Source organism: Phoenix dactylifera, chromosome 12, assembly GCF_051530095.1.
Source record: "Phoenix dactylifera cultivar Ajwa chromosome 12, Ajwa_hap1_PhDact_Kaust_v1.1, whole genome shotgun sequence".
NCBI classification, from domain to species: Eukaryota; Viridiplantae; Streptophyta; class Magnoliopsida; order Arecales; family Arecaceae; genus Phoenix; species Phoenix dactylifera.
The window spans coordinates 17,470,750-17,542,838 of NC_143201.1; the positions used below are offsets into that span (position 1 = coordinate 17,470,750).

General features: G+C 38.0%; 2 protein-coding genes, 2 long non-coding RNA genes and 1 pseudogene across 13 annotated transcripts in view; 3 read left to right on the forward strand and 2 right to left on the reverse strand.

Annotated features, from left to right (window-relative positions):
- The first annotated feature begins 13,534 nt into the window (after positions 1–13,534).
- LOC103698978 (uncharacterized) lies at positions 13,535–18,696 on the forward strand. Its single transcript, XR_015972047.2, has 3 exons — positions 13,535–15,442; positions 15,543–15,610; positions 15,721–18,696. It is a non-coding gene; the product is annotated as an uncharacterized LOC103698978 (long non-coding RNA).
- A 4,432-nt stretch (positions 18,697–23,128) lies between these two features.
- On the forward strand, positions 23,129–26,607 carry LOC103709382 (inositol diphosphatase DSP3-like). The gene is made up of 5 exons (XM_008794683.5): positions 23,129–23,529; positions 23,685–23,778; positions 25,717–25,774; positions 25,895–25,938; positions 26,072–26,607. Exons 1-5 carry the CDS (start codon positions 23,321–23,323, stop codon positions 26,300–26,302), a joined length of 636 nt encoding a protein of 211 aa, XP_008792905.1. The 5' UTR covers positions 23,129–23,320; the 3' UTR covers positions 26,303–26,607.
- Positions 26,608–35,267: 8,660 nt separating this feature from the next.
- Positions 35,268–48,263, forward strand: LOC103709383 (uncharacterized). Of its 8 annotated transcripts, none has more exons than XR_015972051.2 (4): positions 35,525–36,900; positions 42,238–42,312; positions 43,113–43,272; positions 45,070–48,263. It is a non-coding gene; the product is annotated as an uncharacterized LOC103709383 (long non-coding RNA). The 8 variants fall into 8 exon arrangements; XR_015972055.2 differs by having other exon boundaries at positions 35,761–42,312; positions 45,070–45,215; positions 47,738–48,263; XR_015972052.2 differs by having other exon boundaries at positions 35,762–42,312; positions 45,070–45,215; positions 48,103–48,263.
- A 3,789-nt stretch (positions 48,264–52,052) lies between these two features.
- Positions 52,053–62,705, reverse strand: LOC103709438 (pentatricopeptide repeat-containing protein At4g13650 pseudogene; annotated as a pseudogene). The gene is made up of 2 exons (XR_015972048.2): positions 59,286–62,705; positions 52,053–54,839 (listed from the first exon to the last, which is right to left on the reverse strand). The product of XR_015972048.2 is annotated as a pentatricopeptide repeat-containing protein At4g13650 pseudogene (transcript).
- LOC103709385 (GDT1-like protein 4) overlaps positions 56,621–72,089 on the reverse strand; it is a 21,698-nt gene continuing 6,229 nt past the window's right edge. Inside the window, exons 7-10 of one of the 2 annotated variants that reach the window (XM_088708701.2) lie at positions 69,585–69,668; positions 69,238–69,297; positions 57,341–57,473; positions 56,621–57,252 (exon numbers count right to left, since the gene is read on the reverse strand). In XM_088708701.2, the coding sequence (XP_088564827.2) occupies positions 56,891–57,252; positions 57,341–57,473; positions 69,238–69,297; positions 69,585–69,668 (639 nt within the window). In that variant the 3' untranslated portion in view covers positions 56,621–56,890. Of the gene's footprint in view, positions 57,253–57,340; positions 57,474–64,484; positions 64,881–69,237; positions 69,298–69,584; positions 69,669–72,089 lie in introns of those variants that run through there. The other variant, XM_008794685.6, reaches the window with a different exon arrangement.

The window sequence follows — 72,089 nt, forward strand, 5'->3', positions numbered from 1 at the left end:
GCAACAAAAAGTCAGGAGAGAGATAAGGTCTTGTCAAAGTCAAAGATGGAGGCAACAGAGTGGAGGAATTGTTGGGGTGACAAGGCCGTTGAAAGAGGAGATAGAGTCGGCTATTGAGAGCTTAAAGATCCTCACTTGCATGGAAAAGTGAAATTGGAGGTGAAGAACAAAGAACCCTGATAGCTGGAAAGAGGAGGAAAAAGGAACCTAGCATTTATTAAGAAATTTGGAAATATTTTTAGTCATAAAATCTTTCCTAAAACTTAAAATATCACTTTAACTAGTTTTGTTGATGGAACTTTGACTCAAGGTCCTAATTACAGAATAGTGGGACTTCATCTAGGTCAATTTATATATAGGGAAAAGGGAGGTTTTATATGTGATTTTAATAAAATATATGATGTGTTATGCAAACAAATTCTAAATAATAAATTGATGGAATACATATCAAGCAACTTGTGTTATTGAAACAAATCTATAGACCTAACAACTTAACTAAAACAATACTTACTGTGCTTTTACTGAGACATGATTTTGTTGCAAGTCAATATAATTAAAAATAAAATCTTTATGTAAGACCCTTTTAAACCATAATCAGTTATCAATTTTTGGAATTGCAATAGAACCAATCTGTCAACAACCTAACTTGATCAAAGTTAAGGTTAGGTTGGTTTACTCAATTCTCAGATAATCCAAATAAAATAATAATAACAAAGTAATTTTCATGATTTAAATTCTAATTTTTCTTAATAATCAAACCACAATGGAAAAAATGGACTTAACCTAAACTATCCAACCATACATTTGGATATTTTTGAATCTAAGAAGCGTAATTTATGTTTGATTTCACCATACATTGGAGATATATGGATTTTTTTTGAAGGAAAAGAAAAGGAGACTCTTGATTTATTGAGTGTTAACGCGCCCATGCTAGAGAGCAAATTGCTAAGTGTTTGCTTGGTTTTTTATATGATTGGAACATTTGGAGCTATTTAGCATTGTTTTGGACAATTGTAGCATCAATCATGTAGTGATTTGAGAGCTTTTAAATAGTCCTTACTTGAACAAATCTCTTATTATAAATGTCGAGTTTTTATATGCTTACTTATTTGCATGCATTTTTGGATACCCATTAGGATGCCGCTATGCAGTTGAGAGAAATACCTTAACCCACAGAAGACCAAAAATAGCACATTAAAAAGAGAGCTATAAGCAAAACTGAAGCAAAAAATATAACTAAAGAAAAACTAAACCTGGAACTAGAAGCAAAATTGAGCAAATAGATAAAATAATTAAGAACTAGAAAAATTCTAAAGATAAGTTTACGTAGAAGATCTTGCATCTTTCCTTTCTACTAGACCTTTAGCCTTATTTCTCTAATTTTTACAAGATCTTTGCAGAAGAATCTCAATCTCTCATTAGTATCCTTTCCTGAACCATGACCTTGCACTAAGAATTTTTAAGTAACCTTAGACCGTACAAGAATTTCAGAAGAATATCAAAATAATAGCTTTATTAATTTCAATGATTAAAAAAATAGCTTTATTAATAATAGCTTTGTTGATTTTATTAACTATAGTTTTATTAGCTTTTATTAATTTCAATGTTAAAAAGTGGTACATAGAGGAGGCATTTTATAGGTTTTAGGTCCTTACATTGAATAAAACTCATGGGGCTATCTTAAAACTTGACTAAAAATAGAAATTAATTAGTAAGTTCTAATACAATCAAATTGAAGTGATTATGACTTACATCAGTTGGTGGGTTATTTATAATGCCAGTGAAATTGTAAGTACATAAGGGCCTCATAAGCAATGCTTGGGAGATTTGGGAAGATAGTGCATCAAGCTTGAGCTCCAAAAACTTCATTCTTTTAGAATGCTCTAACTAGATAGAATTGAACTTATTTAATGCTTGAAATTATTCTTGAGTTTCAAGATGCAATATCATGTTTTGCAGAATGTGATATGCATCATCTGCTGAAAAATGTAAGATTGTAAAAAGTATGGTTGATTGTTTAAAGGTGTTTCACGATGTAACAGAAATGATATGAAGCACCAAGTGTTTTGCAAAAAGATTTATTTTAGTGATATTTTTGAGACACATTTGTGAAACAATTGGTGTACAAATACTCACTCAATTATTCTATTCATGGGCATTCATATGCTTGAAAAATTTGAGATGTATCGAGCATAATTAGCATGTCCATGGAGATTGCTTTTATTTTAGATCCTTGATATAAATTAAAATCAGTTGGATATTTTCGTGAATAGATCTATGCTTTATATAAAGTTGAAATAGATATTCAGCACCAAAAAATTTTTTTGAAGAGAGTTAACAAGGAGTATGTTACAGTTGTTCATCATCATTCTATCTTCGTTGAGAATAGTGGTGGAAGCAACGAAGATGCCTCGTATATTAGATTATCTTTAACTTCTTAGGAGGTTTTTTACCAAAATCGTGCTTTTTTATTATTTTTTATTTTAATCACTTTCTATGGAAAAATATAAATATGTTTTTCCCATCTATTAAAGTTTCAATTAATATTGACCGATACAGCTAGTGAAGGCCTGCTACGGTACCCCAAAGGGCTTTTAAGTCTTTTTACTGCTGGCTTTTCCCTGGCCATTCGACTCAATATGGATGGGGTTGATTTATCCACCCGCAAGCCAGGTTGCGTGTGTGACTGGTACGGTCAATACATCGAACTTCAAGCGCATTTTAGAATCGAAAATGATGGTTGGTGTGGTAAATGTTTCAAAGGTCAAGGGCTTTTTTGAAAATCCCTTTCCCCTCCCTGGGCTCGATCCCCTGCCAGTTTGAAATTGAAAATGGCGGCAATAGCCTAGTTGGAGCAGATGGCGACGGAATTGTCGATGTCGATGAGCATGTTGCCGGTGAGGCAAGACATGCACCGGGACGCGAACTCCTTGAAGGGGCAGGCAAGGGACTTGAAGAAGATGCAGGCGAAAGCGTCGGAGCGGTCAAGGGCAACAGCGGCGATGTGGTGCCAGCAGGCGGCGACGCGGCCGAGGAGGGTGAGGGAGGTGTCCTAGTGGAGGAAGTGGTTGTCGCAGGCGAGGACGCAGCCGAGGGTGTTGGTGGCGATGAGGCAGAGGGAGTTGACAGGGGAATCGAAGTAGATGGCAATCTCATGGTGGGCGTCGTCTATGATGGCTAGTCATTTTGGGTGTGGTTCTGGGTTGTTACAAATGGTATCAGAGCGGATCCGGCCCATAACCTACGTGGACTAGTGCAGCATGGATCCATTGGGGCTGACCACGGGCCAATCATGGTGTTTTTAAATTTGAATAGATATGAACCCTTAGCCTGACGAGGACGTCAGGGTTTGAACAAGGAGAGTATGTGAGAACCCATGCGGGCGTATGTTTAGTCCCACATCGGTTATTCGCTAGGTAGATCTTGGGTACTTATACAGGATCAAAGAACCCAAATAAAACCTTCCGGCTAGCCATTTTGGGTAAGATCTTGGGTTGTTACAACGTTGGTAAGGAAACCCTCTCGCGTCTCCTCCATAACCATCGTCCCTACCCTAGCCTCCAACGTACTTTCTACCATGGAGATCTCTTTTGCCCGAGTTAGCCTCCATAGACTCGTGCTACAATATCTCTAGTTTATATAGGCTATAAATCGAGTTAGTCTAATAATATTTATAACAATTCAGGATTTCACCCAAAATGGCTTGCCAGAAGATATGTTTAGTTCTTTAGTCCTACCCAAAATTTTTTCGACGAATAACTGATGTGGAATTAAATACAAGCTCGCACGGGTCGTCACACATCCCCCACCCCACCATCGCCATATTGTACCATACCATCCTACAGTGCACCCTAGTTGCCGATGCCTGCCAATCAACTGTTAGGTCGGTGGAACACAACCAATTTAAAATAAAAAAATAATAAAAATAAGAAAAGTCGGTAATCTGTCGGTAATGTGGCGGTAAGTTGTTAATAATAAAATAATCCAAACGTCCCAATTTATAGGATGGTCAAGGTATATCCTTTTTTTTTTTTAATAAAATAATATAATAAAGTACTATAACGATGGCCACTAGTGGAGAAGTTCAAAATCCTGTACGGAACAGAAAAATTCAAAATTGCTAAGACAGATAAGATGGAATCTTGAATGTACCACTAGAGATGGTAATTTATACTTTGATTTGTAAATCCAACCTACAAACGACCCACTTTAGGTAGATTTGAGTTCAACATAAATAAATTTGGATCGTAAATATGTTAGGTTCAAATTTAAACCTTTAACTTGTTTGATTCGTTTTGATCCATTTAATAATTGGGTCGGGTTTAGTCTATTTGAAACTTGTTTAATTCATTTTTGACCTATTTAATATGATTTTTTTTACCTGTTTAAATCTATTTAATTCGTTAAAGACCCATTTAAATAGTTTAACCCCTTTATCTATTTAATAAATTGAGTGGATTTAAAATTAAAATTTTGATCAATTAAATAAATAGATCAGATTTAAATTGATAAATTGTTGATTCCACCCATATTTGATCTGACCCATATCTGACCCAACCCCATTCCATTGCCACCCCTGGACCACTACCAATTTAAATCTGATTCGTCCCTACCAGGCATCAAGCTAGGCTGACCGCGACTTTGATGGGTGGTTCTATATACACCCCCCCTATTGCTCAGGACACCCCCCAAAAATTAAAAAAAAATTAAATACTCTCTACACCCCCCCCCCCATTTGCTAAGGACACCCCTAAAAAATTAAAAATTCCTAAATTACCCCCCACCCTCCCCACCCCCTCACCTAAATTGCTCTCTACACCCCCCAAACCCCCCCCCACCCCGCTCTTCCCCTCCAAAACACCCGCCGACTTCTTCCTTCCGCCCAAAAAACCTCGCCTCAAGCACCTCGCCGGCGGCCAAACCCCCTCCGTCTCCCTTTGAACTGTTCCGCCCAAAGCACCTCGCCAACGCCCAAAACCCCCCCGTTCCCCCTTCTCCCTCTCGTCGCCGGCATTCTGTTCGGCTGCACAGAGCCGGACAGAACCCTTCTGTTCGGCTGCACAGTGCCGGACAGAAGCCTTCTGTTCGGCACTGTGCAGCCGAACAGAAGAGTTCGGTTGAGGGTTGCCGAACAGAAGGCTTCTGTTCGGCACTGTTCAGCCGAACAGAAGCCTTTTGTTCGGCGATCCAGTGCCGAACGGAGCACGAACCGTGAAAAAAAAAAATTTCGAAACAAGGTGGAACACGTACCTTTGCGGCCGATTCTTCGTCCCAAATCACTAGTTGCTTGTCCATGTTTCGAATGGGGCTTAAATCTCCTTCAAAGATCGCCTAAACGATGTAAATGGATCGAGGGGTTTAAGGGGGGTTTGAGGGGGGGTTTTTTTTTTCTTTTCAAAACGAAACGAGGAGGAGGAGGGGGGTGTATGAGAAAATTTTAAGGGCAATATGGTAATTACACTAAAGGTTAGTTTGGGTATTTTCTTTTTGGTTTTTGGGGGGTGTCCTGAGCAATAGGTGGGGTGTATATAGAACTACCCGACTTTGATCCGTAGCTCATAGCAGGCCGCTGCCAGCGTGCCACCAGAACAATCGAAAGCCGCTCTCGTCGACCTCACGCCCGAGACTGAACGGAGTCTTTTCTTTGCAAATCTAATGACCTGCAGCCTGCCGCGCCGTGTCGATCCTTGATCTTCCTGCCTTCGTATTCTCCCATGGCGAATCGTACGTGGCGATCTTTTTATTTCCTTTATTTGCCAAAAGAATCTTCGCACATTTCTCTTCTCCCATGCTTGTTCGTAGCCATTTTTTATTAATTTCTTTTTGATTTTGTAGCTGTGGCCTCGGAGGAGGCAACTCCGCCTCTGCGAATTGTTCAAATTGGAAGAGCTGGTAAAAAAAATTTATCCGAGTTCTTTGATCTTGCTTATTTTTATTAATACTGTTGTTCTCGTCTTTCTTATTTATTTTTTTCTCCTACTTTCCTTAACGTTTTAGCCTTTTGTTACAAATCTCGAAGTGCAACCTGATACGATAAAATTTTCAATATCGTATTTGGATAACATTTCTTCTCCTGTTGTTCCTGTGGCTGTCGTAGTCATCATCATCATTTTTTTTTGTTTTTTATTGATTTGAGTCAAAAGGTATTTCTTATCACGATGTTAAACAACAGAGCCTTCTGGCTGGCCACACAGTTTTATTGTACCGATTAGAACTTAGTTACAAAACTCCTACCTCATGGCGGAGAGAAGTTGCCGGTAGGAGGGAAGATTTGAAAACATGAGAGATGACCCTCAAGTGCTCGACATTTGTTTTGATGGCTGGAGGGGCAACAATAGCATTGAATTCTTTGCAAGTTAAACTGCATGCTGCCGATGAGATAGGTTGAACCAATATTGCTTGATGATTGTTTCTAGTGGAATAATATGCCATGGCTGTTGAATGCAATGGAAAAAGAGCCATGCAATATCTTGTTATCATTGTGAACTCTTAAGTCAACTAATTGATGTTGATGCACCGATTGTATACCAGACATCATAGACTATGCCTCTGCTTCTAGGGTTCTCTTGCGCTGTACAACACCATATGATCTCTGAGAACTTTAGTTATTTCTGAAGCAGGTGCATCACCATGCCCTACCTTAATTCTCGCAAGAGATGATGGTATAATTTAACTGTTAATGGGTTCCATGCTTACCACAACTACTAATTACTTGCTTGAAGCTCTACAAATCCAGGTGGCATTGGTCACTTTTAGCTTTCTTGAAATAATATTTATACTATTCCTTTGTGGTTTGCTTTTCATTACAGTTTTAGACCTTTCAAGACCTGTTTCCATGCAGGCAAGTTCCATGGTATTTCATGGGAACTGGATGTTCCATGTAAATTTTAAAATTGTGAAGGAATACGTTCCTCTATAGCCATTTGGTCATAGTTTCAAAATACTAGGAAAAATAACTCATTCCATGGAATTAAAAAAGCTTCTCTCTCTCTCTCTCTCTCTCTCTCTCTCTCTCTCTCGCTCTCTCTCTTTAAACCCCCATTTTTCTTGATGTTGTTGACTTTTTCTTGTCTCCCATCGCATTTCTTATTCATCCCGTTTTCTTCTCTTCAAGCAAGCCATTTTTCCAGTCTAATCCTTTATGCAACCCCAGCCTGTGGAGTTCCTTAAATTTGCGCAGTATGAACTCTTCTCTTTCAACTATTTTACATTATTACTCCATTATTGGCAGCTGGTGGTCATATAATATTGAAATCACATTTTCCATTCATCTTGCTTATTCTCTTGTATGTGCCTATATCTACCAGTCTCTTTATAATGTAGAAACAAGACCAAATAATTAAAAACAAGATTAGAAGGGAAGAAGGTCTAGAGGAGACAAGTCGGAATTGTAGAATGGGAATGATGACTGACAAAAATGGTTATAGTTCCCTTGGTTGACTTAAAAGAAATTAGTTGAAATTTTTAGTTGAAATTTAGATCTCGGTTTCCTCCTCAACAGTATTATGTTGTGATAACATCTCTGCAATCACCCTTGCGACGAATCCAGTTTTTCACTCTCGCACAAAGCACATAGAGGTTGACTATCATTTTGTGCGGGAAAAAGTTTCGTCCCATGAAATCCAGCTTGCTCACATCTCTTCTCACGACCAACCTGCCGACATCTTCACGAAAGCCCTCTCAGCTACACGGCATGGCCTTCTCTGTTCCAAGCTTTGTGTGCTACCGACACCCTCAGCTTGAGGGGGAATATTGACGCACACCTCCCTGCGGACACAGAGCAGCTTCAACAGGCACTCCAAAATGTTTCAAAATGAAACGTTTCTCCCAACGGAATTCTGGCACCATAACCAATTCTGAACTAATTCCGTTGGGCCCTACCTGACTCAACAGAACTCATGTAATAGTGTCTATAAAAACCTGAGATGTGTGTGCGTCTGATATGGGATTCCTTTCATTTCTTCATGTCCTAAACTTCTTCATGGAGGACTATAAGGTCTCTTAGTATAAACTTTATACAATCAGTTGTCTAATGCTTAAGTAAGATACCTTATAACTTTTACTTGAATAAGACCTTAACATATTAATAGTAAGAAGATATTTATTTAAACTACTCTATAGCCAACAGTAGGTTTGTCTGTCTGCATTTAACCTTCAGCCTGTTAGCACCTTAAATAGAATGATTTGAGTTAGTGATTCTCTGACTGAAACATGTTACACTAGGAATAATGCATGGATGAAATTGCTACTGATTTTTTTATGTTAGTTATAGTCTTTAAATTTTGTCATTAACTTCTCCACTATATATATTGAGTACATCCTATTTAATCATTATTATTTCCGCCATTTATAATCAAAAGTTCGCATGACCAGTATTTCATATTTACAGGAACCTGATACTTTAATTTGTTTATTCTTCTGATGTTAAATTTCTCTTCAATCCACTAATAATAACTGAATATAAATCGTGCAGGAGATTACTTGAAGATGTCTCTGTGTTGTGTATGACCCATCAAGGTCCAATCAAGGGGTTTTAACCCTCAAGTGATGTCGCACAAATGCGGAAAAAGAGGAGAAGGAAGAACAAGAGAGGAAGAAGGAAGAAGAGGTTCTAGAGACACAGGAAGAAGAGAAGGGGAGGAGGAGGAGGAAGAATAAGATCTGGGAGGAAAAGAAATTCTTAATCATTCATTAAACCCTAATCATGAAAATAGTTCCCTATATATAGGGCCCAAATACACAACTTGCATAAACCCCCCTTACACAGAAATAAATCCTAATGAACCCACAAATAACACAAATAAGCCCTAAAATGCAAATAAGCCCAGAAATAAAATAAACCACAAATAAACCCTAGAATGCAAATAAGCCCAAAAATAAAATAATAAAATAAATATGCAAATAAACGAGTCTGGCTCAATCCGGGGGCTCAGGATCATCAGGATAAAGGGCTCTGATGTCCCCATCAACTCCTCCCGGGTGAGAAAAACTCGACCCCGTCGAGTACAGGTCTGGCCGGCTGTCGTACTGCTCCAGAAGATCGGGGTCAATGCGCTGCAACTGTGCTTTGGAAATCCACGTCACATCAGACTTTGGTCGACCTTTTCACCGAACAAGGTAACGTTGGTAACCACCGTTCCTGCTTGAAATAACCTGCTCATCCAATATATGTTCTATTTGTTCTCTGCGTGCATGAAATTTGGGAGGTGGTGGCTCAACAGCAGGTAATAGGGCAGGGTGTCCAACATGGGCAGGTATAGCAATAAAGGGGTCAGAAGGCAGGAATATTATCTTTTTGTATGGGACTAAATCTTCAATATTAAATGTCGCACTAATCCTATAGTCATCAGGAAGATCCACAACATATGCATTCGAACTGGTTTTCTTTAAGATTTTGAACTGTTCTGCACTACAAATTTGCAATTTCTTAAACGTTTCCGAAGAAAGTCGTTCAAACCTAATTCTTATCATGACAGAATCTCCTACATTCAACTCTTTATAACGTCTGTGCAAATCAGCAAGGAATTTATATTTTAAGTTATTAGAGTGAATACGTTTGCTGATTTCCTGATGCAATGAATGCAGGTGTGATGCAAATGATTGTGCAGACTCAGAGACTTTATGTTGATGAGACATGAGAATCAAGTCTATGGGTTGCCTAGGTTTATATCCATTCACCACTTCGAAAGAACTCATGCCTAAGGACCTATTGACCGAACTATTATATGCAAACTCGGCGGTCGGTAACACTAAATCCAAAGTCCTAACATAGGCCGACGAAAATTTTAATTTAGTGCCAATCATGTGCCTAAGAATTTTCCTAAAGGAGCTCACGAATCTAACATCTCTTTCATATATAATAGATTTTGGAAGGTCAGGAGGTCTAACGACTTCATTGAAATAAAGTTTGGCAAATCTAGAAGCGTTAGAAGTCTTAGGACATAGGAGAAAGGGAGCCATATTTGAAAAATGGTCCACAACCATAAATATGGAATCATGCTTGATATAGGTACTAGGAAGTTCTAACACGAAGTCCATACTGACATCTTGCCATGGGATCGTGACACTAGACATAAAATCTAAGAGGTCGTCCAGCCTAAGGATGGAAAAATGATACTTAACGATTTTATCAATGGCACGGCTATCAATGCACATCCTCCAAGAGTCATCTTTTTTGGGAGTGAGGAGTGCAGGTACAACACAGGGGCTCAAACTCTCACGAATATACCCTCGGGTGTGGAGTTCGTCAACTTGACATTGCAGTTCAGTGTGCTCGTTTGGGTTGAGCCTATGATGGGGAAGATTTGGCAAGGGTGCTCCGGGAACGAGGTCAGTCGCGTGCTGGATATCACGCATCGGAAGAAGTGTATCTGGAAGATCCTTAGGGAAAACAGAGTGGAACTCCTCCAACAGGGGAACTGTTGCTGGTGAGTGCTCAAGGTTCGACTCCATACTAATGGCTCTAGCCACAAGGGCAAACACAGATGATTGGCTTTCGATATCTTTCATTACCTCTTTCGAAGTAATGATGTGAAATGGTTCATTTTTTCGTAGAGTGGCACTCTTCTTTTCAGGGGTGGACTCTCGAGGAGGCAATGAGTTCAATATAATTTTCCGACCCTGGAACATAAAGCTACACGAATTCGAACGCCCATGAAGTGTGACGTCCATATCGTATAGCCAAGGCCTCCCTAGGATGACTTGACCTACATCCATCGGAATGCAGTCGCACCAGATTTCGTCTTTATAGGATAGGAATTGAATCGGGACGAGGCATCTTTCCGACACCGAAAGAGATGTCTTATCTACCCAAGCTACTTTATATGGATTGGGATGAGGGGTAGATTTCAGGCCGAGGCGGGAGACAACTCCGGAAGCAATGGTATTAATACAACTTCCGCTATCAAATAGGATTTTGCATGTTTTATCATTGATCTTAATGAGTGTGTAAAATAGGGAGGTCCTACGCCAATCTTGTTCGGTCTTAGTCTGAGTTAGAGTGCACCTAACCACATGAAGCCTAGGGTTTTGGTTATTTGGATCAGTGGGCTCCTTTTGGGGTTCAGCCTGGAGAAACTCTAACCCGGTCTGTTCGTCTTCAAAGTCTTCTACAAAATCCTCAATGTTTGGCTCATAGACTTCTTCAACACATTCATTCGCTTGAGTCCCAACTTCTAGTTCAGTCATGAGATAGGTCTTGGCATTACACTGGGATGCTATATGGCCAAGTTTTTGGCACCTAAAACATTGGGTTTGGCTTCTAGAAGGAGGATTGGGACCTAGTATGCCCTTTTCTTTATCATTTGAATGGTTCTGGACAGGTATCGGGGATGTCCTAATCGGTGCTTGGCTAGGGCCGGGCTGGTTAAAAGGATTGGGAAACTGCCTGGGTTGTGCGGGGTAGTTTTGATTAGGTCGGGTTCCTGGAGGTATGAACCGAGAGTCGGTACACCTCACTACTGGGGCTTGTAAGAAACTATCTACATCTTGAGCCAACTGGTATGCTTGGCCAAGAGTAGTAATCTCTCGGAGGATTAGTTCTTTCTGGATCTCCTCGTGGAGTCCTGCCCGAAACCTAGAGAGAGTAACAGTCTCCTCTTCGATTACACCGCACCTCATATGAAACTCCTCAAATCGTGCAATGTAATCAGCAACGGTTGATGTCCCTTGAGTTAGTTTCTGCCACCTATCCATAAGGTGTTGTCGGTAAGAGAATGGCAGATACTTCTCATTCAGCTTTTCCTTCATATCCTCCCAGGTAGTGATACGAGGAAGCCTTTGGGTCTCACGCATATGTTCAACATTATGCCAGTACCAGTGAGCTTGCCCAATAAGCTTCATTTTAGCGAATCGTACTTTTCTATCGTCAGTCATTTCGTACCACTCAAAATAGTTATCCATGGCTGCTCTCCAATCAAGGTACACACTCGGCTCTAATTGACCAGCAAATGTGGGGACATCTACTCGTACGGTACGAAGTAGTCGCTCATCAAGATCGCGCTGGTGATCAGGAGGAGGTTGGTTCCTAGGGGGATGGGAAAAAGCTACAGGTGGTGTGGTCAAACCAAGCTCGGGATAAGCTGCAATTGGGGTTGACGGTTCAGGAGTCCTAGGGTGTTGCACTAGAACACGGATCTCTCGTTTGAATTCGTCACGATCAGCTCGTAATGCAGCTAATTGTCCCAAAATATCTTGTAGAACGCTGGGGTCCATGGTGGGTAAGGGGTCTGAGAGTCAGTGAGGAGGTACTCTCTACCACTACGGGTTGGCATGCAGGGACTACTCTAGTTGGTGATATGATATGCAATGCTACTAATGAACCCTAACTTACCAAATGCAATGCAAGACAACCTACTACTGCAATCTACTATAAATTCGGAAATCAACAAATTTTCACAAAGATAACTTAAAATTAAATATTACTAATTTGTACTTTGGTTATTTCAGAGTTAAAGTAGAAAATTAATCACTATGAGAAATTAGGTTGCAAGCACGTATTACAGTCGTTCTAATCCTAAAGTAATCTGATCGACGGATATTGAGAATTATCCTGTTGCCAAAGTGTGCTAATTTAATATTTAGATTTAAATGGTGGGTATGATGGGTGTGGTAGTAAATGTTCTAGGTTTTGCAGTTTGACAGGAAAGTAAGTTTTCAAAATAGGACCGTCATGCAAGAGAACTAGAACATAATTAAATAAACAAGCCCAAAAGAAAGAACAACCTGTTACCTGTGGTGGATACAGTCAACCGGAAGTTGTAAAGTCTCGAGCACGAAGTTGGCGCCGAGTGAAACTAGCTGGAGCTGTGGTCCTGGATCTGCAGCACAAGAGGCTCCTGGAGTGGGCTGAAAAATGGCTAGATCGGGCCTGAAACAGGGTCTGCGGCTGATTGGGCTTGGACCGCGCTACAGTATGGCGCACGGGCTGGGCTGGCGGCCTGTTGAGGACAACTGGGCCAGGCCGGTCGGGCTCGGATGTGGCCTGATGCACCTCTCGGCTGGCAGCCTGGCACACAGGGGTGTCCCTGTTCGCGGATGAGAGCTGGATGGGAGCGGCTCGGACGAAGGCTCGGCGATGGGCGCTGCAAGTCCGGAGTAGGCAGCGGCCGACGGCGCACAGCGGCAGTGGTGGAGCACGCGGGCGCGGGGAAGGATGCAGCGGTGGTGGCAATCGGGCGGTTGCGGGAGTGGCGGGGACAGCGATGGCGAGGCGGCGGCAGGAGACGGCACGGGCGGAGGCGGATCTCGTCGGCGGAAGGAGGCGTCACAGGCGGAGGCGGCAAAGGCGGAGCGGCACGGGCGGAGGCGGCAAAGGCGGAGCGGCACGGGCGGAGGCGGCGAAGGGTACGCAGGTGGTGCGGCTCGGCGGGGAGGGCGTCGTCGGGGCTCGGTGACGGTCGGCTTCGATCGTCGGCGGTCGACCGCGGAAAAGAGGCGCCCGAAGGAGGCGTCGCACGGCGGCGGGCGTGGTGGCGCAGCTCGGCGGAGACGCGGTGAGGGGCAGCCGATCGGGGAAGATGAACAGGTAGGGTTTTTTTTTTTTTTTTTTTTTTTTTTTTTTTTACGCACGTGCAGTCACGTGCAAAGGTTTTTTTGTTTTTTTTTCTTTTTTAGGCGGCACGTGCGGTCACGTGCGTCTTTTTTTTTTTTTTTTCCTCCGGAACGGATCCGGGCTAGTGGGGCGGGCTAACGGGTCTGAGACTTACCCGTTGCCCCAACCTTCTTCAACCTCCCGACGGATTCGGGAGGGTGTCGATCTTCACGGCGGCGGCTGCGGGCCGAGGCAGGGATCACAACGGCGGCTCCGCGACCTGCGGCGTCGGCGAGATCACGGCCACGGCTTCGTGGCCAGCGGCGAAGGTTGGCGGCGGTCCCCTCTATGGACCCGACGCCGACGGTTGGTGGCAGACGCGAAGCACTCGGGGCGGCGGCGCTCTCGTGGGGACGCGACGATCTCCGGTGGCGAGTCGGTGGCGCTGCGAGGTGGGGCGGCAGTTGGCGCAGACACGGCGATGGGCAGAAGGGGAAATCTATGGCGGGGCCCTTCCTTTGTTCTTTGTGACAACCGAGAGGGAGGATGGGGACCTGACCACACTTCGAGGTGGTGACCGCAGGTGGCCTGCGGCGGCGAGCGGGAGTGATGGTGGTCGCGGGTGTGTCGGGCGGTGGAGGATCCCGCTGCAGGGGTTTCTTTTTTTTTTTTCTCTGGTGAAAACCGACAGAGGGGAGGGAGGGGGGGGTGGTGAAAACCGAGAAAGAGAGCGCCTGGTGAAAACCGAGAAAGAGGGAAGAAAGGTAACGCTGGATCGTGGCTTTGGCAGCAGTGGCAAAGCCGAAGCTCTGATACCAAGTTGATGTCGCACAAATGCGGAAAAAGAGGAGAAGAAGGAAGAACAAGAGAGGAAGAAGGAAGAAGAGGTTCTAGAGACACAGGAAGAAGAGAAGGGGAGGAGGAGGAGGAAGAATAAGATCTGGGAGGAAAAGAAATTCTTAATCATTCATTAAACCCTAATCATGAAAATAGTTCCCTATATATAGGGCCCAAATACACAACTTGCATAAACCCCCCTTACACAGAAATAAATCCTAATGAACCCACAAATAACACAAATAAGCCCTAAAATGCAAATAAGCCCAGAAATAAAATAAACCACAAATAAACCCTAGAATGCAAATAAGCCCAAAAATAAAATAATAAAATAAATATGCAAATAAACGAGTCTGGCTCAATCCGGGGGCTCAGGATCATCTGGATGAAGGGCTCTGATGTCCCCATCATCAAGTCCTTGAAGCTATCGGATCAATTCACGGATCTTTACCGGAATAATAGTTCTACTGGAGAGAAAATGCGATGGTCTCTCTCCCTAATCTATGACCATGGCCTTTAATTGTATTCTGATGCACCCTCTTTTGCGTAGGTTGAGGGAATTCTCATGGGTGGATGTCTTTGAGGAAATCCCTCTATGTTTTTCATATGTATTGCCGGCCATTTCAAATTATTTATGAGCTTTCTTGCTGTTCTTAGTTAAGTTCTTGCAGAAAATGCTTCTCCATTTGATTCTTTCATGTTTTACTAATATGTCAGACATTTTCTAAATGTTAAAAGAGTATGTATTGGCCCCAAAATGATAGTATCGATTTTCTCTCTTCTCTGTCCTTTGATTCCTGTTTTATTTCTTTCTTTATCACGCATTAAAGTTTCTAATTCTGCACTTATCAGTGCATTCACGACAGAGTTGAAACCTGATTCTCCTGATGCTTGGGTCTTTTAATTTCTCCATTCTTTGGATGTTCATTTTTTCTGATAATGGAACCAGTTAGAGCATGTCAATCATTTTGGCAGTGTGATTATGATCATGTGAATTGCACAGTTCCATTCATGGAGAGGAACTTGGAGTTTTTGATTGAATGTATGGAAGATCTATCTTCAGAACAAAAAAAGGTTTGACTCGTCTTTTTAGAGATTTTTTTTTTTTGATCTTGCAACATTACCAGATGCTATGATGTTATGCCAGTTCATTAATGCTCTTTCCTCATTTCAGTTCCAAAATTACAATTGAAACCTCTCGAGACAACAAGCACAGCAGCCAGCCTGGATTCAAAACCGAAGGTAAGAGTTGTCCCAGATGATGATATTCTTTAAATGCTTGTTTTGTGATTGTAGCCTATATAAATACACACCACAGAAATAAATGGATAAATCATTTGTTGTTTGTTTAGATTATAATTTTGTCGTCCGTTGCATGGTGGAGAACATGGCAAGGAAAGCAGCTGGAGAACAAGCACATCCTGAGGAAGATCCATCATATCCCATCTTTGAACCAATACCTGAACCATCACGCCTGATAGCTATCTCATAACTAATGAGATAGACAACTGCTGCAACCAAATCAATGGGTGTGCCATCCATCTCTATCAACTATACACATTATATTCCCTTTGTTTATCCAAGACATCCACTGCTAAACAATAGAACATCCGGGAGTTTTGTTCCGTTAGACATCGTACTTTTTAATATGTCATCCATTAACATGCCTTCTCAAACTAACATGTATATTGAATAATAGTGAACTAGGAACAATCACATAATTATTTCATATTTTGACACTGGCATTTTGCTGGTATTGGTTTAAAGGAAAACTAAGCAAAAGAATCACATCTACTGGTGATGTTTTTGCTCATTCCATGGTCCCTGCATCATCGATGCACAAGATCAGGTTAAGTGATTCTTCTTGCCTTGAGGTTTTTTTCTTTTCAGAGAAGGTTTTGGTTCAGGTTGGTTGGAGGGAATCTGTGGAAAAGGAAAAGACAAAACGGACAATGTTTTTTCCTTGGGAAAGGAAAACCCTATACTCCATTTGTTTGATTTTCTAACAAGTTTGGTGATTTTGAAGAAGGAAAATGCAGTCTTCACACCTTAAAAAAGTTGTACTTTTGCTTTCTTGTGCTTTTTCTTTTTTCTGGGAAAACAAAGGTTTCACTCTTCTAACTAACAGAAAAGCTCTTTCTATCTTTTGTGCTTTTCCAGCAATTGAAACAAACACTAAACTGAACTTCCATGCAAAACTTGTTTTCCAGCCCTATTTTCAGGGATAGAAAGATTGACAGTTCCTAACACAAGCTGGCTCTACTGCAAGCTTATGTTTGATAGGCTTGTAAACTCTTCTGTGGCTTACCAATGTAGTATGCGTAGGCATCAAAGCGTTTGGAGACTACAGTCAGTGCTGTGATGGCCTGTAATATATGTAGAAACAGAGCAGGCCCGTGTTGCATGTTAACTATGTAACTAACTTGTGTTTGGAACAAAGTAGGTGTAGAAAATCTAGTTGAGACATATTAGAAATTGAAATGAGTTACTATTAAATAGTGACTTGCTCTATGTGATTGGTTTTTTTGTGCATGTCCTTTAGATTTTGGTTGATGAAATGGGGCAGCATAATTGTGTGTTAGTCCTATATGAAAATTGCTTGATGAGGACAGAATATCACAAGCGGCTTTGGGAAATTCTTCCCCCTTCTTTTCATTTAATTCAGGTGCATTTTTCTTTTATTTTTGTACTTTGATAGTTAGACTTTTATGCTTTAGGTTACATCAATTTCAAACCTCTGGATGTACTTTGGGCTTCATGTGCTTTTGTAATGGCTCATTCATTTAAATTGTGAGAAAATTATCTTACCTGATGTAATATTTCCAGTGCCAACCATAATTATTTTCTCTTTATCTGCTGATCAGTCTCCTCTCTTGATGAGTCACTGCTTTCGAAATCTGTGCATCTATTTTACCAAAGCATTCATTTCATTTTACAATCAAGGATCCAAATCGTATTAAAGTTTTGATCGAGCCTTTATGTTGATTTAGTATATCCTTTTTTAATTTTAACTACCTGTAGGGCCTGTACTATATTATTTTTTGAGGAGTTCCTTTGTTTTTCTGCTATGAAAGATGACCTTTTTGTTGGCCTGATATATTGTTCGAAGAAAACTCTTTCATTTTATATCTATTTTAACAAATTAATTGTTCCACAGTTCTTCCATCTTAGTTTCAACTAAATTACTGCCACACAATCAAGGTGTTGTTAGCTATAATTAAGATGTCAGTCCATAGCAATAATATTGTTTGATGTGCCACAGAATCTGATTAAGTAGTAAGTTAATAAAGCTCATGCTTTTTTATGTGCGCACAATATTTCTAAACACATTTTATTCTTTTCGTAATTGCACATTAGTTCCAGTTTCAAATCAGCGATTGCAAGGTTGCAGAGCTTCAGCAGATTATATTGATGAAAGTTCTGCTTGAAAATCGACTGAAATCGGTTGTGATGATTTGGGCAGTCATTAGAATTGGACCTTGTGTTTGGTAGTCTTATGGTTTTGTTGAATGAACTAATGTCAATATTGCAAGCCTATTTTGATGGCTGAAAATAATTATTGGCAGAATCACAGCCTATTTATGTTTGCATTAGCAGTTGCGTTATTTATTAAGATATCCTGCTTAGGCAAGCACAGAATGACTCCATTTGAAGGGTCACTCACATGTGGAGTCAGATATCCTGGAATCCGCTATCATATTTGTCACTCTCCAAACCCGGAGCATTACGGACACTGCATACTTGTAAGGCGGACCCTACAAGCATACAAGGCTACTAGTCAAATCATAATAATAATCTCAAAACAATAATGATAATTTTACAATCCTCGAAAAATTAATTTAATCAAGACCTAAACAAATCATTTTCATAATCAATTATCCCAAAGTATCATAAACCAAAATATATCGACTAATTATTATTATTCAAACCAAATAAAATATTCAACAAAACTCGTCTAACTAGTCTAAACTAGAACTCCAATTATTGTGAATATCTTCAGCAGATCTAGCACATTCTCCCAAGTCTCGAGCAATCATGATTCAAGATCTGAAAAATAGAAAAAGATGGAATAATGAGCTATACCGGTCCAGTAAGCAACATAGCACCACAAAGTGGAGTCTAAGCATGTCAAATAAATAAATAATTATTATACTGACTGGGAATCAATCAAATTTTAAAGAATACACGTATCTCTTTTGAAATTTATTATTATTTTCATAAACTGATGCTATATTGAACATCATGCTATAGTCATGTAACTTAGTGATATGGGTTAAATATAGGGTGCATAAAGTGCTAGATAACATATACCATTATTCTAATCACTAATGGCTCGGTGTGGAAAATAGTTTCTTAGATTACAGTCGACATGGATAATAAATAATCTCCATTGGCGGGTCTAGAATATAGCCATGCTGAGAATTTATATATATATAATAAATTTCATAAATTACTCAATCATATTTTCCAAAATTCATCTTACAAGAGTATTAAAATACATAACATATTTTAAATTAATTATTACCGTCATAATAACATGCTTGATCCATTTAATCAAGTTTAAACAAATATCATAGTCAAATTTAATAAACTAATTATCACTTTACCAAAGGTTGGAAAATACACTTTGAAGCATTAGGTTACTTACCTCTTTTCGCTTCAAAATCTTGCTTCAGTTAGACAGGTCAAATTCACCTACTTTAATATCATCGAAATATAATTAATTTTATCATTATTTTAGAAGTCGAGCAAAGTTAAAAATTAAGATATTATTGGAGGTACAACCTCATGTTCAAATTAGGATAAAAGAAAGGCAAGGTCGGGCAGGCGACGGTACCCAACTGTATAGGTTGGTCTGAACAAGGTGAACTGAACTGGTCAAGATCGGATATGATTTAAGTGACCAATGAAGGTTAATGATGATCGAATTCCAAAAAGACCTGACAAGAGCCGAGGTAACAAGCCAGCCTACCGTCCAAGTACGAGGGCGGTTCAAGGCCTCTACATTGGAATCAACTAGGACTCAAGCAATAGAAGGAAGGTAGGGTCTTAAACTAGGATCCCTGGGCATGCTGAGAGAGAGAAAGAGGGAGAAGAGAGAGAACAATAAAAAAAAACAAAGAAGAAGAAAGAAAGAAGAAAAGAAGAGAAAAAAGAGGAAGAAGAAGAAGGTGAGGTCCACGGTCAAGTGGTTGTGGTGATTGACAACTGGAAGACTAGTGACAAAGGGGTGACTGGCGGCAGTGACAGGGCGACCGACAATGAAAAGAAAACGAAGAAGGGCTAAAAACAGAAATTTTGGCCAGCCTCTCTTCCTTCATAATCTCCGATGGTGGGGCTCCGACAATGTCCTAAATTGGCAAAGAGGACAAGCTCTCATCTTTGGCGACAAGTGCCAACAGCAGAGGAGGTTGGAAAAAGGAAGAACAACCGAAGTTTTCAAATCTAAAACAAGAGGATAAACATGGTCTTTTATTCTCGGAATTTTTTTTTGGCGAACTTGACCGAAAGCGAGGCCTATGAACAAGGAAATAGAGGAGGAGAGGATTAAGGTCTCTTACGTGTGCTTCTGGTGAGGGATTGCTTTATTTTCCGGCGAGAACAAGGAGCTTATGTCTTCGGCAATCAAGGGAGGAAAAAGAAGAAGAACGATGACGACTATGTGATTTATCGGTGAAGAAGACCTAGAGCGGAGTTGATGGCTTAAATAAGGGTGGAGGTTAGGCTATCCTAGCCTCTAGCGGAGTCCGTGGTGGAGGAGGACTCATCCTTCTTCTCTGCCATGATCTACTAGGATCAACCGGGGCACTGCCTTGTTTCAAATCCGAATGGGCCTTTGGGCCTTCATTTGGCGCCGGGCCAGACCAATAGGCCGGCCTAGTGAGGCTGGGCCTCACAATGTTAGATTTGTTTCTTTGATGGTTGCCTAGTGTCTGTCCAGGTTTTTGTACAGGCATCCTCTAGTCATGCCCAGATGAGTTCAACATGCTGAAAATCCCTGCTTAGATGCCCACCTAGTATTCCAATCGATATTTGTCACATAATATGGAAGCATGGTCGTTAATTTAGATGAGCCAGCACAGCCGTACTTCGAGCTATTGCTTTGGTGTTGCTCATTTCAATGTGTCACATATATTGCATTTGAGACACAGCAAAACTTTGTGAGTTGATTTGTCATAGCTAAATTGACTAGATGCAACCATATGATGATACCCCTTCTCCAAATCGTGCCATGATGTGCAATCAGCATCGCATGATCAACACGAGAATGAATGTGTAAACCAGACTTTTTTCATTTCACAGGTGTATGATCATTCAAAGAAACCACACAAATGCGGGGAAGCAGCTGTTTGCTGAGGGAGACGCACGCCCATATCACTCGATCGTCAGTCTGCACTCCATAATTTTTTCGCAATCCAATCTGCAAGATCATGGCTTGCAGAGTGAGTATGACTTAGCCTTACAACTCTAGCAGGTCCAACAAACTATTTCAAATGCCAAGCAAAAACTGAGAGTGACTCACTTTTGTCACTTGGGAATCTTCATCTTCTGGTTACCTTAAGGTGAACTTTGATAGTAGTGTGCTAGCAGGAGGAGATAGAGATAGGATGGGGTTCGTGATCCGTGATCACAATTTTCGCTTGATTGCTGCGGAAGGGCGACACATTTGTGGTACGACAATCATAGGGGCAGAGCTTAGGGCGGCATGAGAGGGCATCACCTATGCGAGGTCTGTTCTAGGGCTGGTGAGATCATCCTGGAAGCGGACTCTGTCATGGTGATTGATTGGATTTGAGATACTATGCGATAGATTGACGGTCATCCTCTCCTTAGCGATATACAGTGGATAGTGCGAGACTGTGACTCTTTTCAGGCTGCTCATGTATACCAGAAGATGAATAGAGTGGCTGACTGGATGGTCTCTTTTGATGCCCATCACTCGGGAGAGGTCTCATGGACATGGGTAGATGTTGTAACCCTTTCTTTAGGCCACGTTTTGTATCTTGACTTGGTTGTACTCATGCTAGAATAACGTGAGCGATCGTTTTACAACAACAACAACAACAACAAAAAAAAAAAAAAAAAAAAAAAAACACTACTGTGAGTACTTCAGGTGCTAGGATACAAGGTACACGCCCCTTAATTATTGGCATGCAAGGTCTTCCAGTTTTAAAATATTGGTGGGACTCTAGGGGTATGGGATGCCTTCAGTCTCAGAAAAAAGTGTTCTAGAAAGAAACAGCATGTATTGGATAAATAGAAAAAAAATCTAGCTTGAAGTTGATGTCTACAATAATTTCTCATGCATGTCTAAATATAATATCCATTTGGAAGGTGCTTGGTTGGTTCGCCCCGACAATCTTTATGGTGGAAATTGACTAACAACCAGTAGTATATATCAAAAATATTACTTTTGTTAATCCAGTTGGTGCTATGCTGATACAGCTAGAAGAATTCAAATGCAAAACATTCTGATACTGATGGCGACGACAGGCATGCTGACCAACTTTAAGGTCGTTGTAAACCATGCCCTTTTGCTGAATTGCATGAAGGATAAGGATATGATTCATGGTGGCAGTTGTGTTTTGTTGCAATTGATGATGTGGTTTAATCTTTTTTTAATATCGAGAGAGAACAAGGAGGAAAAAAAAGTCAATGCTAATAATTTCTTGATGGCTAAACCCAAGCCACCCATTTGCGGCCTCATCTTTGTTCGAGCGGTGGCTCGCCTAGATTACGCATAGTTTGGTTGGTATTACCCGGCGTAACGTGTGGGTTCCACAATTTGTTGATGGATATAGTCAGGATCTCATGGAGCAAGAATCTAAGGCCACATTTGGGAAAGGTTTGGAGGGCCAAAAAATACCTTCTGATACTCCAAAAGTACTTTTAGATGAAATAGAGATGTTTGATAAAAATTTCGAAAAGCTGTTTTAGCTTTTCCAGAAAGCTAAAAACAACTTTTCCGAAAAGCTTCATTTTGGAGCTTTTCGGAAAAGCACTTTTAGACCTAGTCGGGAAGCTGTTTTTTTTACCAAAATATCCGTAATAAAATATAACATTGATATGTTATGTTAAATAATTTAGTATTATTTTAAATTATTATACTATAATATACAATATTCTATTACTATATTATAATAATATAATATTATATTACAGTAATATTATACTATATCATATATTTATATATTAATACAATTATATTTTATTATGCTCTGTTGTATAATACTATGCATTGTTCTTAATGATCATTTTGTCATACTAAAAGTACTTTCTCAGTTTGTTTATCATATACATGTTAAAGTCACACAACACTTTAGAAATGGAGTTACTCAGCAACAAACAGCTTTTTATAAAACTGTACTTCCAAAAGCTCTATTGCCAATAACTATCCCAAACGGGATCTAAATCCTCTTTAAGATTCGGTTAAAACTAGAATGGTCTAACCTTTTGATCATGATCATCCATGTATCAATGTAACAGTTGTGACTGCATCAATCATGTAGCACATTGTCTCCTATACCACAGAGTTCCTTTCATATTGAGCCTAACCCATGCCAAGGTTGCATCAGTTGGTATTTTTCAAAATTATTCTACAATACCTTCTGTTTGCTACTTCCGGTGAGCTTTCTTTCTCATTAAATAGTTACATGCAAATAGAGCCATTGATCTTTATCTCACGTGCATCATCGCACGTGTACCAAGACCAACGGCACTAGTTTCGGAAACAACCTTCAACGGTCAAATTCCAGCACCGCATGAATCCAACGGAACCCGAAATCCCGTTGCATCCCCCTCCCGATACCCTGAATCAGTTAACCGCCTTTTAAACCTCGTATCTGACCCCAGAAATAGCACCGAAGCCAAACCTCTTAGAAAGCGACGCTCGTCCGAGTTGGAGGCTTAATAGCCATCGAGGCTTTGGATTCGATCGAGAAACTTGAGGAGATGATCCTGGAATTGGCGGAGAACGGAGGGGAATCGATGACCGGAACCCTAGCGAGGAGTTTGGGAGGTGGAGGAGGAATTGGAGGAGGCGAAGAGCTCCTGTGCCCGCCGACGAATTTCGCTATGGTGGACCGGGGGATCTACAGGTCGGGATTCCCGAATTCGGACAATCTTGGATTCTTGGATGCCTTGAATCTGCGATCCATCATGTGAGGATTCGTCTCCTTTTGTTTCTCTTTCTTGTCTTTTTTTTTTTTTTTCTTTTTCTTTTTGATGTGCTATTGGGTTGGATGAGGTGGAATTAGGGTTTGAGTTTTTCGGGAAAGTTGGGATTTTGATTGGTGGGATGGGGAGTTTTGGGCAGATACCTGTGCCCGGAGCCATATCCGGAGGTTAATGCTGAGTTTGTGAAATCGCGGGGGATTCGGCTTTTCCAGTTCGGGATCGAAGGGAGCAAGGTAATCTCTTTTCCCCTTGTTTATTCTCAGATTTTCTTTTCTTTTCTTTTCAAATAATAATGTCATTTTTTTACTTCATTTCTGTTTCTTTGGTGTTTATTCTTGCGTATGGAATGAGAAAATTTTCCCTTCATGTGAATATAGATTGTCTTGCGAAGTTTTTGTAGGGCATTTGTCTTAATTTGTGTTTTGCTTTAATCAACAACTTAGAAGTTCAGAATAATAACCAGAAATTTGACGAATCCAATCTTTTCACAATTAGAGATGGAATACATCATTGAGATTTCTTTAATGAGCGATAGCATGAGGTTGAGAATTGATACATATGAATTGATTCCTTTGTCTCAGACAAACCGACAATTCTCTTCTATAGTTCTACTATTTTATTTGTGGAAATGTGGATAACTTTAACTAGAAAGCATGTTCCAAGAAAAACCATTTGTTTTCACAACATACAGACTGCTCAGCAGCATGTATTGTCTGATGATATTTATTGAGGGTGCACCTTTATTGGTTAATGTCATTTCTGGTCAGAGGCTCGCATGAAGGCACAAGGCAGAAAAGAGTGCATGGGCATATAGTAATAGGAAAGAGAGCCTGACAAAGAGGGCAGGTGAGTTAGATTCTTGTGGAATGATAATGTAGCCAAGCATGATAATCTTGGCATCTTAAGGCAGCTAACAAGAGCTTGCATGAAGGCACAAGGCAGACAAGAGTGCATGGGCATATAGTAATAGGAAAGAGATCCTCACAAAGAGGGCAGGTAAGGAGTTAGATTCTTGTGGAATGATAAATCTTGGCATCTTAAGGTAGCTAACAAGAATCAGTGATCTGGGGGGGGGGGAGAGAGAGAGAGGATAAGGTTGTTGGAGTTGGGTTGTATTGCATTGGGACTCGATAAGTCTATTCTGATGTCGAAGAAATGGGTAGGCACATGGAAGTATGATGCGAGTTATGGGTCAGATGTGCCTTGTTGTGACAATTGGGAGGTGGGGGCTTGAGAAGGGCATATGCCGGTAAGTGTTTGGTGGAGGCCTTCGAAGGGAAGTGAGATGGTGAGCATATAACTGGTGTGAGGTTGGCTGTCATGTACATAGGATTGGGATGAGCTGGTAATTTTATGTGCTGGATGTTCAAGATGGTTGGCTTGGATTGCATCGGATTGGGATTAGCTGGTAAGTGTATGTACTAGATGTAGGCCAAAGATAACAATCAGGATCATACGGAAAAAGAGAGATAGCTTGATGCTTGTGGTAGTTTTGCGAGATGGAAATAAAATGAAGTTTGGGAGAAATTGGGCGAGAAACATGGTTTTGAAGAAGGATGAAGATGGGTAGAAGATGTAGAATATAGGGCTTTCAAGTACAGGACAAGGCTTGGGATTTGAGGGGTTGCAAGGTGCTGCTTATTGAAAGCTACCTTGGAACTGAAGACCACAATGCTTCCTGATTGAAGGTTGTTGATCCAGAATCTAGTGTAACAGAACTTTTATGAAGAATATAATCACAAACAAGATATATATATTACTAGATTAAAACACAACCCCAGTTATATACTTGAATACTGGATCTTATTTTAGCCCTGCAGCAGCACATACATTTTGTTTAATACCAGTAAGTTTGATGTTATTTGGTGAGTATTAGTTATGATACTTGAGTTTCATTGATTTGTATAGTACATGACAATATGTAATGTTTATACATGATATATATGAGGCATGCACATGTACACGTAGCACAACTAAGAACCAAAATTCTCAATGGTATCTCAACTTATTAATATTATAAAATTTTTGCTTTTGTATTTAAAGTTCTGTACTTTATTCATGTGTACATGTTGAAAAAGTTGTTAAGCTTATTTACTCTTTCGTGGATATGCCTTTCCATACCTTTTTTTACGATTTATGTTACCAAAACTTCAACATGTCTGCATCCGCAGGAGAGTTTTGTAACCATACCTAAGGATACCATCATGGAGGCTCTCAGAGTCTTACTTGGTACTTAATTAAGTGGCATTAATTCAACTTTCAGATTAACTTTTTCTCCATTATTTCATAGGTTTATTCAAGTCATTGAGCAACCCATTTGCTTACCTCCCCTTTATTTTGTTGTCTCAGATATAAGGAACCATCCAGTTCTGATTCACTGCAAAAGAGGAAAGGTATGAAATTTAGGTCGAACTGGCTCGTTAATTTTTAGTACTTGCATACCATTTGTTTGACTTCTTCTCCTACCATCAGTATCATGTGTTGGGAACATACTCACATGTGTTTCATTGACATACATCAACACAGCACCGGACAGGTTGCCTTGTGGGTTGTTTCAGAAAATTGCAGAATTGGTGCTTATCCTCTGTGTTTGAGGAATATTTGCGATTTGCTGCTGCCAAAGCTCGGGTATCAGACCTGAGGTTCATCGAGATGTTTGATGTATCATGCATGATGCAGTGTGTGCTTGGTATCATATATCGTTACCATGGTTGCGGTTCCCAAGCCAGACGCATTAGTTACCGAGACATATCATGATACCGAGGGTTCTACCAATCTGTGCTTGATAATGGTAGTTTTTTAATCATGGTTGTTGTTCCCAAGCCAGAAACCTTAGTTACTGAGACAGACTATAGCACAGAGCTATCTACCAACCCTGATGCCTTGCCAACAAAAATTCATATTATAAATCTCTGTTCAATTGCTTACCTCATTTTGTTTTGATAGGGAGAATCATGTATTGAGATTGTCCACCATATCTGTTCTGTTTCCAATACTGTTTGCAGCATATGTTGGAAGAGTTATTTTTTTGATATGCTTTTGAATGTTAGATAAATTGTTCATTTTGACTTGGAAAGATATAGCTTGTATGCTCAAATCATTTTTTGTGTTTTCTCTTGCTAAGAAAAACTGTGAAAAGTTATTTTTTCAATGTTTGTGTTTGCATAAAATGTCACATCATTTATAAGATGAAGCTTTTTGATGAGGGTAGATTGATTAAACATCTCCTAGCAGCTATCAAGTGGATGTGAGCTCTTCAGGTCTAGCATTTCTGGTTAATACCATTGGGCATGTTAGGCACATAGCTGTCGGTTCTTTGGTAATAAGTCGACAAAAAAAAATGTGAGGGAGACACAAACCTGTCTGTTAAAATAAGTAATGACAAAATCTTTATTAGGCTAATTACTACCAAAAAATGCAATTGCCATACCATTTCAATGCTGCTTTGCTTGATGCTGTTAGGCATGTAAAAGTCAAATATTTTCCGAGGCATTAAAGCTGTTTTTTTCTGTCTACTAAGCCATGAATCAAGTGGACCTATGATTATTTTGTCCTAACAAGAAATTATGGCAAGTAATCTAATTATAGCTTTTCTTTTTAATTGCTTTTAATGTCAATGGCTTTTTAACTCAACTTTAATAAGAATTTTGCACATATATACCCCTCAAAGATCTCTTGTTTGTGTTTCACACTTCAAATTTATATGTGCATATATATTACTCCAAAAATCTAAAATTTGCATGCATATCCTTCTTGTCCTTTTAATTTCAATTCTAATAACGGAGTGGTAGTTGTTGGGTTAAAAATTAATACAGCTTGTCATTTCTATTTAATGCTCATAGTTTATACAATGTGTAAATTAAATAATTAAACATTTTTTAAGGGTGTAGACATCAAATTTTTGAAGGACTATCTAAATTGTTGGCCATATTTGGTTGTTACATACGGCAATTTTGCTTTCAGTTCTAAGAATAGTTTGGTTGGGTTAAAAATTAATACAGCTTATCCAACTATTTTACCGTCGGTTACGTGTAATTCGTGCTCATAGCTTAGATAAACTTCATGTAAATTAAGTAATTAAACACTTCTGAAGGTCATGGACAACAAATTTTTTGAAGGAATAATAAGGTGAAATTACTTCTCCCTTGGAGGATGCCATATAATTACGTGCCTTATTTTGTTGCATGTGCGGTAATTTTGCTTTCAGTCCTAATAATGCGGTGCTAGTTTGGTTGAGTTTGAAAATTAATACTGCTTATCCATCGATTTTATTATCTCTTACATGTAATTTCATGCTCGTAGTTTATATAAGCTTCACTTTTTAATGTGTAAATACGTGATTAAACACTTTTTAAGGTATAGATATCAATTCTTTTGAAGGAATTGTAAGGTAAAATTACTCCACACTTGGAGGATCCTATCTGTTTATGAGCCTTATTTGGTTGTTACGTATGGTAATCAGGTCTTCCCATTGAATGCCGGAATTATTCATTCCTGGGAACCATTTGAAATGAATGATTTTGATTCCCAATTTTCAGATAAGCCAAAGGAATTCATTGTAAATGTAACTTCTTCGATACCATCATATAACATAATTCTATTTTGTAACTGTACATAATCAATATATTACTTTATCTTAACATTCATACTTCACAAACATATAATTTATTATAATGCTTTTCATACATGAAGCAATAAAATATATATCTAAAGTTACGTTATATTATGATACTCTTTCATAATTAATATACTATTTATTATATTTGATAATATATATATATATATATATATAGTTTATCAATATTTATAATATTCATAATTATATAATAATTAAAATGTAATATTACTAATATAAGTAGATATAATATAAATTACACAGTGTCTTAAATTATCTATTATAATTACATAATATATTTCTCTTTTGCTTCAATTGATTATTAATATTAAGAATCGGATAATTATCTATCATACAATGTTGTATTATTGTAATAAAATACGATATCATAATTATCATAATATTTATGAGTGTATCATACTAATATATCTACGTTATAATGTATACTCAATGTATGTTGTATTTGATGTTGCATTATAATATGTAATCTAGAAAATGGCATAACATCCTATAATATAATATGCCTATATTTTTTATTTATATAAAGCTCATAGAAATATATTTAGTGATATATAATTGTTTGGTATTTGTTTCAGTGCCTTTTCTTATTTATAGTATTTATTGTAAATATTAATTCTTAGTCGTTAAAATGGAGGAGGTTAAATTGGGTATTTAATATGTTTACTGGCTTGGCCAATTAAAAAGCCTTTTGAATTCTCATGCAAGACCTGCTCCCAAGCATTCTTCTTTTGTGTGCATTGTTTTTAGCTTGCTCCACTGATAACATATTTATAATCTGAAGTTATTTCCTATGCTTATTATCAAAGTCAGCAGGGCTTCTTCCCAAAGAGGTCCTTAAAGTATCAAAAAATCTTATGAGATAAAAGAGGATCATCCTCAGATCCATTCACAAAGAGGTCCTTAAAGTATCAAAAAGTTTTGTTCTTCCCACCAATGCTGTGTCCCAATTCCCTTCCTCCACACCTCTCCTCTCTCACCCCCCTTCTGTCATCGCAAGGAAGCTAAAAGAAAGGAATTCTTAACAAAAGGAAGCTAAAAGAAAGGAGGACAACCAGGAGATAGAAAGCTAAGGTTAATTTTGTTGAGGATAACACAAGCAAGATGGCACTTAGAGATGAAGCTGGATAGAGCTTTTGTTGAGGAGAGAGATGCGTAAGTTCTCAAAAACTGATCTGAGAGTGATTTATTGACCTCAAATTTTGCATAAATTATATGTAGCTCAGCACCACAGGTCACCACTAGGAGAAGGATTTGATTTAGATCTTTGGCTTAAGAGACATGGATGGTTAAAGACAATTACAAGAATCTGAAGAAAATCCCGATTATTTTAGATGGTTTAATATATGTTATTAAGATAATTAAATCCTAATCAATAGATTAGTATTATGTAATAGTAATGTTTATATATATTATATTATTATATATATCATATATAATTCATACTAAAATATAATATGCAATAGACATATGTTCATTATTATCATGTCTAATATTCGAAAAAAAGTTGCACCACCCCTCTTCTGGAGATACATTATTTTTTATGGGAAAATTTGATACTCATTGCTGAATGAGTTACTAAGTGTGAGAATCAGCTAGAATTGAAACCTGTACCTATTCCACATTAACACGCTAGCAAACTGAACAAGATCATAAGGGTATGCAACTTGGAGGGGCATGTAAGTTGTTATTTGTTAATTATTACAGCAGTATGATTTGCAACAATTTGTATATCACAAATCATAGAACTTATATCTACTTGTTGGCTATTGCCATGAGGGAGCTGGGTAGACTTAGGGATGCAAACAGTTAGGTTTCGCTATCTAGGCCAAGAATATTTGAAGTTTTCATAGAGCCAGCCCAATAACATAGGCCAATCAATGTTAAATTTTACAGCCTGACCTACTTGTATTAGGTTAACATAAATCAAGGCAATTCATGATATCATATAGTGTTTAAGGCTTGTTTGGCAACATCCTACCACATCCGAAGGGGTAGGCAGAGGAAGAGTTGCATTATATGGAGAGTAACAGAGTAGAGAGGAAGGGGGTTGTAGGATTCGTTTTTTTCTTTTTTTTAGAGATAATTATAGATTACCCACCTATGGTAAGGCCTAATTTTATGAAATCCAAGTTAGCTCCATCAACTTTCGTCCAATCAAAGCAGATTCTTATGTGAAATCGAAGCTTCCATTTAGCAAATTGAAGATGTTTTTGCCGAATCGAAGCCCCTGTTCAACAAAGAGGAATGTTGCAATGTTTTTGTTTTCTGAGTCCAAATTTGATGAGATGATTTTCTTTTTGTTTTTTTAGAAACAATGGATGGAGATTAGGACGGCTTCTATTTAAACTTTTTGTTTCTTCACCCTCCCTCTCTTTCTGTGGAATGTAAGATTAGAACTACTTGAATTTAGGAAGATTCACAAGGCTTGGAAGCGGAGATGGAATAGCTGATGATATAGCGGGTGCAGCACCAACAAGATAACCTTGGCCAAAGGAGTAAACATCGATTACTGGAATGTACAATGGGATCAGACATGAGTAGTGTGAATGTTGGCATTTATTGTGAGTTCAGTAAGAGCCAGTGAAGAGAGGGGAAATGGGGAGCGAACAAGTGGATCCAAGAAAGGAGCTGGGAAGTTCGTCAAGGGAAGCTCAATAGCATCATGTTTATATGGAGAGAGCTGGGAAGGCCAGCATTACGCAATTCTAGCTTGTTTTCCATCTTTGAAGGTTTTTGATCTTAGATTAAGGCTGCCCAAGAGCGGCTCAATGCATTTGGGGGCCTTAATGCATAAATAAGAAAAAAAATAATAAATTTCTTTAGGTAAAAGATACGTCCCAACATAAATGCATTTGAGTCTCAATGTATTTGTAGCTATAAAGATATAAGAATTTGAGGCCTCAATGCATTTATAGCTATAAAGATACGTAGCATTTGAGGCCTTCAAAGGCATTGGGGGCTCAATGCATTTGGACGCTCATCTTGGAACTCATTATAATAAATGTATTTGGGAGCTGGTGCCTTAGGCGACCGCCTCAGTCGCCTAAGGGTTGAGCGGGCCTTGAGGCTGCCTTGGTGAAAAAGATGCGTCTTTTCCATATGAGCTGCTGTCGGACGGAAGCGGAAAGACTTAGAAACCATAGGTGAGGATTGGGAGTTGGACTCAAGTGTGCTGGGTATACTCAGCAAATTGTTTGATGAAGCACTTGAATTAGCTTCTGAAATATTTGATGACCCAATAAGATATACTCAAAGATGAGTTGCAAAAGAATTTAGGGGAGACTCAGATATTCCAGTTTAAATGGGATAAGGTGGGTTTTCCTCCTAGAAGGTCTTTCATCTGCAGCATAGGATAAAATAAGATATGAGAATATCCCAAAAGACGGCATTACAGGAAGGATTTCTTCTTCAAGAATTATGAAATATAGCTTACTTAATGGGTCTCATTATTGCCCTTTTGCTTCAGATTGGTAAAAAGAGGCTTGGATTTGGAAAAAAAAGAGAGCTTGAATTTGGAGAAACTAATTATTAATATATTTTTATTTGGTGAACATTGATACAAGTGAAGAATAGTATTACTTTTTATTTTTGTCTATTATTTCTCACTATAACCTAGATCCACCAACCCTTGCAAAACTATCCGAGAGAAACGAACTTTAAATCAGCCTTTCATAAGTCAGTGGAATTCAGATCAACATAAACCTTTCTTTATCAAATACGGTTGAGTTCTGGCTGGGTAATTGAAATCAATTCCATCAGCATGGCTTGACTTCAAAGTATAAATATATGAAGGAAAAATCATAAGGGATCTTTCTTGAATTCATTAGATCCTTCTCTCTGTAATTTTTCTCCTTTTGTTTTCACTGATGGTTTCGAGGAAAGTGATCAAGGCACATTACCAACATTACTAGCCTAGAACTGTTTGGACCGATGATCTAATTTAGATTAATACCTCTATTGGTCTGACATATGAGGAGTCTAATAATGGATACTAAGGTTTTTATGATTTATTTTCTCATTTTATTAGTTAAATAATTGTATATGTTACAAGTACTTTCTTGTTGAAGAAATCATTAAAAATTGCTTGTTGCTTTTATTTTGAACTTGGAGGAGCAATCTCCTGAAAGCAATTGATCCTCTCTTCAGTAGAGGAATTACATATCGTATGGTAATCTCACCCATTTTAGAACCTCACCATAGCTCTCTCCCAAGATTACCAACTTACACTATTGATATGATGAGAACTGATACTTGTATTAGATTGAAAAGTCCATCAGAAGTCTACTCAGAGCTATTAATATTTAATTTTCTTTACTATGGTATGAGTATGAATTTCCTCTTCTTTTTTTTTTTTTGATAAGAAGGTTTATGAGATCAATATAAATTTCCTATTGTTTTATCTTAAACTTGGAGCGAAGCAATTGATCCCTTCTTTGGTGCCATAATGCCCTATAATATGGTATCAGAGCTTTTATCATACCTTCCAACTCATAGATATTTATTTCTCAAATTAGAATTTCAATAAAAATTAAAAGACCTACCCAATTGAGAACTTTTTTCCAGTCTTCCCGTCCAAACACTTTAGGGAGTATAGAGTCTAAGAAATAATTCACAGAGAAATGGTCCAGCACTAAGACTGAAAACAGATCGGATATGGATATATCCATATTTATATACATATTTTTCAATGCATACGAATATGAATATTACATAGATATCAAAATTAATATCTATATTTGGTCTAAATGGATCAGATATGAACCAGATATTAAGTATATTCATATTTGTTATAAATAGATACGGACACGAATTAGATATTAAATATATCCATATTTTTTTATCCGAATATAGACATAAATTGGATACTTTTTTAGATACCAATTAAAATTTGAGCAAAATTTAATGATAAAAACTAGCAATAAAGATATGATCATAAAAAAAAGATTCAATTAAAAAATATAATTTTAATAAGTATTCATCATTTAATAAAAACTAATAATTCATAAAGGATATACCACTTAAGACTATTCTTTATCGAAGTAAATGGGATCTACAGTGCCTCCAAGATGTCTCACAGTCGTCGTTGGTTGCAATCGCTAGATGGAAACTAAAAAGTAAATAGAATCTTCGAAATCTTAGTTGCTTGAAGACAATGAAAAGGAAAGAGGGATAAAATGGACGACCGAGAAGTTTGAGTCTTTCAGACGTGTAGGGTAATTCGAAGAATTTTATTCAAATCGGATATTCTTTATTCGTGTTACTATAAAGTGACAGTCATCCTATATCTGGATTTCTTTTAGTTTAAATTTGGTTAATCACTTAAATAGTTTTTTTATATATGGATATCCAAATCCGAATCTGAAAAAATTAGATGTATCCGCATTCGTATCCGTATTCAGGAGTATTTTGAACTAACTAGCCAGATTCGTATCTGGATCTGATTGGACCAAAAAAATAGTATCCGAATCTAATCTGACTTGAACACGAAAATGGATACGATCGGATATAAACCGACATGCTTTCAACCCTACCCGACACCCTTTCAATCCATTGATGAGTAGTATAATTTTAGATCACAAAACACTTTCCATAATAAAGATAATGAGACTACATAAAAAACAATAATTCATATTGTTATTTGTGTACGTGCTTCGGTTTATTTTATTATATTTTAATCCACGAGCTAGTGAAGGGGGAATTGGAGTAAACAACTAAGTGTTTTTTTTTGTTGTATTTAGATTATTACATTTTATTTCCCTTAATCTCTTACTATCTAATTTACTTTGTCATGACTATATTCTATTTCTTCTCTTAGTTCAATACTTGAGCCATTACTATTGATGTTAATGCTAGTCAAAACAAAGTTGATTGCTAACACTAATTGTTAAGGAAAATTATGAGGATGTGAGCTTCGTGAACTATGATGCTACGATCATAAGCTTAATGTTCATCATGACAATACCGACGAGGATACAAATATCTTTTTTGTACAATCAACATTCTCACTCAAGCTATTACTTTCTTATATAACCACTAGCTTTACTTAGGGTGGCAATCTGGTCGGGTCGAACTAGATATGAGTTAAGTCAGATACATGATAGATCAAAATTTTGTCAATCCAAACTCAACATACTTATTAAATAGATCAATAATTCAAATCCTAATCTGACCATTTTAACTTGTAATAGGCCTCACAACGCTTACCAACTCTAATGGCTCCTTTCCCCCTTAGCTTGTTAGTCATCTTTTCTTCTCATTTATGTTTATATAACTTACTCATTCTTAACATTTTGGAATATACAACTTAAATGATATTTTACATAATATTTTTAATTTAAATTACTCGATCCAACCGTTAGACCTACGATCCAATGCCCTGGACAATATATACTCCGGATTTAATCACAGCTAACCACTGTTGCCAGTAACTCATGTGGACTTTTTTTTTTTTTTTGGTAATAATAACTCATTTGGAGTTGACAACGAAGAACGCGAAAATCTCGGCCCAGACCTTGGTCAGGCCCAAACATGTGGCCCACTTTTTTGGTCTCCTGACAAACTTGGAAGTGGATAGAAAGGAACAGCCATGATACGAGCTCGCCGCGGTCCGATTTGATTGCACATCGATTAATTATCTTGTACGGTTCCATATCCATTGCCCCACGGAGATCTAGCCAACCAACGGCTGGGATGAAATCAGAGTCGCCCTTCTATTAAATGTACCATATTATGTGGTATACTGTCCAATTAAACGGAGGAGAAAGCAAAGTCTTCCTTAATCCGTATATATTCATTGCCGGATGAGTGCGCGGTGACCAGGGATCGCAGAAAAGTGATGGCTTAACTGGCCATTTTATTATTAATTAATAATAATAATAATAAGTTTTTACCAAAAAATATCAATAATTTCATATTATGAAATACTGCATCATGGGCGTTATATGTTTTAATAGATCATTAATTTGACTAAATATATGTATTAATCTAAGAATGTTATCATAAATAGCGAACAAACAATATCACTGCAAAAAATAGTATTTCTTCTTCAAATGTTTGATATATATGGATCTATATTAAAAGCATTAATGTAATAAATTATTATATTTCATTTACTGCACCGATGATAAAATAATATCGTATTAGTGCATCAAACTTGTCAATTATTGAAATAACTAAAAGATTTTATAAGTATTTTTAGGTTTTAGGGGATGGGATGGTAGTGGGAGATTGATAAATACAAGAGCTCTTTGTAAAGATTCAAGCAGCAGCAGCATTCTTAGAAGCTGTTCAATGAAATTCATAGGCATTTTTTAGAGGGTGTCAATGGGTTGAGCTGGTAAAATTATGGGATATCATTTTCATGCTGGATACGGGTGATCTCATGGATGTAGACACTCGAAAGAGATCTAAGAGGATGATCTACTTAGATATTAGTACTAAATAAGTTGTTTAAACAAGGAGTTTCAAAGTAGAATTTGAAAGTTTGATGACAGCTGCTACTTCTATGGGTACCAGTTTTGCTGAAGAAAATTCCAGGTTAGGTGAAAGAGAAATTCCGAGAGAGACTTGTTCTTATCTCTGTCTGTGATATGACCAAAAAGGGCAGCGTCCCATCAGGCTAACTCCCCTGAGTCCTACTCTCCTTGTCAAACGTCAAAAGGTCGTCCGCGCCGGTGACTCCCCGTCCCCTTAAGGCCTTAAGGGGCAATTCCGTACGCTCGGGCCCTCCTCATCGCCTCCACGAAACTGGACACGTGTCGAGGCAGTACGCCCGGGAGGACCACGGCCGTCCGGCGAGCTTGACACATTGCCACCTCCCTTGACCCCATGCCGCTGAAAAAACCTTAACGAAGCTTTATTTCATCTTATTTCTTGGTCTTCTCAAGGTGAACCTCCGCCGACTCTTCCCGTCTCTTCCAGCGTTTTCTTCGGTCGGAGATCTGGAAGAAAGATTTGGAGGTCTGGAAGCACTTTCCTTTTCCTTGGATTTTAATTTGTTTTCTTCTTGATAAATACGAGAGTTTTTTTTTTTTGGCTGGCTGATACATGGATGTGGTTTTTCTGCTTCTACTGGAGTCTCGGGAACAATTCTTGGTGAACTTTTATGATGAATTTTTAAGTGATTTTTATTGGTGTTTATAGAAGTTAACGTTTTCCTTGAGTTATTGATAAGTCTTAATAACGATGTCGCTTCTTGTTTTTCTTTTTTTTTGAAGTTTTTGGATTTTGCGAACGATAAAGTTGGTAGGGTGGTGGGTTGAATTAGTTGATGTGATAACTATTGGATCATCTTTGTATGAATTCTTGCTGCTTAGGTTGTTGCTTTCTATTATATTTTTCTGATTCGGAGTTGGATCGTCTTCTACCTTTCTCGGTGGATCTCAAACTTGTAAATCTTCTTCCTTCTCTTGTTAAAGATTGCTTATGTTTACATACTTGTTTAGGGGATAACCATTTGTTAATGGAAGAATACATTTTTTAATGTAGAAAAATATTGGTTTTGGCTTTAGGTTGGCAGATGATGGCGGGTTTCTGCTTTGGCCAGGCTTTGGTTGACAACGAGAGAGAGCACGCCGGTCGGCAACCATGCATGCGGTCATGACTGTGTACTGGCGTGCTCTATCTCGTTGCCACTCAGCTTCACTCAGCGAAAGCTGCCTCCCATTGCCCGTGGAGTTCATCTTTCTAAGCCGGCGTCCCTGGTTTCACCAATTGAATGGTATTCCATCTCGGTCCATGGCGGAAACTCACATTAACTGGATGCATGCTTCCTGTTATTTATTAACTTTTCTCTTCATCTGAACCAGCTTGCTTTATTGAGTGACTGATTCCCATTGCCAAGTTTCTAATTCTGAACATTTATTGGGTCATTTTTGAGTAATCACCATAATCGAATAGAAGCATCAGAAACTTGGAAAAAAAATCAAAGAAATACATCTCCCTTAAAAAATTAAAGCAATATCATATGCATATTTGAGAGAAATTGGGCATCAGTTACCTATGCTTCCCCCTTTACCAACCTTATGGGTCCACTCTACTTATTATGTGATGAATATAATTCTGGAGTTGCCACTTTAGAGGTGATTGCTGAATGTGGTGTTGAATATAATTCTGGAGTTGCCACTCTACTTGTTTTTACATGCTTATAGAAGGGGGTACTCCATCTTTTCGTCATGCAACAAAGCACCTATTTTCAAAAAGCCATCTATGCAGCATATGCTTACATGGCTCTTAGATTCTCCAGCATAGGATGTAGTCTGCCTTTGTATGTTGATAGGGTGCAAGGTGGATGCTCAAGTGGTCCTCATATCCTTAAGCACTGGATGTGCATTCTTCCACCTCTTTTTCCGCAGCTGAATTTATATTCTCTGTTTTTTACTTATATATTATTATGAATTTATTTATTTTTTTTCTAAGTTCTTGTAGATACAAAGTGCTTAGCCAACCATGCAAGTGGCTGCATACCACATAGGCATCATCTGGTACCTCATCCACCTCCATACCATGGCCTTATTTTGGAACCTTGGCGAAGACTGTTTGAGTCTAGCATGGTATATTCTTTTAGAAGGCAAAAATGGTCCTTTTTTCTCTTGTTCATCCTTTTGTTTCATCTCTCCTCTAATTTGATATGCACCAATAGATATGGTGTGAAATGAATATTTGATATAAAAGGGAAAAATGAAGGAAAAACACAGGAGAAGTGTGAGGAGTGGATAAGATATCCTAGAGATTCAACATAAAATAAAATTAGCTTATAACCTGCGCGATGCGCAGAGTGTAGTTTTTTCTTGTTTTCCCACTATTCTTAAAATGTAATATAGAATAGATATAACAGAATAGATAACTGAAATAAAGTATAATATAATAGATATAAGAGCCTAATTATTTTCTAAAATAAACTTTTGATATTAATATTATGATATATTACCAGTATACAAAATTCTAATAGTATATGTATAACTATCGATACAATAAAATTTATATATTGGTATAGAATAATAAGATCATGATCCAACCTATGTATTAATAAGAAATAGAAAAATGTTGCATTTAGGTGATATTTAAATGCAATATAGTGGGAGTATTGGTTGTTATAATGTCACTTTTAAGTAAGAACATGAGCATAAAAATGCAATAAAAAGTAATAAAATATAAGTGTAATAACTCACATAGGGCATGGGGAAGCTACAATACTAATGAAAACTACTAGCCACCATGACATCCTCCCCGGCTCTTTAAAGAGGGTGAGTGGGGCTATGAAAGCGACAATGAAATCAACACGCTCCGATCCAACATGAATGGTTCATCGGGATGGCTCGCTCGGTACGGTGACATGGCATTTGAGTGCAGTCCAAGGCCCAAGTCAACTCTCTCTCGACTTTGCTAAGGCTGAAGGATAGAAGCGAAGGAATGTGGTTGTATCCTTCGCGCGAAAGAAGGATACGCCTTCCTTCACGCTCTGCTCACTTTGAAATCTGCGTAGGCAGATGGATGGCAGAGTTTGGAATGCTTTGAGAGTTCTAATCTGTGCATGCGGTTAAATGAAGACTTTAAGATCCATGCACTGGATGATCCGACAATCGTCGGGCGTGAAGGAAGGAGTATCTTTATTTTGCATAAATGATACGACTACATTCCAAAAATGAAACGGAATGCAGAGGATCAACTGCAGCCATCGTATTACAATTATGTTATTTTCTGTCCATCGCTTTATCGACGTGTTAATACAAATTGCCGAATATAACATCTCATGGAATTTAAAGAGATGGTGTGAGAAGTTTGTTGTATTGGAGGTGGTCCTAAGAGGGCAATAACCACTTATCTCGCACATTTCTTGGTAGAGAATGGCATGATTATTATATACATGCGGCAAACGGACGCATGGCGGATACACACACACACACACACACGTGGCAAACAGATAGCTCTACCAATGCAGAGCCTTCATTTTAGTGTGTATATATATATATTAGATATTTGTTAGATAATTTAGATATCCTATCCTAACAAATTTCAATAATTAGGGAGGAAACCAACAAAGGAGGATAAGAATGGAAAGTGTGAGAATAGGTTTGTGGTGACTCTCATTGTTGAAGTATGCCTCACAAGATGATGCATGGCCAGTCCCATGCATTTTATCATCAAAATAAGGGCACAACCAACCATGCTCTATTTAACGTATGGCACATATGCCTAACAAATGGTATATTGTCTCATATAGCAATAAGTTTTCATCTTGGTTGAGATACCGATTCGGCACTCTCCCATAAGATACAATAAAGTTTTCAAGCAATATTATTCAGTAGACATGAATTAGTTTAGCTATTATGATATTGCAATATTAACCAATAATTTTTGATTAATTAATTCTTATTGTAACTTTATTTATTAATTAATTATCTTATTTATTGAGATTTCTCATATCTTCTTTTGTAAATTACTAGCCAAGATCCCGCCAATATCTTAGTGCTTGCTTTTTCTCTCTAATATCCTTTTCAGCTGAGATACACCACCATCTTAGTCTATCCTGAACTCAACACTGACCTTATATAGCATGTAGCGATTATCTCGAGGAAATACTTATCAACTAAGAAGGAGACGTAGCTCTATGAATTGATTGGAATCTTATTGCTAAAATCCTCCAGAATGTGCCACATGTCCACATAACTGGTGCCTACCCTCTTAATAATTGTTATGATACCCAAGCAGCATAGAGGACCACCTAATCTCCACACATTAAGACCGTGTGAAATATAATACGCAAGAGGGAAGAGCCAAAGGATTCCACTATAACACCCAAGAAGCATTTCTGCATGAAATTAAATAACATTTCGACATGTGGCGGATGAATAGGTATACACATGGTGGATAGAGAGCTCTGCCAAAGTAGAGCCTCCATTTTAGTATATATATTAGATGTCAGAGGTAGAGAACCCTAGATTAAGAGATATGGATGGGAACTAGGTTTTCCTTTCTGAATGGAAAGGAAAGGATATGAGAGGAAGGGAGACAAAGTGGAAGAAGTACGATTGGATTGTCACGCCCCTGCCTCCGTGGGGGCATGATATTTGGTATCAGAGCCGAGGACGACTCTTGTCCGATGGTGGGAAGGGTGTGAGGCTCAATAATCCTACATCGGAACGACTCGATTCGGAATTGGGCATATGAGGCGGATGTCTCTTAATCGTGCAGACGCGTTTTGGGTGGAAAGCAAAACCGGGGAGGGGTCTGAGCGGTGTGCGCACGCGTGTGGGCCTCGGAACCAGACAATATCTGGTAGGGGAGCCCCGTGTTCCCCCAATGTGAAGCTCTAATCTTATCTATAGTTACTGTTTAGTGAAGTTTCTCAAACCAACACAGTAATTTTCCACTTAGGTGCGAGCATGACTGATCCAAAGGCCCTAACCAGCGCATTTGAATATAGCATGGATATAGATATGGCAGCCCATATCATGCAACTAGATTCTTGAAGTGTCATTCTAGTTTCTGATCATAAATGGACATGTCGCTGACAGGCCCCAAGTTTCTCATGTTAAGGCAATTTTTAGAGCTAGTTCCTTTTACAGATTTTATCCATTTTCCATCTTTATTCCACACCCCACCTAACTGCCCAAAACACAGCAGAAAAAGACTTCTGTCGGTTTTAATGTTCACTGTCCACGGTCTTGCTTTGATACATTAGTCAAAATTGAGCAAATTTAAATTTATTCAGTCAATTTTACTCTTTCTTTGTCTCAATGACAACTTACAGTAGTGAATACTACCATGACTTTAAGTACATAAAATGCATAGCTTCAAGTTACCACGCTCAAGCTAAGCTTACACTAGCATCATTAGTAAACAAGGTTGCAAAGCGTATATCTAGCAGTAGAGCAAATGCTTTTTGTCCTTTTCTTTAATAATCGCCACAGTCTTTTTCCTATGATCTCACGTTGACTTTATTTTTTCCTTTCTTTTTAAGAGTAAACTGCTTATAAAACTCTTGTGAATCTTTCATGTGCCATTTTTTTATTGATTCTGTATCATTTCCTTATTGAATTTTGCATAGATCCTATCTACATTAAAAATGCAAGTACATAATCTTTTCCTGGTAGTTCACCTTAATCTTTCTTCCAAGCTATAAAATACTTTATATTTTTTCCTTTTCTTCATATGAGAAATTTGTTTTTCATTTCTAAAGTATCACCCTTTTTTAATGAGAAGCTACCATATTTCACCTTACTCTTTTCTATGTATTATGTATGTATAACCAGCAAATTAGTTTTCTTTTCTTTCTTAGTTTCTGACAATGATAGATGGAACATATCCCAGTATGATGGTACTTTGAGGATAAACTTCACATATCTTTGTCTCACCTATAATCCTATGATTTTAGATATTGCATGCTTAAAGTAGTTAGTTTTGTGTGTTCTGTAAAGTGATGTTACTTTGAAATATAAGTTTTAAATTTATTAAAGAAGAATGGGGGATTGAGTTGAAAAATGAAGGGTGGCTCAAGTCCAAGAGACCCATAACACAAGAAATGTGGGACACCATGCAAAAACTAAGATAATTAAAATCTATCAGTTCCTTATTAACTATTTTAACAATCTTCCCCTCCGTTTATTGTCTAGGAATTAACTATTTTCAGTTTGCATAATGTTACAAGTTGAGTACCTTCGAAAAGGCTGTTGACTCAATTTAATTAAACATATAAGCCTAATATCTCTACAATAAACAACCTAGAACTTTATATGTTTAATTCTAGCTTCAGTTACATTTGATTTGCCCACATGTGAAGCTCATGCAAACTCCATTCTCTATTATTTGATTTACAAGGTTCAAAAGATATCTTTGATGTTAACTTTTTCTTTTAATTTTGGTTGCGTGCCAAAATGGAATTAGAATACAAGGACATTTACTTCTTTATTTCTTGGACACTAACATTATTATTAAAGACTTGTATTTTCTTATAACAAGTAGGTCTTGTGAATATTGCTCTTTGATCAAAACCTTAGGAGTTGAATTTTCTGATCATTATATCTTTTGACTTCTTGATTCTGATCTACTTTTTTAGGTCCGTAGCCCTTTTTACTTTACATTTCTCCATAGGATTCGGGACTTTTGCAATGTCCACTTGATTGAATAGATTGTAAGTTGTTTCTTTCTGTCCTATTTCATGTAAAGAAGCTTCCTAATTTGACCCTTCAGTACTTATTTGCGGAGTTCACTCAATTTTGGATGATCCTATACTCATTACTTTTCTTCAATTGTAAAGTAACTGTTGAATAATGTGGGCCTGGGATTTATAACATATGAAAAGGTCACTAGTTGACAGTTCAATTCTCTTATTCTTAGAGTTTACTTGGTTTCAGAGAATCATGATTTCCCAACTATGCAAAAATGAAGTGGCAGCCAGAAGTTAGTTTTAAACTATATCCAGGCCTAAAACAGTACATTGTATGCCTCTGTAAAGTCTACTAATTAGATTCTGAAAATCCTAGGCTGTACACCTTTCTCATAGTTGTAATGTAGTATTATTGTCCCATCAGTGTATGCTTCTTCTGTCCTTGTAATGAAAGAAAACAAGAAGTGGAGATATGAGCATGGGCATTGATATAATGAAGCATACATATATACATAAATATGTATAACTCTTTCTTTAACTTACAATCATTCTGACCTCTATTGAAGCTTCAGAATGGCACTTATCCCCTTTGTATGATTCAAATTCCTCTAGCTGCTTTATTCCTTGCAATATTTGTTTTCTTGATGGAACAACGCTGTTCCTTTTATATGCAGCTAATCTGAGATTTTGAAACCTAAGGTCGCTAGCGTGACATGCATCAACATACTCCTGCATCGCTTGGAACTGCACTTTTATATTTTTCTTCTATTCCATAGAATAGCTCTTCAAAGTGTGAGTAATGCCTTACATTGGGTCCCATGCAGATATTACATGGGTTAGATATATAAGGATGTTGTTCTCTAACAACTTCAATTGTCGATTTGGGAACATACTACATACTGTCCTGGGATCATGAAATGGTGGGCCGGGACGCCAATTGATAATGTTGGACCATAATTAGCTATGTATCTGCTTCGAGGCAATGTAAGTGTTATCATGCTTCTGTATTGCTGTTTACTTGTGTCATGCATCGGCAAATGAGGATATTAGAAATTTCATTTCAAGATCTTGCCATCATTTAAAAAAGGATCAATGAACTTTAGTTTAGACTTTTGATAAATTAAAATACCTTTCCTCCTAAAAGTCCTCTGAATATGCTTGGTTATTCAGTGCCATAGTTTGGGCAAGGCTAAGCCAAAGGTAGCATAGATTCTGTTTTTCCTTTTCCATCATGTTTTGCCTGCTTGCCTACGTAACTATTTTTTGATTTGTGTAACTTACGCTTTTCCAATTTAACCATTACTTTAACTCAGCTAATGTTTTGTTTAGCTTAAACAATTATATTTTATGAAGTAAAAAATATATTATAGTCTGACAAGTTTGTGTGGTTAAATGTAATCTATTTTCTATAGTTGAAATAATAGAGCTTGGAAGCACCTATACACCACTATAATATCATTTTCTCTTATCAAGAAATCTTTCGTTCATATTTTGTTTCTTATCTTTTCTGTCTAATCAACTATAGTTCTTTGCCTCCTCCCTCCTCCCTCCTTCGTACTCTCTTTTTCTCTATTAGAACCATATTGGTTTTTAGAGTACCATTATTGTTTAATTTATATGACCAACAAAAATGCATTTAGAAATTATCTTAGTGGTTGCTTTTGCATATGAGAATGTGTTCCTAATACTAGGAGCTCTGTACTTCTGTGATCCAGTGGGTCAGCAAGTATAAACCTAGTTTGCAATACCTGATATCTTCCTAGTACCGTTATTGTTTCAATTATACGACTAACATAAATGCATTTAAAAATTATCTTAGAGGCTGCTCTTGCATATGAGAAGGTGTTCCATAGCACTAGGAGTTCCGCAATTTCTGTGATCCAGGGGGTCTCCAAGTATAAACCTAGTTTTGTAAATCCTGAGTTTCTTCCTTGGAAGCCCAAAGACAAAATTCCTCCTACTATATATTGCATGTTAATTTAATGTCCACTGTCCAAAGTTTATAGGGCCTACTAAGTATTAAAAACAGCACCCTGTAAATCATAGTTTATTTATTTATTTATTTTGGTTTAAAGGTGCTTCTTCTAAGACATTTCATAACCTAGAATTTGTTACATGTAGGTACACCAAATTTTGAAAGAAGAGAGAATGATCCTTAGCCTTTAACCCAATTATTATCTTTGCTCTTGTTATAAGCAACCCATGCCCATAAGCACATCATTGAGAAAAAAGGTCTTCTTTCCCTTTTCAACTGCTTAAATGGGTGTCTTCCTCCTTTGTTCTGTGCCATGCTTTTTTTCTATACTCGTTCATATATTCTTTCATTTCAAAGCATCCAAACATTTTCCTTCCCTCTCACTGGTTCTTTCTCTTCATCTTGTCCTTGCCTACTTGGTTATGTTTTCTTCAGTTAAACACATAGGCACATACAATAGTTTTTATTTCTAACTATTAGTCAATTAAACATCTTATCTTCAAAATCCTAAATTCTTTTATCTATTATTAAAACAATGGTGGCTTATTTGAATGCATCAAATGGTTGAATTATAGTGTTGGAGAGTACTCAATAAATTTTTAAAACTTTTAAAACCATGTTCATTGGAACAAAGCATTGGCATTCATTTTATTGTTCTATTGGTATCTCTTTCTTATGGGTATGACATCAGGAAAGACCACAAAGAACAAAACTTCATTTCCACATTACTAGTGACTCTTTTTTGTTTTTAAATAGTGTCACTTTTAGATGTCAAACGAAATATTATTACTGCTATACTTTTGCAGATGATTTTATTGTTTAGAATGGGATCTACAAGGCTTGTCTCGTGTCACATGATGCATGATGAACATGTTCGGCATTTCTAGTTTGCAGGTGACTAAATTAAATGCAACTCGAGAAACAGTGATGTTCCATTTTATGGAATTACCAGGTGAATTGGGTACTTGCTATCTTCTTTTATTGTCTGAGTATGCGTGTTCAATCTTATGCCTCCATGGTTTGGATCCCTCCCTCTCTTCCTTTTTTCTTCTAATAGCTTCTTGGGGAACTTTGTCACATGTTGCTTGATGGGTAAATTAAGAAAGTTAAAAAAAGGAAACAAAGCTATCAGAATTGAGTTGCTTGCTTTATATTCTGTAGAAAGTATTATATTAAAAGCTCTGGGTTCATAGAAAATTCTGTATGATCATGTTGATTTAAAAACTTAGGAAAATATATTGGGATCAGCTGCAGAAAGTCATGTAGGATATCGAGGACTTGGAGAAAGCTGTTGTTTTGCACTCGCATATTAAGTGTAAGATTTCAATTGTCAGGTGATAGCCATCATGAAGACATTACTGACTTTAGCGAATGTTGGATTAAGTGATGATATCTCCTGGCTATAACAGATTCAGTATCGATTATATTCTAACTTGAAAGCATGTTACAATACGCAAGATGATGCTGTTTGATTCAATTTAAGTGTATTAATTGAGAAAATGTATGCTGTTTATTTGATGTTTTAGATGATTGTCAACTATTTTATGCAAATAACTAGAAATATAATTTCACAAATTGTTAGATGTTTTGTACTTGGCCAAAAAAATCTGTAGTTCTACGGTAACTGTAAAGCAACATACATATACAAGCAGATTGAAACAAAGAGAAAGATAGCACAACTTATTCTGTCAGCAAATTTTAGGTAGTTAAGACTACATCGATGATTTAGAGATGCTTAGAGAATTGGATGTGAAGCACTTTGTGATCCTTTGTGTCTTTACACAAAATGGCTGTATGCAGCACCTCTTCCTTTGATAAGTATCATGAAGATATCCTTCTAAAATGAGAAAGTTACCATAGACTAGCCTAGAGAAGGCACATTAGTGAAAACGTCTGTAAGACATGCTTTTATGAAAATTAAGGGCCTGTTTTTTACTTCTCTTGTTTTTGTTTTCAAAAAACAAAGTTTGCAATCTCAGTAGAAGACCCCCCACCAGTGCCCAACTGGTACACCCTATACCGAGTGCTAGTGCGATACATGCCTTGATACTGACACTTGGTAGGTAGGCGTACTAAGTCTCGACAGTCTATGGATATGGTATGGTACACCCTAATACTGGAAAATATAGTCTGATACAGCAAACCTCGTAAAAAATCCAAGGAGTGAAATGAACTCGATTGAAGAACATGCATGATGGAAGCCTTTCATTTTTTTAAATTGTTCGTAAATTCCTTGGCTTTCATATCAATGGTTTATCGCTTTCAACAAGAGTGAAAATAGAAGTCCAGTAGTTTTGTACCAATGCCATCTTCAACATCAATCTTTATGGTGTATTTCTCTAATTTTTATAGAAAGAAAAACACAAAAGAAACAACAATACCAATCAAAAGGCCCTAAGTTAATGCATTTGCCCCTTTTCTATCTGCCTTGTAAGTTAGAAAAGACTTTTTCCTTCTTCAGGGTTCTTGATGCTTAAAGTCCAGTAGAGTGTCTAGCACAGAGGCGGATATCTCGGTTCTATTTTATAAATTAAATCTTTGAGACAGTGATCATCGGATTGCCATTTTTCTGAAGTATAGATGGTAACTGGGTCATTCTAATGCTTGTTCTGATGTGTCCACCATTCGTTTCACTTATCCCCTATGAACGATATCTTAAAGGAGAAATTAGGAGAAATTCTTTTTAATATATTAAAAGTCTATTATGCAATAGAAAGTTTCAAATTTGAACCATACTTCTGTTTTCTTTGGATGAGAGATTTTGAATGAGCTAATCTCCTTGTTCCATTTCGAGAAACCCTAGCACAACTTAAATTAAGGCAGTAAGTTGAATATTGATAGTCATTTAATGCTTGTAGTATTCTCGATCCTTTTTACCCTATACATCGGTCATAAAAGGGAGAAAATCAGATGAGTGCAGTGTTTCGCCTAGTTGTCAAATGTCGCAATTCTCTAAAGACTAAATTGTGTATTTAGGTCGGTAATATCTGTAGAATGTGTGTGTATACTGGTTTCCTCCTTTTCTGTAACATGCAATGATCCCTACAAGGACTTGCATACATCCAATTATTGAAAATCCTGACCTCTGAGGGCCAAAAGGACTTGGGTTCCATTAATTAACTCATGAACTTGTTCTATCCCCAACCATCTGTCCATGAAAGATGCCCTAATTGTATGCTGGTCTTACCCTGGATTTTCTACTATTCATGTATCCATATCTACATAAGGTTCCTTGAGTGATGTGCTTTACATTGTATTTTTGATGTGAGCCCCCCCCCTCACATTGAACAGTGAAAAATTCTGTGTCCTTACTCCTTATGAGAACATCTTAGTAATAACATTGTTTATTTTCAGCGACATATCTTATCAAACTTCTGCTTCGGAACGATTTTATTTTTTCCTCATTATCTCTTTACTCAAGGTTTCTTAAGCAAAATCAATTGATGGAAGTTGTTGGTGCAACATGTGTCTAAGACGCGGATAAAACGATTCGAAGGTTGCATAGATTTTTGAGGTGGCTTTTAATCAAACCCTCCTGTTGGTCTTCAGCAGTTTGTAGAGCATTCAATCATTCCATGAGCATGAGGCAGTTGGTGTAGGGGTATGTTGAACCTTGAAATAGCTCTCAGGTTTAGTTTAAACAATGTGGAGAGGAGAGCCAATAAAGAAGAGGCAGTGCATGCGCCAGATTATTTGCTGCTGTCTTGTGTACTTAGCTACCTGATGTGTGCTTTTTCTTGCTTTGCTTTCTAATCAATACTTGAAGTGATTTTTTTTTTTTTTTGTGAATGATAATTTTTTCATCCTCTGATGTAAACTGAGAACTTATCCACATACAGCAGGTCAGCCAACTCCAGTGGCACATCATCATCACCCAGTATGCACAGCAAGGCGAGTCCAAAATCTGCAAGCCAATCCGCTTCCGGATATGTTTTTTCTTTTTCTATTTTGTAATAATTGAGAATAATTTCAATCAAATAAGGAAACTTAGTACTGGAAATCTTTGTTTTGACGCAAATACTACCAGATCAGTATGTTGGGATTGTTGTACAGGGGGTCTGGTATGCATGGTTCTGATGACTGAGAACGACAGGAAATTATTTTTGATCGATAGCTGCAGTATAATCAGGTGGTGATACTTGTTCAGGTGAATTGAGTAAATGCATAGTGGTGTATTAACTGTCTATTAATCAAAAAAAGCAGAGAGAGAGAGAGAGAGAGAGAGAGAGATCTGCTGGCTGCATGGGCATTATAATAGTTATCTCTGATGTTTTCAGATATCTTGAAGAAAATTGTCTTCTCTGTTGTTTATATTCACAAAGTATCCAAGTAGCTTCACATCAGGGGCTTCCTTACAATAGTTACTGTTGGGGGAATAAGATTTTTTCCCAAATGACATAAATGCCCCTAAGAGGCCGTACAACTTCCGACCCCGGACGGCCGAAATCGGCGTCCGACTTCGGAACGCCCGACCTCGAGACCTCCGGCCTAAGAAAAACTCCGATGTTCGAGGTCTACTCTCGCCAGCCACCTACTACGGCCGTGCGCCTCAGAGGTCTGGCCGAGGACCATACCCTGACGCCCCTCTGGCATTTATTGCGCATGGTCGCTGTAACCCTCCGGCATACTCCACTATAAATGCGGATCTCTGGCTTACTCCACAATAAATGCGGATCTCCGGCTTACTCCACAATAAATGCGGACCTCCAGCTTACTCCACAATAAATGCGGATCTCCGGCTTACTCCACAATAAATGCGGATCTCCAGCTTACTCCACCATAAATGCGCATGGCTCCTGTCATCTACGGACTCTCAGCTCTCGACGGCAAATCAGCCCAGCAGAGTATAGTCAACTATGATAAGTCTCCGATCTCGGCCATACCTCCGACACCAATGCAATAATTCGTCTGACAGCGTGCTAGTTCGGGTTATACGACGCCCTCACCGCCGACATCAGGGCAATGATTCGCCTGACCATGCGCCGACCTGAACAACATGCCGAGCCGTACTACGGCTTCGCCCTGTTACATCGCAGGTAAACCAACCCTGATCGGTTATTTCAATTTTGAAAATAAACCACGCAATAGCACGTATCCTGTAGGATAGTGATTACGGGTGTCGGTCCACAGGGATTGGAGACAAGTTATTTTTCTTTTAAAAATAAATCAAAAAGAAGGATTTGCTAAATTGATTTAACTAAATCAAACTATGAGTACGGATTGAAATTTTATCAAAGTAAATAGATCTAGGATTTGGAATCCACCACATAGCATTGCATCAAGGATTGTGTTCTTAATCTTATCTTTTGGAGAGGCATGCAATTTTGGCTACAAGCCTTATAAAATAAAAGCATAAAGAGTTTTAGGAAGATCCATCTTCGGTATAGCATGAAGTGTCTACCTAAGTATGCTAATCTAGGGTGTAGCACATCTCATCTTCCTAGGCATGGATCATCTTAGACTACTTTAGCAACATGAATAGTAAATGGCATGCTCAAGGTTTAAACATCATAAAATAATTTTTCATTGAGAATGAGAATTTAAACAAACTCCAAAAAGATTAAAAGAGTAAGAACTACAATGCCCTGTTACATTGCTAGGGCTTCATCCAGCCCTAGACTAGGTGTTCAGCCGCGCATGGTGGCCGGATGTCCTTCCATCTTCAAATGAAAGCCTTCACCTCTCATTCTTCCCAATATATCACAAACTATTCTCTCTCCTCCCCTCTCTCTTCTTTTTTTTTTTTCTTTCTCTCGGCTGGTGGCTTCTTCTTCTTCACCGAAACAGGGGTTCTCCCCTGTTTTCTTTCTTCTCCACCGAGCTCCCCTCTCCCCCCTTTTATAGATCGCCCGAGCCTTGAAGCTGGTGATGGATTCATGGGGAACGGACGCATGATTCTTGGGACGGTCTGCACGCAAGGCTGGATCAAGGGAGCTGGTTCGATGGGAGCTGCCGTGAGATTAGCTGGGACGGCTGGCGAATGGCTTGAATCCAGAAGAGAGGGACGGCTAGATGCTTGGGCTCACGCATGATCTCACGGGATGCTGGAGATGTTGATCCGGAAAGGAGGAATCTGCGGGATTAATGGGAAAGCATCACGGGATGCTGAGAGGCTGACTTGGAACGGAAGAAGTTGAGATGGGAGGCTGGCTGCGGGATCCTTGATGGCTGAAGAGGAATGGATCTGGGGTCGTGATCGATGGGAGGAAGGAAGCGCGGGCTGAGGCGGAGGCGTTGATGAAGCGGACGGTGTGGCACGCGGACGCTGGGAGGAAGAAGCGCCACGGGATCCGGCGGAGAGAGGTGGCCGACGATGACGTTGGGGCGAGCTCCTTTGATCGCGCGGGGGAGGATTGCGTTTGTTGTGAGCGAGGCGGGATCACGGGAAGATTTGGCAACGGGAGGAACAGTGGATTAGTCGGGAAGAAGAAGAAGATAAACAGTGAATTTATTTATTTATTATTTAATTTTTATATATACATAAATATATATATATATATATGTAAAAACACTGTTCATATGAACAGTGTTTTCACGGGATACTGTTCATATGAACAGTGAATCCAGTAATTCGTCCCGAAATTATTTTTTATTTATTTTATTATTTTATTATTTATTATTATTATATTTTTTTTTGTTTTAAAATTATAAATTTTATATGAAGGCACGCAAGGCATTGGTTGGGAATTGACTTTGGGTTTGAGGTGGGTCATGATTGTTGATTTGCTTGAAATTGTTCTCGAGCCCAATGTTATTTAAATTTAATTCTTCCTGAGCTGCTTCAGATCGAACTCGACCCGACAAGACTAAAAATCGGACCGTGACCTAATAAAAAGGGTTAATCAAACTTTTGCCCCATACATAATTAATTATAACTTTCGATGGAATCAGGACAAAAACCCATTTAATTATAACCTCGGCTTGATTACAACTCTATTAGGTTAATAAATCAGGTCAACACAATCTCCTCCTTATATGTTTTTTTGTAGTTTTCATGAAAGATCGCAACCGGAAGAGGGACAAGTTCAGAGTCGGTTTTAAGAAAAGAATTATTTACTTCTTACCATAATTTAAATTTATTTCAATGATTATTCGATTTCATGGTAAAACAAGTAGTTATCCGTTTAAGAACATTGATAAGTGCTGGAAAAAGAATATTAAATTATAGATTAATCAGCACTTATCAAACCCCCGCCTATAAAAGGGAGCCTTGGCCTCTCAGGAGTGGGTTGGAAGATGGATATACTCTACAGACATTATTTATCTCCCTTTCGACACTATTTGCCCCCTCCCTGACTTGAGCGTCGGAGGGCCGGCGCCGGAAAACCCGGCCACCGGTTCGTGTGCAGGTACCCGGACGGAGGACGCCGCCAACTGACGGATCGCCGCTTCGCCGACGGACCGCCGCCCCGCCGTGAGAACTCATCGCCGCTCCCTCTCCTCGACCGAGGACTGCCCCCGGGTCCAATTTCCAGCAACAGTTACTAAGGTTGATGAATTTATTCATTTCAAATGTCTCCTCTTGCTGTATACCAGTAATTTGTAGGGAAAAAATGGGTCTTCTTTCCTGCATTTCGGTCATTTGTGTACACCAAAAACAAAAAAAAAAAGGCAAAAAGACTTTTTGTCCTACTTTTATCCTCTATTTAAGTTTTGATCTGGATGTGGATGTTTTTTTTTCTCTTGGAAAAAAAAAATTGTTAGTGCTCTCCTTAAGTTTTATGCTGAATGGAGCAAAAAAAAACATTTGCAAGCTAGTTGTCTATCCTCTTATTAAGTTTTTATTCTGAATGATGAAAAATCAAGTTCTTATAGTGAAGAGAAAAAAGAAAATGTATATCCTCTCATTTTGTCCTGAATGAAAAAAAATTGTTTATGTTGTACCAAAAGACAGAAAAAAGGGGGGAAAAAAAGTATTCCATTTTGGTCCTGAATGTTTGATGAAGGGGAGATCATCAATTATAAGCAGTTGATGGTTTGTGCATCTTTTCTAATTTGACCAATTGGTAAAAACACGAAATCGCAAGCAGCAAATCATAGAATTCAGATCATTGCATGTTGACAAATACAGAAGATGATTTTAGAGAAAACCAGTCGGACAAAGTTCTATCTGCCGCTAGACATGCACAATGTACATTGGAGAGAAGATAAAAGAGAGAGATAACAGAGTTAAATTTGTTCAAGAGTTGATTTGAGCTTTGATCAACTACCAAGCATTACAGATGATGCTCTATCTTATCAATAATATTATCATAGAAGACAATTCCATATGCCGGATGTTTATGAAGCAAGTTTATGTTTCTGAATAATTTTCCTTGTTGTTTTGTCCTGTTCACCCATTTCTTTCCCGATGATCTGTTGCATCAAATACCTCCTCCCTCTCTCTCTCTCTCACTCACTCAACGAGAATCTATATAGATATGTATTTAGTCCCACATCAGCTATGTACTAGATAGATATTGGGTATTTGTACAGGGCCAAAGAATCCAACTTACTTTCAAGCTAGTTTTTTTTTGATGAAATTCTGATAGTCACACACACACTCTTTCTCTCTCTCTCTCTCCAGAATAAGCATCCTGGGTTGTTACACGTATCTTTGAGCCAAACATCATGGCGCCAAGGGTGGAGTTTTTCTTTTTTATATCAAGAACACCATTTCTATTTATCTAAAGAAATATATTAATTATTGTGAGGAGCCGTGCGGGCGTGTGTTTAGTTCCACATCGGTTATTTTCTAGGTAGATCTTGGATATTTATACAGAATTAAGGAAACCAAATAATATCTTCAGGCTAGCCATTTTGGGTGAGATTCTAAGTTGTTACAAATGGTATCAGAGCAGACCCGATCCATAATCTATGTAGACTAAAAGATACTGCAGTATAGATCCATTGCGACTGACCACGGACCGATCATGGTATTTGTGAATAGATTTAAATAGATTTGAACTCTTAGTCTGACGAGGACGTCAGGGTTTGAATGGGGGAGTATGTGAGAATCTGTGCGGGCGTGTATTTAATCCCATATCGGTTATTTACTAGGTAGATCCTAAATACTTATATAAGATTAAGAAATTCAAATAATACTTTCCGGATAATCATTTTGGATGAGGTCCTGAATTGTTACACTACCTCAGTCTCTCCGGCCCCAGAAGGAGGATAACCTCAGCAGCCTGCAACAATATTCTCTTCAGGGCAATCCTCGTCTGTCTGCTGCCCTTTTTTTTTTTTTTTTTTTTTTGTGCTAGGAGTGCTGCCCTTAAAATGTAAGTATTCCTGATAAGCTAGATGCAATAAGCAATAGAAGCGGCCCTGGTGTTGAAGGACTCCCTAGTCCCTACCAAAACTTTCCTGCAGCTACTCAAGGACTCCTCTTTCTCTCTATTTGAAGCCAGGCTCTACTGTCGAAGGAGGAGATCTTGGAGTGGACGATTTGCACCAGCCTAGAGGACAAGAAGGGCCACCGACAAAGCTGTCGTGACGATTTGACATACAACCTATTTGAGTTCTTGGTCTGGACGGTGACGGCAAACTTCAGAGCGGGTATCAGATTCGCTGAAGCTGTCAATGGACTAAAAGTGAGGAAGTTATTAGTAATATTTTGTCTAGAAACTATTATACTCTTTATTTTATATAAGTATTATAAAAAAATAATTTATTAAAATAAAATTAGAAGATTGAAAAAAAATTTATTTGGATTGAGGCGTGTGATATACACTACCCTAAAAATATGATTTGCGTTCTATGTGCGAGTCTGCCGCGATCTGGTCCTTAAGGTACAATAACTTGGCTTAGTCCGATTCTTCTCTAACGAGCACAATCGCTATGGAGGCTTGACCCGATCAACTTCTTCAAATGTCCAAAAAATTTAAAAAAAATAAAAACCAGAATGTTAAAGGGTGGAAAAACAATGAGACAAAATACCAGTAAGAAAAAAAAGAGATTGGTTTGTTTTTGAATTAATCTTGGAGGAGTCTATTTATAGAATCTATCCAGAAGATCGAAGAGACACGATACGTCATGTTTCGGAAATATAATATTTTTTTGAAAACTAACATTCTCTTTTCAAGAGTCATGGCTCTTCTGAAAAAAAGGCATCTCATAAAAAAAACATATTTTAAAATATTTAAAATAACTAAAATTTGGAAGGATAAGAAAATTTAATTTTTTTTTTTATTAAAACTTCAACAGAAGAGAGGTGTCCGGACATGCCTTTCTACTTTGCTGCATCCAAAGTTTTGTACCAACAGCTTCTCCGTCGCTGGACTTTGATCGGCCTGATGCTCTCTGCGAGGATTGTTGTCACCATTCAAGCCAAGAACTCTTATAGATTATAAAGCAAGTGTTATGATAATTTTTCAGTTCGTACTCTATGTATTACTCCGTCTTCAATGTCAGTGATGGCCAGTGCTGGAGAAAAATTGTTTTGCAGGTGGAGCTGCTTGAAACCGACCATTAGAAGAGCAAACATATATGAGGCAAGACTCCTTCAATCATATTATCTTAAATTTAGTCTATATATGTCCATGTCTTTGGCAAGCCCCTGGGTTGGATTTGGTGCATCTACAACAGTCTCGACCTGGATAATTATACCAAGATGGATTCTCTCTCAAAACAACTATAGAATAGAACCATTTAATTTGATCAAGTAGTTACAAGACATTACATTTATAAAAAGTAACAAGTAAATGATCCCACAATGCGTAACCATGTATAAAACAGGCGAAATTGTGCACGGAACAAGCCTGTGTAAGCATGAAATGGCAGTCAAGCAGAGGACTGGGTGTCAAGGCCTTGAAATGTTGTTAACTCTAATATCATTTTTTCCACTCAAAAAAAATAATCCAATATCATTTTAGATGGCATGCAATCAGCTTTTCCTTTTATCCATTTAGCCCAAGTTACGCAAGGAAATTGGGCAGATTCTCGAATTAAATGAATCAGTACTAAAGAGAGTGGAAAAAGCTATACTTACGTACGTAGACTCAGATGATTAGTAGCATATACTCTAAACCAAATTTTTGAATTTACATGCAATTTAATTATATAGAAAAATGAAAAAGCCGGAGACATCAAGCAAAACCCATCTTGGCCATCCTTTAGACCCACAAGAAAGCAGCAAAGCCAATGACATTTAAAACCAGACGTATCTGAAGTTTCACTTGAAATTACAAAACATCTCATAAAATGAAAGCAAAGAAAAGAAGATGAAAAATGCAATTGATTATAGTCTACTTCTATCATAAATGAAGTCAGTAGGATGACACGCAACTTTATCATGAATTAATGAGCCTAAAACATCCTGAGAGACCATCACAAGTAGTAAGATATGCAGTTCGTCACCATCAACTTCTATCATGATACTCTAGCAACTGAGTACTTAGAGAGTCGAACACACCTAAATCATCTACCAGACCACCAAAAAGCAATGCATCGATATGTTACCTAAGGTTCTTTTTCTTGATTCCTTCCAAAGGAACATTTTCATGATCCTACAAACTTACGCAAGAAAGTCTGAACAGGCTCAATGCCATAACCCACTTCGAAACAACGCAAAATTGTGCTCACTATTGATCCACAGGCATCGATAATTTTTTTTGAAAGATTCAATATATGTTATGGAAATCAAAGTGTCACAACACAAACCTAACATGAGGATGAACAAATTTCTTTGCCCCACTCCACCACTTGAAACCTTTATCTATACTGCATGTAAATATGAGAGTTCTGAAATAAGAAAATATTCTTTTTTCTTGATCCCTTCTCTCAAATTTGACGCTGAGAATACATTTTCTTTTTATCTAAAATACGTTAATTATCCCTTAAATTTCTCATACATGTCGACTCGACTTGGGAATGGCGGTTGGAGTTTGCCGCCAGGGAATCAGAGGAGAAGAAGAAATGGAGGGTTTCTTAGAACGATTCTATAAGACCCTCATCGATTCTTTATTCTTCATAATATCTCTGCTTTATTCTTTAATATTTATAATTTAAGCTTTGAAAAGATGCTGACATGGCAGATTCAATACACTCCTATGTTCTTTATTATGTTTGCTTCAAGATTTAGATGTGGGGACTAAAGGGAGAGCTTCTTCAAAAGTTTTGAAGCTTTTCCCCTGATTTGGTGTTCAGGCAGAATACAACACACCATTTTTTAGCTCTTCAAATAATTCTTAAAAAGATCTGGAAAACTCATGAAAAATCCCCCAAAATCCATCAGTACCTCGACTAGATTCTCTTAGGACAAAGGACAAAAGTTTTAGGTTTGAATACAAACAAGATTGGCCATCTTATTTTAGACGTGGGCTAAAATGATAAAAAAAAAAAGTTGGAGAAGTTTTGGTAGGCTGTCAAATCATGTGAACTCCGAAAAAGATGCTGCTCCTTCGAGGTGACATGAAATTCCCACCACCGAAGGTTACCACCTTGTGGTCACAAGCCCTAACATTGTTCTTCTTGTACTCTGGGAACAAACCAAGCTCTCACATGTCTACAGGAACTAGAAAATGCTAAAGAGTCCATATCAAAACAAGCTATACAAGTTCACATGCACCTCTTATCACAGCCACCAAAACATAGCTAGGAACAACAAGAACCAGAGAAAAACAGGGAAGCTGCACCTCACCATGGTCACTCCCCAAGGGGACCATGGGGTGGAGGAGCACCAGTCTGGGCTGCCATGGCCAGCTCAAACTGCCTCAATGAAAGGGAGGGTATAGAGAGGAAATCTTGAGCTTTATCCCAGCTCTTCATGCTGCTAACATTGTTCAATCCATCCCATCCTATATGGGCCACATGCTTCACATCAGTTGGGAATCCAATCTCCATCTCCATCTCCTCATCATCCTCCTTGAAGATTACAAGCAACTGAGATAAGCTCTTGAAGCTCTTGACCAGCTTTTGAAACCCTGCAGAGATGTTAGGCCTAGGAAGTGGGAGAAGCCCGAATGAGCCCTTCGTCTTCCCACCGGATCGGCTTTCGCCTTCTCCACCTTCCAAAAGAACAAACAGATAAGGGAGCAGACCTGATAAATACCTCTACTAGACATCACAATAAGAACTAAGAAAGAAGAATGTTACATGGCCGTGGTGGAGTTGGCTCTCGTTGTGCTTTCTTCGGCTGGTTTTCGCAAACTGCGACGCTTGACTGAGAAACGCAGCCCACCGAGAATGGAAGGACGACAAACCTCTCCATACGCCGGTCCCTCATTGCCTCATTAATGGAACAGAGGGAAGGGGTGCAGTGCAAGATAGGAGGGAAAGAGAGAGCAGGGTGGTTATGGCATGAAAGAAATGAAGTGCAAGTGGAATTGTTATATCAGTTGGTCTTGGCTTTGTTACCAAGACTGAATGATTTCACATATGAGTAACCTTAGTTTGGTGAGAGGAAGGCAGACAGGAGGGGGATATTATGGAGTGGTTTGGGTTGGTTGGCTCTGGTACCTACTTCTTGCCGATTGCAGGTCCAATTTGTAGGGCACTCTGAGCCCACCAACTGCTTTTTGTTTGTTTTGAGAACCTTCTACTGCTGCTCCTTATCATGGAGGATCTTCTATTTTTTACCTCCCTTCAACACCAAGCCATCATATTAAGATCTATCTCTGCTTTTCCAAGCTTACAACTACTCCTAAATTAGGAACTTAAGATAAGTCTAAGAGTAAAGTACAAGCAATTTAAAATACTAATATAGTAGACAGATCTCAACAAGTACAACAAGATACCACAACTATGGAACAGGAACCTAAAGATTTGCCGCTTTCATAGAGGGTTAAATGGTTCTTACTTGCTAGGTTAGTTGGTACAAAATCATATATATTTTGCAGTTATTCTTCTGCCTGGAGATAAAGTATATTAAGGGTCAGAAGAAAGCTTTTACATTCCTATTGGCTTGAGATAAAACCATTCGCTCAAAAAGCTTCCAGAAAAAGAATGGTTGGTTTCATGAGGAATAACAGATGGGCAATGACACTTAGTTGATGATAGCTATCTTACTGGAAAAAGTATTGACGGCATGAGAAATCCCCCTCACAAGTCTAGTGAAGGCACCTGTTGCAGTCCTTCAAAGGAATGAACAACACAGTTGCTCTCAAGATCTTAGCTTGCTTCCATGGACTGCAATTCTCCTTTACCACCACCTCATTACGCTTGACAAATTATTCCCACGGTTGACGCCAAGTGAAGCTTTTATATTACGACTCCGAAGCACAATGTTGAAACCGCTTCTCAAGCCTCACTGGAGCCTCTCTTTCCAAGGAAAATGGGTGTTTGAATGATCCATGATTGAGGCAGGAATAAGTAGAAGTTGAGGTTATATAAAGACTTCAAATCATCACAGCTTATCACTTTAATTGGGCCATAGTCAAAAACGGCATCTGACTGTGTGCCGCTCAATTGATTGGGGTATTACTTCTGTTGTATTTCAGAGTTCTTCCAAGTCCCAACTACTTCTTACAGACCTTTTCCCTGTATATATAATTTGTTCAAGAAATATGGCTTAAAGTACTATGTAAAAGGTAACTGTAATAATCATGTAGAAGAGGCAAGCAGGACATTTGAATGGATAATGCAGTGAATTAGTATGACATGTGTTTCAATATACGCACACTAGGTGAGATTTCCTTTTCTTCAAAGTGGGTCTAATGGACTTTACAAATGATCCAAGTTATTAAGCAAACTTTGATGGTGAAAGATTACTTGAAATCCAGGAAAACATTTAGCAGAAGAAACAATAAAAAAATAAAATCCTCCGCCAACTAGACAGAACCAACAGAGACAGATGTCAAGAGCAATGCTGAAAAAGTTACAAAAATGATTTGCACTACTGAAAGATAATCATAATTATTCTAAATAGTATCGGCAATAAATGCATTGGATTTTAGATTGAAACAGCCATTAACTGTGACTCAAGGTGCAAACACCGCATTGCCCAAAAGCATATAAAATGAAAATTTGAATTGAATCGAACAAATAATTTAGTACTCCATTAGGTGTTCCATCAAATTATGGTGGTTTTAAGAGCACATACCTTTATTTCGGTTTAAAGAGGTCAGTCCACTATAAGATCAAAACTTTGAACATCTTAATGGCAAGGTCTGCCAGGTATCACACACTTGAGCTTCATTCACCAGTAGTCCCTGCATGAGCATTTGCCATAAAATGGCGAAACAGGTGTGTATCTCCAATAATAATCTACCTACCGGTGGCTTGACTAATATATTTGATAGCCTTATGACAGTCTACACAAATACGCAGAATCTTCATGACTTTTAGAGGTGATCCACCAGCAGTGCTAATGATCCCATAAGCAATAGCAAGCTTCTCACTATGGTAATTTAGAGCTGATTCCTTTTGTTCTTCTTCCACATCATAGAGAACCAAGTCCGTTCTACTTGAATAACTTAATTGCTTTAGTCTCACAATTAAGCTCTCCAAGTACGAATATAGCTCATCCATTTGGGGATGGGACCTATCCCCCACAACAAATTTGCGAACCTTGTTCTTTAACTGAATTCCAAGATCAACCTGGTTGTTTCCTGGCTCCTCTCTCTCACATCAAGCTCCTCAACTTGGAAGCCTGCCCCCATTTCCTTTTGATGGCATGTATTTTTGACAGTAAAATGTCAGATCCAGCATCACAATGTTCAAGCTGAACCCTTCGTTCAGAAGCCCATGTTGCAATTTCACTATTGTTGTGAAGACAAGCTGATAACAATGCTCTCCAGACAACAATATGATGGCTGATATTGTCTTCAAGGGTAAAGTCCTTTTCCTTCTCAAGTAAAGCAGCTCGACAAAGGAGATCAACCATACAAGCGTATTCTTGATATCTGGAACTACGCCATGATCTTCTTGCATTGATCTGAAATACTCGTAGCCTTCTTCAAACAAACCACCGTGGCTACATGCTGACAAAACACCCACAAAGGTTATCTCATATTGCATTATCTTATCTTTCAGCATCCTTTCAAAAAGCTGAATGGCCTCCTTCCCCTGCCCATGCAAAGCATAGGAGCCTATTATTGAAGTCCACAACACAACATTTGGACTATAAAAGATGTTAAAACTTTTGCAGGCATCCTCCAAGCTACCACATTTCGCATACATGTCAGTGATAACCGATGCCAAAATGGTGTCAAATTCATGGCCTAGCTTTTCAATGCATGCATGCACCTTCTTGCCTTGTTCTAAGATTCCAGCATCAGAACAAGCTGCAATGATGCTTGTAAGAGTGAATTGGTCCACCTTGACTTCTTAGTGAAACATCCTGCGAGGAAGAGCTCCAGAGCTTCTTCACCCGTCCCATTTTGCACATACCCAGAAATCCTAGCACTCCACAAAACAGTTTTTGCCATTAGACCATCATTACACTGAGACAAAACATTAAAAATGATCAGTGAAGCTTCAATTTCGCCACACTTGCCGTACATATCTATGAGTGCATTCCTAATAAATGATACGTGCTAATAAACTATTTGGTCATGAAGCTTCCTTCCTATTTCCAGCAGAGCTAATGTACCAGCTACTACCAATGCCGTAGAGAAACTGAACTGATTAAACTTAGGCCCAATCTCCACCATGTGATAGAGAAGTTGCAGGGCAGTCATATTCAACCCATTTTGCATTTTCCCAGTAATGATTGTTTCCAACTTGAGACATCACAAAGGGGTGACAACTTAAAACATTTCCATCGATCCATTGATATCTCCATTCTGTAAATGATCACCAATCACAATATTCCATGACACAGTCTCCCTCTTGTCCGAAAACTCTCTCCACATATTCCAGGGCACCACCTTCCGCATAGAAGTCAAGAATGAAATTCCGCAACACGACATCCAATCGAACCGCATTCCTTATAATTCATCCATGGATTCCCTTACCCATTTGAGATGATTAAAGCCCACGCAACCCTTCAAGACGCCAGCCAAAGTAGAGCAGTTCACCAAAATCCCATCAGTTAGCATGTGCATGAAAATTATTAGCCCCATTTCGTACTCTTCATTTCAAGAGAAACCCGAGATTGGAATAGTCCATGTGGACACATCTCTTTTGTAAATTTCCCCGAACAACTTGTGCGCAGTGTCCAAGCGGCTGCACTTGACATAAAGATTGAGAAGACCAGCGTCCACCTGCCCATCTCGAGCCAAGCCTGCCTTGATTGCTCTGGAATGGAGAAGCTCGACTCGGGAGAGGGTTGTCGTGGTTCTAGAGAAACCTTTAAGCAAATTGATGAAAGCTCTCCGAGGGTTCTCCATTGGAGAAAGAAGAGGTGGGTCGGGAGAATTGGTGGGGTGGACGAGGGGAGGTGCATCTTTATGGAGGGAGGGTAAACTTTTGGTTGGAGAGCGATCAATTGGTGTCGAAGGGACAGTAGAGAGAGCATTCCGATGGACGAAGAGCGCGGGAAATTTAAACCGTTGGTGGAATTTACGACTGCCCCCCTCCTAACGGTAGCAATTTATGATCCAATCCGCTTTAACCAAAGTTTGGATTGGACATAAATAAATTTAGATTATAAACAAATCAGGTCTATATCTATTCATTAAATAAGTTAATGAAATTTTTTACTTTAACCCTGTATCCAACCTGATTCGATCCGATTGCTACCCGTATCTCTTCTACGGTGGCATCCGAAATTTCTCGAGACTCAATTAGCCCTTCGAAGTATGAGCTACTACTATTATTGAAGGTGGTTACATGCCTCCAATAAAGAACAAAAATAAAATAAATAAGGTATCAGATATGAAGGGTAGCAAGGATCTAGCTAGAGATCTGGATCACATAAGGTTCAAGTGATTGTTGTAACAATGTTGAAGGATTTTTGCTACTTATGCAAGTCTTCAGCACTTATAACGTATATAACCTATATAAGAGGTGGAGCATTTGCTGCTAGGCATAAGGGATGCAATGTAGATGATAAGAATCATGGATGGTGCTACTAGCTTACTTAAAGATCTGATTAAATTTTTTTTTTTCGTTGCTTATATAAAATAATATAAATCTTTTTTGACCAAGAAGACATATGTATAAGAGAGGAGCATCTATAGGTGTGGAAATTGTAATGTAAACAAAAAAGAGGAGACACAGACACCTTTCTTTGATTTGCTTCATAATTGTTACCCATCAAGTAAAATGCTTCGAGTTAGTCAAACGTGGTTGGAAACAAAATCTTTTGCGTTATATAGTAAAACAGATGATACAACAGTTAAGTTCAAGTAGTGGCCGGTGTCTTTTTTCTATTCTATAGTGATGACTAATGTTTAACAATGTTATAGTTTATTTAAACAAAATAATGTTTCTCAACAAATCCTTTTGCAATTGGAGAAAATATTTTTATTTGGCAAACAGTGGCTCGAGCAATTAGGACTACTATTTTCATTTTTTTAAAATTTTCAAAAAAAATATAATGACCATCATAACAATCACTAAAAATCTCCAAACAAACTTCATTAGAGATAAAAGGGTAAATAACAATTAATCGAAATTTAATGATCAGTGACTGTTTTGGTGGACATCCTGGACGTATCGGTGTCGCTCGAACCCGTGATCAAGTAGCATTTTGTCATGGCATCGCCCAATATAAAAAGGTGATAATTTCTTTAGCGTAATAATAATGTAATGACAGGTGTCACAGAAAAGAACAACTCTCGCAACCTTCGGTGATGGAAGAGAAGCATCACGTGAAAGCCGGTCGGACCCCAGTGGTAGGAGACATGGAAGACGCTTCTGCATACCAGCCTTGGAAGTTTGGATAGGTCTGATGCAACTCTCGGTAGAGAGCTTGGATTTTCTTTTATTATTTTAAATAATATTATATATATATGTGTGTGTGTGTGTGTGTTTTATAAAAAAAAAAATCTATGGATGATAGCACAAATGAGGCAAATTTTACTGAATTTCTTGGTCGTGTGGGCAATCATTAATATCAAAGAAAAGATACAAATCACTATCAAGACAGCTGCTGCTGGCTGCTTGCATGATCTCTGATCTTGACCAAACAAACGCCAAATCTAAGCATCGTCACATGAAGAATAATAGCTACTGGTAGAGGACATTCGTGGGACCCCGTGATTCAAGGCCCCCAATAGGCTGCAGCTTGTAGCTCAGGTTTTACTCGTTTCCTTTAGACTTCAGCATGTAGCTAGAAGTAAGAACCTTTCTTGGCTTTCCTTGGCAAAAGAAAAGGGTACCTTTCTTGACCATGACGCCCATTTACTTGTTTTCTTTAGACTTCAGCATATAGCTAGAAGTAAGAACCTTTCTCGACTTTCCTCAGCAAAGGAGAAGGGAACTTTTCTTGACCAAATTTAAAGGCATAGAGTAGGTTTTGTACCATATACTTGATTCACCACGTCAATACCAATACGTGCTTGCCACAGTTTATTAAAACATCTACGTAAAAGGATTGGGAAAAAAAAGGAGGGGTAAATAATGTTCTACATCAAACAAGTTGAATGCTCTTTTTTTTTCTGGTTGTCCTATTCATGGCCCATCACTCCCTTCCATACAATTAATTCCTTCAAATAAGCTTCCACGCAATGTTATGGAAACCATTAGAATGGGAAATAATACTGATCCTACTGCACATTGTATCGTTGAAACGCAAAGCAGGCCTAGACTTGAATTTTGAACTGCATCAGGACAAGTAGACCTATTTATGGGCCGAACATGCCACGTTTGGGCCGGACCTTCCCAAACGGTCAACACAATTTTTAGACCCCGGACCTGACCTAGCCTAGCCTTCGGGCCTATCTTGTAGGCCCGAGCCCGGCACTTACTCAGACTTCAGGCTTCTATAGAGCCTGGAACTTCACAAGCATTTTTTATTTTTTAAAAAATATTAAAAAGGCTAAAAAAACTTAACATATTTTAAAAATACTAAATATGAATAATTAAATATTGTCAACAACGTATCAGGTGTTTATTATCCCATTAAGTTAACATATGGGCAACAATTGTCAAATAAAGTTTACAAACACATAAAACAAGCAAAATTTTAAAAAATCAGATTGGTCTGTGCTCAGGCCAGGCTTTATTCCCCAAGCCAAGCTCAGCCCATTTATTAGATGGGTTACTCTTCAGGCTCGAGCAGGCCGGGCAGACTGTCTAACCCGTGAACAGGTCCAAGACCAAAGTTGAATTTCAAATAAATACAGAGACATAACCAACTATATTATCTTTTACCTGCTATACACAGAGTCCTCTCTTAAATGAACTGAAGAAATAAAAAAACCAATAGAATATTGTATTTAGCTATTTTTTTGAGAAACATATATTTAGCTAGTATACATCATACAGCACAAACAATTGACCGAACTAGTGGAACTCGCCTGATTTGCTTGTTATAAGAATGGACGACACAAATAACAACAAAAATTGAGATAGAGTTGGAACGAACAGACTCCAAATGAATTAGCATTAACATCTACAATCACAATGGTGGATAGAAGTATGATGACAAGGAAAACCCAAGGAAAAGAAAGCCACCAATAGTGGCAACTGTGCCTTGCGAAATCTTGGATGCCAGCATGCTCCCTCCAACTACTGCAAACGATGTACATATAGTGTGTCCTATTGTTGCTCCCACAGCAACACCAATTGCATTCTTGTGGGTTGCCAGCTGCATGAATCAAAATATAAGTATCTACCACTTTGAACAAAAATTTTGAATTCTTTTTTTAACTGCTGAATTATTGAAATCACAGTATACTGTCAACACTTGCAAACTTTGCTGTTATCAACACAAACAGTGGGACAGAAGACAATTCTACAAAAGCTAATAGACCCTTGAATTTGCATAAAGGAACGGATATCAGTAGGCATAACATGCCATGGGCAAGAGCTCTACTGGACCACAGCGATGAGCCTAACAGATTGGGTCACTCCAAGCATCTCTCTCTTTATTGTCAACTAAATTTACTCACATGACAAACTATTGATTTCTCAGACAGGAGGAAGTTACAAAGTCTTGGACACAGGATATAAAATCTTTCAGAAATGTTTTTGTGGTACCTAAACTTATTCGGCCATGCGGGAGACTATTCCAGAACAATACTAGTCCTTCCCATCAAAATGGAAAACTCTGGTCATAACAAACTATGGTTACCAGGATGAAATGTTTCCCTCCTTAAAAAACTCTTCCCTGAAAAGCTGTATACAAAATTTGGTTTCCCCTAAATATTGATGGAAACCTCTCGAAATAGATGATTAAAAACAGTGGAATTGTATACTGTGTCAATTTTCCATGTGCTTCTGACATAAATTTCCATAATTTCCCTTGAGTTTAAGAATTTATCATTTCCAGCTTAACATTTCCAAGATTTTGAGCTTTCCTGCAACTGTTATCCATGTTGTAACTAGAACATTGAAAAAGTCATATTCCAATCTGAAAGGAGTTCAGCAGTGAGGCCTTCGAATTCAGCCACACAGATACTAGTAGAGTGCAGCAAGTTATAGAAGGGATTACTGAAAAGTAATAAAAGCATCGAGCTGGGTCAAGATGGAAAAAGATGACATGGCCTTTGCTATCTCAAGCTAAAGATACCACAGTAAAGCTTATCCTTTCATTCCTTGTTTAGTACTATGTAACCAGCTACCCAAAACTTTAGCTTAGTGTATGCCGATCACTCTTCCATGACTCCATCCTCTCTTTTTTCCCCTTAGAGGAGAGAAACTTGACTCCCCACACTCCTTCCTCCTTCCCATGACTCGAGTCTCAGACCCACAACGTGAGAATCCCAACATCACCGTCACTCTCAGGCTCCCACTCTATCCAACTCTTATCACATGTGGACATCCACTATATTTTTTATTTCTCAAGCCAATCCCTCTATCTCATGCAAATGGGTGTCTTGATATAAATGTTTAGAGTTGGAGCTTGCTTGCACTTCCCTTCTTCATTCTATATTCCAGGCAGATCTCTAGAGTAGAATATAGCTGTGGAGCTGTGATCCCATCTTCTATCACAGATGCAACTGAGTATTTGAGTGGCAAACATGAACCCATGATTGAGTATTGGATAGATAGATGTAAAAAATATCACAGTGCTAAGGATGTTATTTGATCGGATTTGAATCAAGGATTTGATGGATCGTCTCGAAAGGCATCAGACAGAAGATAAAACCTATAAAATTGGCTGAATGGAGTACTCTTAAATCTCCAATTAGTCTCCCATTAATGTACTTCTCTTAAATCTCCATTAATTTCTCCCTCCATGCATCATCCTTTCCTATTCACAGGCATCTTCCCCTCCTCAACCATCTCCATTGAAATTCATTTATCGAAGAATGAGATTGAGAACCATTGCATTTGCAAAGACTTCAAAGAACAGATTTGCAACTTTGTGTTCATAAGCACATGGGAGAGAACATTTTTGTCAGCACATTAGTGTTTGCAAACATGAAAATAAAATTTTAGTGGTGTCACTAATTGATAGATCCATGGATGCAAGATATTGTTAACGGTAAATACAACAGCGACTGATTGCAAGTGGCAAGTAGAAGGCAAGCTGCAGTGTATTGCCCATCTGAACCAGTTGCAATTGCAGCTAGTTGCTAAGGAAACTGGAATCCAACAGTTATTTCTTGATTCAGGGTCTCTGATTTTTATTAATCAAGATTCTCTTTTGTCTTTGCACCTTGTTTCAGTTTTCCAACTTCTACCATTTTGTAGATTATTGTTCTTTATTATAACTTGAACCATGCATCACATGAGTTTTAAGATGGCACTTCTAACAACAAAACAAAAGAATACATATTTCAAAAGAAATACAGTATCTGGTAATATGTAAAAGAAGCTAAGAATCATCAGAGTATCCACCCAAACAGGCCATCATATCAATTTTCTAAAAAGGATGACAGCCCATGCATCTTACATCCAATAAAGCAACCAATCTGCTGTACTATATTAACCCATGAACAAGGTTAGTAAGGGGCATAAAACAACAGATTACATTTTTCAACCAAATCATTAATAGAAAGGTGGCAACAAAGAATTTTGAGTATTATCCTAAAACCAATATCCTAGCCCATATGAGACGAGCTCCAGAGGAAAAGCTGAAGGCCCTCTATAGTAATCGTTCTAGTGGTCCTCTATTGTAATCGTTCTAGTGATCCTAGTTATGTTGATCTTTGTTTTATTAAGATACACTCTAGATTACCTTTGCTCAAGTCTATCATTATTAAAGGATATTATACTTCAGCATGGATTATCAATGTTCAACAGATTTCATTGCTTTCACTTGTTTTATTTGATTGGGCATTCTTAATAGTTAGCTGTGTTGGTGAACTCAACACATGATTGCACCAAAGATAGGAAGGGATTTATTTTCTCACAATTTGTCTGTCTGATTGATAAAAAGGAATCAGAAAAACTTTCTTTCCATGTTTATCAAATATTTTTTGGCATTACCAATTTGTTGCATCCAGCATGTTAAACTTTCAAACTTAGTTCTAAGTTTTTATATGCAATCTCACCTGTGAACTTACCAATTCTTTACACTAACACTTGAGTTTAGCACCCATCCCATGCACCCAATGTTTCTTTCTAGCTAGGAATGAGGCTTGCAATTTGGAGGCATTCCCATAAAACAGGTTCCTTCATCATTTGCACTATTGCATCTTGGAAGTCCAAGCCTCAGTTGATAAAATTGGGAGCGGCTGCTGGTGCAGGAAAGCAGATATTTTAGAGCCACTTTTAGCAAGGTAGTGCCTGGGAAGTGGGTGCCAATTCAAGATTGCAGGAAGAGTCCGAAGCAGGTGTTCTACTCCAGGTAGAAGATTTCAGCACTAAGGAACAAGTGCAGCTCTTTGTTGCAGCAAAATGACCTAATTGTTAAATCTTAGTTTGGCAAAGCTCTAAAGCAATTATAGGAACGGTATTGTAAACCCATTAGCATATGAAAAAGGTCTAGTTTCATTTTTTGGTTCCACAATGTATATTGAAATGCAAATCTTGGAGCAAATCATAATTTTTGTTTTTAAACTCATAACTCCACCAAGGATCCAAACATTCATGAAACAACATAGTCTACAATATACAGTCAAGTGGCTGGTGTCAACTGGTTTTGGGTAGTTTCGGTACGTTTTTTATTTGGTTTGAAATAAGCCCGAACAAGTTCCTTTAGAACACAATCATCTCAAGCAAAAAGGCAATTTGTCTGAATATACCCCTTTTTCTGGGTACGCGAATCAGTGTCTTTTTGGAATAAATTTCAGCCATGCGTTGAAGCCTATCATTCTCAAAGGATGATGTTTTGCAAAGCAGACTAGTCTGCACTTCAGAATAAAAGGATCGTATAATGCACATTCCAGCAATGTAAGAATATAAAAGAAGCGCCCAATTGGGAAGCATGAATTGTAATGGTATATGCAAAATAAATAAATGGAATGAGCATGTTTTTGTTGCTTCACTCTATGTTCTACATGAAAAAAAAATTCATTCAATAAAAGACACTCATATGCACCAACGACATAATTAACCAACTTCTTCCCACATTACAAGCAAATTTGCACAACAGAAAGTAATATGTAACAAAACAAAAAGAAGCCCAAATCTTGGCAAATGATAAATTAAGAAATATAATATTCAATTTATAGTGGCACAGATTAACAGAAATATTTTAGGTTGAAGTACAAAATTTCTTGTTTCTCAAAAAAGCTCTCATGTGCGAAAAGGGAAAAAAAACAAAGGTTAGGTCTGTTCTCAGCTTACCCCTCCTAAGACCCCAAATTGTTGGGACCATAACAGGGTAATGTCCTTTCTTTTTTGAAGCACCAAATTTCTTATTTCTTAGAAAAGATCTCACGTACAACAATCCCAAAACAATGCAGCAACAATAAACACAATAAGGATACCCATGGATCAACTGACCTCTATAATTAATGATGGCCTAGTTATCGCAATGAAGTCCAATATTTAAATTTTTGCTGGTATTATGAACCACGAGAAACTGATCTTGAAGAATGATAAAAGCTTACCGCAATAGTTGCTATCTGGCTACGATCGCCCCACTCAGCTAAGAAGGTCAAAATAAATGACTACACATGAAAAATAAGATAGTTACATCAAACACAATGTAGAAAAATGTTGTCATCTGTAAAAGTCTACTAGTGAGGTGTAATACAAAAGAATCATCAACCAAGTTAGACTTGCTAATGTTAATAGCACCGAGAATGAATATTTACAAGAGCAAGGAGAAAAATTGCAAACATTATAACTGAAAATATTCAGAACAAACATCTTTTTATTGGTCAAACAGAGAATAAAACAAACTTAAGACAAATCTAAAGCATCCATTTTATCCCTCAAGAAAACAAAAAAATACCTCTAAGAAAATAGGTGTACAAAATCTTGAAAAGAAGCGGCGAAATGTTGTTTTCCCTTGTCCTCCCTCAAGCTTTTCTTCAACCTGCATATAAATTTGGCGATAGAAATTCATGCATCTGGAAAGGTTTCATAAATTATTCAATAATTGCAATCATCAAGTTTATTTATTACTTGAACATTTCCATAAATTAATAAAAGCAGAAGATAGAATCTATATAAGCTTCTAGAACAGTAGCAAACAGTTTCGAAGCATTAGACTCATAAGCAAAAAGGATTGCATTATTATATCGATCAGCATTTAAGGTTCTTTCACACAAATAATGTTTCTTTATCATTGCTCCTGTTGAACCTCAAAAAAGTTTCTGTCACATTATTGATCCATGAAGCAACTTCATGGTACAATGAACAATTGGATAAGTACCTGAGATATCCTTTTATTTAAATCATAAGAACTTTGATTGCTTAATTTTTTAAAAATACATGACAGACCATCTAGATTAAGGATCCACTCCACTAGTTATGTTTTACTGCATCCAAATATGTAAACCAGAAAACAAATGTAGTACAGGTTTTTTATATGTGCATCAGGCAGATAAAATGGGCAGCAACAGTATAGACAGGGTGCTAAAACATATTTTGGAGCATATGGATCACCAACTCATGCTGTTGACCATGACCTAGAATTCTTAAAACATGTACAGGACCAAAGTTATAGGTAGATTGTTTCATCTTGACATTATAAATTCTTTAATTTGTGACCAGTTGATGCATAGGTAAAAACCTTCAAAATGTTTAAATTAGTCCAGGCATTTAGGCGATGACAGTAGTGTGAATATACAATTTGCTCATCATGTTTCCTGTATAAGATTAGGCTTCAAGTCTTGCAAGGTGGATTGTGAATATGTCCATTTATAATAGTAAATCTGAAGGCAGACATACAGATCAATAGACAGACAAAACTTTTCAATTTTGTAACCACATAAACATATATTATGTGTATGTCTATTATAGTGATCAAACAAGAATTTATGATTGATAGATCACTACAAGTTGATGCTGAGAAAAATTTTGATTCATGAAACATAAGATGAATAGCTGTAGGGATGGCAAGGGGTCAGGTTGGATTAGATAACGGTCAGGTCAAAATACATGTCCGGTTGGATACCTGTTAACCCAAACCCAACCTGTTTATTAAATGGGCCAACCCTGACTTTTTTATTCAACATGTAACCCAACCAGACCTGCTTAATAAACAACTTGGATCAAGTTAGATGGGTTGAAGGGGTTAAATGGATTTTAAATATTTTAAACCAGTTAACATGTCTTTAACATGTCAAGTCATGACTGCATCAACCCAATCCAATTATTAGGTGGGTTGAAGAATGTTAGACGGGTCAAAATTCTAAACCTGAAACTAAACTCATTTAATAAGGGTTTAGTCAGGTTCACCTGTTTAGGCATTTACAACCTAGACTCATTTTCTCCAAACCTAAATCCTTGTACCTCGAGTCATTTGCAAGTTGAGTTGGCAAGTCAGGTCATATATTGTCAACCCTATTAGCTGCAGTTATTCACGATCATGCAACTACTTGGATGCTTGAGATAGGAATTAGAAAAACAAAAAATCTTGATGGTAAGGTCAAAATGATAGCAAAGGACATTGTCACTCAATTCTGACAAGCTGTGGTATTGTTTGCCCTGCTAAGGCATGATGATATTCAACAGGTCTGAAACCGCATACCTTTCAGATCCCCTATTATCATTCGTAGATCTTTATTTACACTCAAAGTTGAGTGCCCTAAAAAAACTGAGCTAAAGCGATAGAACAAGAGAAGCCAAAAAGAAGGAAGAAGGAAAGAGCCAAATCTTCTGTAAGTTGGTTGATAGGAGACCATGTATTCAAACTTAAAACTGAGTTATAATGTGAAAAGGGCAAAGCAACACAAAAGAAGAAGCATAAATAAGGAACAAATGAGCAACCAATTATTTTTATTTGAATGGCTAAAAATCTTTGGTCAAACGAAGAAATGAACAAAATGAAGAACAGATGAAATGGCTAGAGAAATTGCCCAGAAAAAGCATAAAGAAGAAAATTTTCTTCTTTATTAATTTTTTAAAAGTGATTTTTCTTTAATATAAGAACAGAAATTTTTTGATATATGGCTTCCTTTTATAAGCTTCAAATGTTAATTTCTATTGGAATCAATTTCCTGCTTACAGTAAAAGTAGAAGTATGAAATCCATTACAGGACTCACTATCAGCACATCTTAAATTTTGAATCTACACTTTTCATTAAGATTATGGAGCAGCTAAGGCCAACCAAAAGGGATACTGTGGATCTTAATATTTTGAGCTTAAAGACATGTATTCAGATTTTGTAAGGTTATTTTCAGATTGCCTTTCCCACATTGTAAGGCTTCTATTCAGCTGGAATGGACACTCAAAGAACTACAAGTTGGCGTGCCCAATAGATGGAAGTTTACTTTCCTTTTATGCATCCTA

What these genes read in the sequence shown, in the direction of transcription:
- LOC103709382 (XM_008794683.5), top strand. Translation starts at nt 23,321, where the DNA reads ATGATCCTGGAATTGGCGGAGAACGGAGGGGAATCGATGACCGGAACC. An exon ending in GGCTCTCAGAGTCTTACTTG is followed by an intron (nt 25,775 to 25,894) that starts GTACTTAATTAA and finishes TTGTTGTCTCAG; the next exon opens with ATATAAGGAACCATCCAGTT. An exon ending in TTCACTGCAAAAGAGGAAAG is followed by an intron (nt 25,939 to 26,071) that starts GTATGAAATTTA and finishes ACATCAACACAG; the next exon opens with CACCGGACAGGTTGCCTTGT.